Source organism: Stegastes partitus, unplaced genomic scaffold (genome assembly GCF_000690725.1).
Source record: "Stegastes partitus isolate 25-593 unplaced genomic scaffold, Stegastes_partitus-1.0.2 Scaffold77, whole genome shotgun sequence".
NCBI lineage: Eukaryota > Metazoa > Chordata > Actinopteri > Pomacentridae > Stegastes > Stegastes partitus.
Genome location: NW_007577808.1, coordinates 7,661 through 79,749, shown reverse-complemented (window position 1 = coordinate 79,749; position 72,089 = coordinate 7,661). Strand labels below are relative to the sequence as shown.

General features: G+C 42.1%; 2 protein-coding genes across 3 annotated transcripts in view; both read left to right on the top strand.

Moving 5' to 3' along the window:
- Positions 1-10,784, top strand: part of rasl10a (RAS-like, family 10, member A) — a 12,995-nt gene extending 2,211 nt beyond the window's left edge. The window contains exons 2-3 of the mRNA XM_008276549.1: positions 8,381-8,505; positions 10,514-10,784. Coding sequence (XP_008274771.1) covers positions 8,381-8,505; positions 10,514-10,784 — 396 coding nt within the window. The remainder of the gene's footprint in view (positions 1-8,380; positions 8,506-10,513) is intronic.
- A 3,822-nt stretch (positions 10,785-14,606) lies between these two features.
- osbp2b (oxysterol binding protein 2b) lies at positions 14,607-68,308 on the top strand. 2 transcript variants are annotated; one of them, XM_008276547.1, is made up of 14 exons: positions 14,607-14,847; positions 20,675-20,883; positions 49,457-49,707; positions 54,367-54,565; positions 56,269-56,389; positions 56,941-57,007; positions 57,500-57,652; positions 58,634-58,879; positions 59,064-59,184; positions 59,848-59,951; positions 61,868-61,963; positions 62,299-62,483; positions 62,629-62,849; positions 65,764-68,308. In XM_008276547.1, the coding sequence occupies exons 1-14, from the start codon at positions 14,690-14,692 to the stop codon at positions 65,904-65,906; spliced, it is 2,274 nt and encodes a 757-aa protein (XP_008274769.1). In that variant the 5' UTR covers positions 14,607-14,689; the 3' UTR covers positions 65,907-68,308. The 2 variants fall into 2 exon arrangements, with proteins under 2 accessions (XP_008274769.1, XP_008274770.1); XM_008276548.1 differs by lacking the exons at positions 14,607-14,847; positions 20,675-20,883 and adding an exon at positions 46,246-46,324.
- Positions 68,309-72,089: the final 3,781 nt, after the last annotated feature.

Genomic DNA, 72,089 nt, shown 5'->3' with positions numbered 1-72,089 from the left:
GTTTAATATCATGTTGTTCCACACCAGGTGAACATTTCATGCCATGTGAGGGTCACTGCAGGGAGAGTGGAAGGAGCGGTACAGCTGGAGAAAACAATTAGCTGCCACAACGTTTCTACCAGACAGATTTATGGTCACTCATTTGCTGAGGAGCGACCTTGCAGGCCTTTCTGTTTGTTCCCTGCTCTGGCCATGTCTTCCTTTTTGCTCTGAAGCCCACTCTCCTGCTTTGTCTGCTGATGTCCTCTATTCACACAGTGAGAGCACTGATGAGACACTGATGGGGCTTCTTTTTTTTTTTTTTGAGTCCTCTGTATTTACTCCTTTACCACAGAAATGTAACCTGGGTCGGGGGCGGCCGACATAATGAGCCGCGAGTACTGCCGGCACAAACAACCCTGCTAGAGATTTTCTTGCCGTACACAGCAAATTGAATTAAAGCACGGCTCAATGTTCGAACGCTGCTGGGAATAAAAGACCAACAAAGGAGAGAGCAGGAATTTGCTGCAGTCAATTAGAAAAGTTTACACCGGAGTCTAATGGACACTGTGGATGATGAGGGTAACCAGAAGAGGTTTTATAATGCCCTCTAAGATTTGTGATGAATAAGCTGCAGAATAGAGTGAGTCAGTCCGCCTCCATGCTGATGCAGCTTGGCAATTTCTCATCAGTTCAGATTATATTTAAAAGAAGAGCAGTAACGTTCTGGCAGGCTACTTGTGACCCCGTTTCAACCACGCAGACGGCCATTTTTATCCTTTTCCAGTGCTGGAGACAAGGCAAGATTTCTATTATTTTTACTACGAGGCTGTGGTGGTGTAATGATTTGTTTGCTTTGCGGTATGTCTGTCTGTTGCTGATAGTATTGCATTTAGAGAGCATCTGTCACAGTGTGTCAATACGACGTGATGACAGATGGATTTAAGCTTGACAGAATTCAGCATGATTTTTTTCCTTGTTCTTTCTTTCTTTTATTTATTTATTTATTTTTCTTGCCATAATGCATCTCCATGACTTCCTCCCACACAAAATGCTCTCCCTCTCCCTTTTCTACTCTCTCTGGACATTTCCCTCAGTTATCTCTGTCAATACTTTCTGTGATAACAGCATGGAAATGATTGCTTTTCATGTCGCGCATTGTGTCACTTTGGCGGACGCAGTAGAAATGTGTTTGTGTCCGTGAGGCACACATTCACAAACCATTTAAGTGCTTGTAAGCGCCGGCGTGATATGAAAAGTTTTGGAGATGACTGTTGAAAAAATCCGAATACCAATTAGACAACTGACTTGTAATTATAATGCTCACAAGCATTTAAATGATTATCATCATTTCTCAGTGAAAAGCGTCATTATGTTATGATCAAATAAGACTAAAAGATTTATTCAGTGTTTTATAAAATTTGATTAAATTTTTTATTTTTTTTTTTGGCCTTCTTCTCTGAGAACTACAAACAGCTGACTAATTAAAGGAAAACCCTGAATGCTTGCCCCCCCACCTTTAGTGAGAGGATTGTTCTGTTAGCTGTGGGGATCATTTTGCTGCCATGGTCTGGTCCTCTTGTCCTCTTAAAGGGAAGGATCACTGCAAATCAATATCAAGCTGTTCGGAGAAATCACCTTCATCTTATCATGAATCATTTCTGTCCTGATTGGAGTGTTCTGCTTCAGGATGAGAACACCTCCATCCTCTGGGCATGAGGGGTCACTGGATGGTTGAATAAGTATGAAAACGATGTGGATCATATAATATGACCTTCATGGTCAGCAGGTCTCGACTCAATTGAACACCGATGGGAGAGTTTGGACACGTTGTGTCTCCGGCACTGTCATCAAAACATCAAATGATGGATTATGTTTTGAGAGAAGGACGTTCCATCCCTCTGTGTGGAGTTAAGAGACTTAGAGAATCAATGCCACGGTGCAATGAAGCTGTTCTGTTGGTATATGGTGGCCCAACAACTCAGACACGTCATGTTGGTCTTTTCTTTAATTTGACCATAGATAGACTGGTTATAAGTAAGTGAATGTATTTGTTCAAAGGTAACACAGTCTGACTTCTACCGCCTTCAAATCTGATTATTTAACCAATTCCAAACAACAAAACTCTGGCTATTAGTTTATCATTTCCACCGAGCATTTCAAGCAAATTTATACTCCCCTTAAGTTGTTTTTAAATAGGACACAATAACAACTGTATTCCAAGCAGCAACCTGCACACTGAAAGCAGAAAGCTTTGACGAAGATTTGGATCGTGCAAAAAAAAAAAAGCAACCCTGCTTCGTTCATTTAACGGATCATTTAGTTCCTTTGGCCTTTTTAACGGCAGTGTTTGTCTCTATTTTGACGGGGCACCATTGCTGTATCTTGGGCTGAACACCACACAAATGTGATGCATTTAAAGAAATATAAACAAGTCAAAGCATTTTTAACTCCAATAGCTTATTAATAATGAAATGCAAGACTACACTGTTCTGAACCAGGCCAACAGCCCTGCATGTAATCTTTGTATTTCATGTGGAGGGCAGCTAGAGGGTCGTCGGTACGCGTCCCGGTGAGGACACCCGGGATCTTTCTGCGTAGAGTTTGCATGTTCTCCCCGTGCAGCGTGGGTTCTCTCCAGGTTCTCCGGCTTCCTCCCACAAGGTCCAAAAACATGTTGAGGTTAATTGGTGATTCTAAATTGTCCATAGGTGTGAATGTGAGTGTGCTTGGTTGTCTGTCTCTAAGTGTAGCCCTGTGATAGACTGGTGACCTGTCCAGGGTGTCCCCTGCCTTTACCTTAAGTCAGCTGGGATAGACTTCAGCCCCCTGAGACCCTAGTGAGGATTAAGCGGTGTATAGATAATGGATGGATGGATTTTATATGGACAAAAAACAGATGCAGCGTGTTGGCAGTTAATTTGTGTTAAGGGATTGAGGAGTGGATTTCATAAATTCTAACAAAGCAGGCTGGCTGTTATTCCCAGCTTCCAGTCTTTACACCAAGCTAAGCTAAGTGGCTCCTCGCTGTAGCTTCACGTTTGACAGGCAGCAGATAAGACATCAATCTTCCTATCTAACTGCCCTCCGGAAGGCGAACAAGCGTATGCTCTAAATTGTCAAAATATTCTCTTAAAGCTGGTTCGAAATGTGTGAAGTCCTTGTTAGCTGCGGTTCAAAAATCAACAATTCATGACTTCATTTCCCTAAAGTAGCCGTACTGGATCCCTCCAACATTTTGTAATTCTGTGCGAGTGCAAGCAATCATCAGCGGACCACCCTCTCCATATCATCTCCAACAAAGTGAAATAGTCAAAAGAGCAATAAATAATGTTTTTCTCAGGTTATAGGTCATCACTGAGTGCTGGGACTTCCACCCGCAGTCGATGTTAAAGATTTTAATTGCAGATCATCCCGGCTGGCCTACGTATGACATATCTCTAATTGCTCGGCACCCTTCCCCCCTCCAGGTTACGCCGGCCTCCCTCCTGTGCTCCAGTATTGATCTGTCACAACCACTCATTGCCGTTAAGCTGCTTCCCCCTAATATCAAGAGACACGACGGCTTTGTCATAGACCGCTGAAAACTGACCATGGGCTGCGGTTGTCAGGGAAACATGTTCTGTTTGGCTCTTGAGGAGCGAAGGATAAGATGCTCTTTTTTGTGCACTGTGTTAAGAAGCCCGACTGGAGGATACAGACAGTGGCACCACACTTCACATTCACGCTCCCACAAGCACACTCTCACATCCTGCGAGCACACACAAATAAACATGCCCACACATGCATTTTGCATTTATTTGACTCATCTGCGGTTGTGTTGATGCACCGGTCTTGTCTTCATTTCCTTGCTTTTACCCGTGTTTTCTTGTTTGGGTTTGGAGAAGTAGCGTTGCCGTTCCTAGCCCCTCCTCCACATTTAAAAACAGGACTTGGATGACAAAGAGATATGAGATGAGAACACAAGCTGCTATTTTTAGCCCAAGAGATGCAAGGCTGCAACTGAAGCCACTGTGTGAATCTCACGTCTTCAGCTGCCTCAATTATCAGAATAGGGGTGAGCTGTGATGATATGCTTTGATGTGACAGGGGATATGTCCTGTCTATCTGGCAAGCATGACACAACCTGGATTTAAATTGTTTTGGACACAGGGGAAATTATATTAGAAATCATAAAGCAAAAAAAAAAAAAACATAAATCAAATTGTCTTTAACCTGTTGCTGAAAACTTACTGGATCGGACACAGAAAAAGGGAAAAAAAAACCACATTAGTTTTCACAACAGTCTCCTCTTTACTCTTTCACTTTTGCTATCAGTGATCTTCTTGCCACATGTTTGTCTCCACGCCTGATTGGCCTCATTATCTCCCTGCTGATACGTGGGGCTGATTCTTCCTGTCGACACGAACGCACAAATACCCTGTTTCAAATGGAAGCCAATTATTCCTCACCTCACAACGTGTTGGCATTATCATTAAGACACACTGTTCCCGTAGCCTCACCTCTTCGCAAATTATCAGTTGATCTCCATCACACACAGATTGGCGGAACAATATGTTAATTTGAAATGCATGTTTTCCCCCGGCCTTCGCGGCAGTGTAATTGCATTTTTTTTTTCACATTCCTATTTCAAGTTGCACAAGCTGTTGCAGGAGGTAGAAAAAAAATAATGTAAACACCGCACGGAAAATGACTTTTACACTGTAACGAATCAATTAGCCTTGCACTGCTACACATGAGGGTCATATTAGCCTGCATGCTAATTAGAAGTGTGGAAATCAAAGGAGGTCTGACAATCAAGCACTTTGATATCTGAGTTTTCAAAGCAGCCGGATACAATAAAACGGAGAGCTCCAAAGAGGCCGAATCGTCTGTGCCTGAGGTTCAGGTGCATCAGTCAGAAAACATCAAACACATCAAGCAGAAGAGCTTCGAAAATCATGACAGCACACGACAAAATAAAAATGCTTCAGCAGAGACTGAGGTCAGGTATGGAATCACATTTATGTCTAAATTCTTTCAAATATGTTGCCCCCAAAATTAATAAACCTTTTTTATAAAGTGCTCGGAATTTAGACATAAACAAACTAGTGGATGAATGTCTGGAATTTAACTGTTTTAAATGAATAGTTTGACATTATGGGAATACGCTGACACTTGGCAAACATTTGACGAGTTCAAATTCCCAAACATGTTTGCTGGTTGCCTGGCAACTTCATGATAGTCCAACTCACCAGATGTAGATTGCAGGTGTGAGCTGGCCATTGGCCGCACATTTCACATCTCCTCCCCGCCGCTAGCTACGCTTTCGCCATTTTAATGACCGTGCTCGCCTCCCTGTGTACAAATGTTCCTCCAAGACGGTTCCCCAGACACACATTTGAATATATATAGGGATTCTTAAAAGTGATGGAAGGCAGGTTTTGTTACCTTTAGAGAGAGCCAGGCTCCCTGCTTTCTCCTGATTCCAGTGTTTAGCCTAAGTTTCAGCTCCATATAGTCTACAGGTACACTTTATTTGCTTGCTGTCCACACTTTCCATTTTTTAATGTTTATTTTGTGATTGTTTTGTTGTGTCTTTATTTGTGGACGTGTGCTGCTGCCTTTCTTGGCCTGGTCACCCATTGTGAAAGAGGTTTCGATCTCAATGGGTCTTTTGTCTGGTTAGATAAAGATAAAATTAAATTACATTTTTTAAAAAACTGGTATAAAAGAGGCCTTCAGATCCAATTAAATCAAGTTTATTTTTACAGCAGGTTTAAAATAATCTACGTTGACCTGTTTGCTGTAGATGTTATCTGACAGACAGCAGCATAAATATGCACAAAAAGATAGTTTAAAATCAATTTGTATTCCACACCACAATCCATCCATCCATCCATCCATCCATTATCTATACACCGCTTAATCCTCACTAAGGTCGTGGGATTCAGCTGACTTCGGGCAGGGCACGCCTGTCTGTCGCAGGGCTACACAGACAGCCAAGCACACTCACATTCACACCTACAGACTATTTAGAATCACCAATTAACCTCAACATGTTTGTGGACCTTGTGGGAGGAAGCTGGAGAGCCCGGAGGGTGCCCGGGGTGCACATGTAAAACATGCAAACTCCACACAGAAAGAAATAAGATCCTCATTGGGACACAACCAGCTGCGAGGCAACGATGCTAACCACTGCTCCACCTTGCAGTCCCTACACCACAATACCTATAACTAATAATAATAAAAACAAGGTAAAACTGGACAACAAGTTGTGAGATCAATAACTCAGCTACAATAAAGATAAAATGTTAAGACTATTAAGAGCAATCCAAAGCCATTAAAAACGTGTTCCAGTGAAAGAGAAGTATTTTATTGTAGGAAGAAGACTTCTCACTTAATTCTCAGCAACAAAAACAAAAAAGCCCATTTCCTAAAATGTTAAACTACTTATTTAAGATCTTCTGTGATAAAATCATATCATCCAAACTTTATATATCTCTAGTGTGCTGCCATATACAGCAGTTTATGCAACACTAAAGTAAAACAACATCCTATTATTTTTTCTTGCTCCCTTCAGCTTCCACTGATAAAGACAACAAAGACCGCCTCCAGGGACAATCGAGTTTTTAACCTTTTAAATGATGTTTCTTATATCCTGGAAGACATATTGTTAGGGGGAAAAAAAGCAGCCACAACACTATAAAGGAGCATATCTGCCTTGAAACTGTAGTTTACCGATGATGGTTTTAAATAATATGGATTCAGACTTCTGGGGTTTCATACATAGTAAACCTCAGGAACCAATCCTGTCAGCTTGCATCATTGTTCTTCTTTAAAACTGGTTTCTGGTTTCAACACGGATGATTGAAATACTCAGATATTACAACTTGGCACACTGAGTAGCTTTGCAGTGTTTCAGCAGCAGAGATGTAGGTGAGCTGATGTGCTCGAGCTGCAGCGAGCAGTGGAGGGATGGATTCAGAAAGAGGCTTCATAGATCTGCACATTCAAAGAGGAAGCAGTGATGTCATCTCTAAATCATTTTAAGGCCGGAAGGGATTATTTCTTTTGGACAAGCTTCTGAATGTGTAAATTCGATACGCAGCGATGAGTTTTTTTTTTTTTTTTTGAGGGATTTAATCAATGGCCGGAGCGGAGTTTTAAATTGAATTGAACTGCATTAAATTGAGCTGAACTGAGCATGACGGTCTCAGAGACTCCAGACCACTCATTAGCGGTGTGCAGGAGCACCAGAGGTTATGTTGACACCCCGTCAGCTCATCCCTTGATCTACTGCTGCCTCTTTTAAAAAAAAAAAATCTTTTCAACGTTCTCTCAGGCCTGCGTTTGTTTTCTCATTTCCCTCCCTCATCACATTTTTTCCCACCATCCCCCTGAAGTTACTATTCTTTCCTCCCCCCCTCTCGCTCTCTCTTTTATCAGATCAAATGTTTCTATATTCATTGCGTGCTGTTAGATGCGGCGGTGGGCCGACGCGAGCTCGGGGAAACACAGCATGAATAGAAGAATGGGTCACCGCGTTTCTATTGAACCAAATGTCCCCCAGTAAGGCGCAAATGTACCCACTTGTGTTGTGTGCTTTAATTACACTTCTGAAACTCATTAGCATCAAACAAATGTTGCTGTTTGCCACGCGGCATGTGCTCTGCATCACAAAGCTTAGTGAGGCAGCAGCAAAAGTTAAACAATAGTATGTGGTCTGGTTTCTTCTCCCGACAGAAGGCCCAGTGTTTGCTCAGCTCCAACCTCTGTCCTGACATGTGTAACTAGGAGACTGTGCGGTGCTTTCTGCTGGGTGGTCACCCGCCTTTATGACTTTGTTCTAGTCGCTCAATGCACTTTTTCACCGCTGAGGCAAACATCCTGTGACACCGAGCCAAAGTGCTTTCGAGTAATGACAGCAACGCATGACACACGAGGTGCCCTGATGCACCCTGACATAAATGATGATGATGTTTAGGAGGCAATATTTCCAATGATTACCATCAGCCAGTCGAAATGCAAAGTACATCCGAGGCAGATGACGGTGTCGTTAGCTTCGAAGGTAATTTGTCATAAACCGAAGTATGATATTAAGATTTTGGGTGGATGATGAAGCTACAAGTCATTTTAATTTGGCCTGAGGGGAACATAAATGTCTGCTCCCAATTTTGTAATAATCTATTCACAAGTTGATGAGACTCATAACTACAACCTCATGATGGCACTGGAGGAAATGTCAAACTCTGTGCAAAGTCATTAGGATACATTGTTTAGGAACCTTGAATGTTTGCGCTAATGCATAAAGCAAATATGTGAGATACTTCACCTTGTGATCCATGGAGCTGACTAAGACATCTCTAGGCCGCGCTTCTTTGTTGGTATGTGACTGTTTTTCTCTGTGTTTGTCTTCTAGGAGTGGCTGGATTTGCGTTGCAGAGGTGTGCGCAATGCCAACGCCTACATCCTGGTGTACGACATCTGCTGCGTGGAGAGCTTTGAATACGTCAAAATGATCAGACAGCAGATAGTGGAGCACAGGTACGCACAACAGAAACATACAACCGCCGATGTACAGTTTGTTCCTCACTGGTGTATGAAACTGCCCTGTCACCCGTCTGGAGACAGCGTGCAATTTCACAGCCTGCCACAAAGCCGTGCAATTACATGATTGTGACAGTGATATTTAGCCTGCTCCTGGTGGTATCTTTTAATTCAGCCCACTCCTCCCTGCTTCGTGACAGTTTAGTAATGACTTTTGGTTCTGGCATCGATGCATGAGAGCCATCTGAGATGTCGCTAGTGATTTAAAGATTACTTATGGGATATTTCTGCTTTTATTAGACAGAGCACGGCATCAAAAGGCAGGAGGCTTGAAGTACCAGAGGGAGATAACATACTGCGCTCATATGACATATGAGCTGAAGGGTATGATGAACAGTAGTGGGACAAAAAGATCAATCAAAAAGCATCACCTGCTCTGTCCTCACGACTGGCATACCTGCATATATTTACATATAGAGACGTACAATGAGTGGCTACATTTGTTTGCCGTGTTGTACATGACCAAGCTGCACATTTCCTTGCAGCTCCTAATGTGAAAGCGTGAATGTTTACGGCCCAAGACAGAAACCAATCATCGGAGGCTGCTGGGGGAGGAAGGGTGAATGCAGGAGGAATAGACCACAGCAGAAATGTGTAATCACAGGGCAAAGATCTGACGTCACGCTAGAGGAGAAAAAGGGACAGCTACTGTAGCGCCTATGAACTGAAATCATGAATAATGGAGGTTTGGTTTCAGAGGGGTTTTTCTCACCGTAGGTGTCTGGTTGAAACGTTCCTGTACAGAAATCTTCTCGCGACCAGGATAACCTTATTTTTCTGCTCTATTTTTCAGCCCTCTAGCGTGAAACCTACCTTCAGCTCAGTGAGGCTTGTGACAGTGGTGTGTCCCTCCATCACTTCTGCATACTGTCCCCCCCTCCTCCCCTCCCCCAGTTCTTACAAACAGATGCGTGCACACACTCTCTTGCACACCGTACAACTGATTGTGCAAGCCTGAGCGGATATGCCAGGAGATATTTTTTAGGTCTGTTATGTGAGCACAAACTGTGAAAAGGAGAAGAGAAAGATGATTGCTGTGATGTGGTTTTCAACTCCACTTTTTAAGAAACTTTGCCTCGGGGCTTGAAAAATGGTACTGTACCTCTCCTTCTCTAAACGTCTTTCCCTCTGTGGCGTTATCTGTCCATCTGTCAAAGGCAAATATGCATATGCATGCAAGCGCTTGTCACAGGATGATGCACAACGTAACAAAAAGAAACCTTCGTTCGCTATAAGAGGAGCAGATAAAATGTTAACGCTGCAGCTTTAACAATTTATACCTCTGCCTTGCCTCAGCTGACACTGAGCTCAGCAAGTCAGGAGACGTGTTGGGCTTACACACATCAGTGCCTCCTCGAGTTTCATAATGTATCTGACTTAACAGGCCTTGGTGAATTCAACTTGACTTATTAGCATTATTGTTAAAATAATACATATCCTAATGGTGTTATTTTGTTATGATAGTTCAGTTGCGCCCGTCTAAGCAGTAAAAATGCATTTAATTGCTAGAAATCCTATTTATATAATCCAATTCAGTATTTTCTCCACTAATGCTGTCTTGGTTTTGTGTCAGATTGGATTTCTGAACCACCACCAATCTGATGTTATTGGAAATGGCTGGACATGATGAGGCTGTCCTGCTTGTTTTTCATCAGCGCTGTAGGACTAAGCTTGATAAATACGGGTCGTGAATCACAGATTTATTCTTACACTACCCCGGGCTTGCCATACATTTTCACACTCGATAATGCTGTAAACCAGTCACTGCAGAGTGTGGTGGGAGGACCCTTGAGCCTGCGAGTTCTAATCCTCCAGTCCGCCCCCACACACCTCAGAAGGAAGGAAGAACTCCACACAGGCAACCACTGTGACAAACACCAACATGATAACTGTGCTTTTTGAAATTAACCTTTTTTTTTTTTGTCTTTCTCACACGCCCCTGCAGGGAAGGCAGCAGCAGCGAGGTGCCAATCCTGGTGGTGGGCAACAAGAGGGACCTGCAGCGGCAGCGCTTCATGCCTCGCAGGGCGGTGTCGGTCCTGGTGAAGAAGACCTGGAAGTGCGGTTATGTGGAGTGCTCAGCCAAGTTCAACTGGCACGTGGTCCTGCTCTTCAAGGAGCTGCTGGGCATCGCCGTGGCACGCGGCATGCGCCAGAACCACACCTCCATCCGGCTGCAGGGGGCGCTACAGAGGAATCGCTGCACCATCATGTGACCCTGAGAACTCCCTCCGCCCTTCTCGACCCAGGAGAGGTGGAGCGGCACCGGAGAAAAGGACTTTTTATCTAAATGGCTGGAAAAATACCCCGTGGCCTCCTGCTTTACTGAGCTGTTTTTTCATAATGAGGTTTATTAGACTCTTGCGCTGTATAAGACACTAAAAATTTCACACATGGTCATCCAACCACTTCCTAGTCAAATTCTGCCAGTTGTGTAGAAACGAGGAATGAGGTAGAAGCAGGTAAATAAAAACCAATACAATTAGCAGAGCACAGTTATTTTTATCACATCAACCAGACAGTTAAATATTTACGGCTGTGCTTCCGAAAATAACACAGCAGCAGGTCTGCAGCTGGGCCTGACAGGATGGAAGCTGTGTTCATGAGACTCAAAACGGAGAGACAGCAATATCATCGAGTCTTCCTTTTGAATTTGTCACATTCAGTAACATCAACAGCAGAAGCTCATACCTGACACATTTGGATTTACTTAAGGGTATGAAAGGAAAATGGTCTTGGAATAGTGGAGAGTAAAGATTATCGTGAAATGTACATAGATAGTAGATGGTGTCTAATTTTAGATTCTGAGAAGTAGCCTGCATTTTTTTCCCCTTCCCCTGTCCCTGTTACAAATTTGGCCTCCGGTTAAAGCTGTTTGTTCCAAGGAAGGCTGTTTTAAGGTTGTCTTGCAGCAGAAAATACTGCAGTCCCTTATCATGATGTACTGTAGGACTTTAATCTGCTCCCTCCCCTCACTCAGTGTCTGTTTCTGATGAATACATTAAATCCAGGGAACCGGGGACCTGCAGGAGGCTGCAGAGCCTGAAACGAGAACCTGTACACGCAATGTGGTTGTTTGTGTGTCTGTCTTTGTGTGTGTGTGTGAGTGAGTGAGTGAGTGAGTGAGCTAGAGTAAGTGTGGGAGACAGAAAGATACAGGTTTGATAGCTGACATTCAGGCAAGCAAAGGACAGACATGGTAAGATAAGAGACGGATGTTGAAGCTTTGGATTAGAAAGGAGCAATAAAATCCCAAAGGGATGTCCTGACTGACTATATGTAACACAATATTATATTAAAAATGCCTCACATACGGGAGATGTAATCCTCTCACGCTCAGATATCCTGCAGAAGTAAGACAGTAGAGCTCAAAGACTTCCACAAAACGCCTCATGAGTGCATCACAGACACAAAAGGATCATTAATAAAGCTTTCATACCAATATCTGAATACTATTTAATTGGTAATGTTGTGAGATTAACAGTTGCTTTTTCATTTAATTAGGCCAAGGTAGGTTCTTTGTGAATATGGCTGCACTGACAGTAAGCAGACCTATTGTATATAAGAGTGATTCATAGAGTAATTGAATTGCATGCTTTTGTTGGTAGAGCCAACGGGTCAGGGTTTAATTGCACTGATGTGAAAATGTGATATTGTGTTTAATTTTTGTAATACATGGTTTTCTGACACAGTAATGAGCAGCTGAGTGGAGTGAATGTGGTCGTTTTTCACTGGCATGTGAGAGCACAAGCTCATGATTCTCAAGATGTAGTGTTGAACCCATCAATCAGGACAGATGGCTGTGTTAGTTTCCCTGTTTGGTTTGTTTTTCTAGTTCAAAAAAAAAAAAGAGAAATATGTAGCAGAGATACACTAGAAAGCAAATGTGTGTAGCATGAGTACTCATCGGTTTGTTTGTGGGCGCATTTTCAAATAAAAAGGGCTACAGTTTTTTATCAGAAACATTACTTGTATTTATTTTTATGGTGTTGGTACTGTGAGTAATTTTGTTTATTCTGACACATGATGAATTATTAAATGCATTTGAGAACAGCAACCTGGCTGTGGTCACTTTTCAGTCATGTGTAGCAGCTGCAACACGTTCAGAACCTTTTTGACAACATTGCCATCTTGTGGTACAGTGATGTTATCAGGAGCCAGATCAGAGGCAGACGACCGATCAGCCTCCAGTTGTTGCATTTCTGCTTTAGATATGTGCTACAAAAACTAGATAATCATCTCTCCTGTGTTTAAACTGACCCGCTTTCATTTGAGGTGGCAGTGTGGTAATGATAAAAAATGTTGAAACTAATTAGAGTAATTATCTCTGCACTTACCTTGACACTGCTTTGCAAGTGTAGCCTGATGGATATCTGACTGTAGGCAGATCTATGCATTTGCATGTGTGCTGCAAATTCCCAAAGATGTGTCAGTCAGGTTGTGTTTGTTTTGATGAATCACATTTTTTATTTGGGGATGTGCACCATACAGTATGCAATCAACCAAAATAAGGAAGTGAAAAAAAAAAAAGCAACATTTTGACACTAGATGCCCTCGACAGAACAGAGTGTTAAGATCTGGTGATAATGCAGGAAACCACAGGCGGTGACTGTGGGGACAGTTGCTCTTTCACACATTGGTCATGTAGTTAATTTGATCCTAATGTGACTCACACTGCCTCCATATTCCACAAACAAGGGTCAATCAGTTTGTTGTCATTTTGTTTTTCAACATTTCTTAGAGAAAATGCAGCACGTATGCATGATGTATACGAAATATTCAGCAACAACGCAGGAAACTGCAGGCAGTGGCTATAGAGCTGGTTACAAACTTTCAGACATCGGTCCAATCGGTAATGTGGTTAATTTGACCTCTAACGATCAAATTCCCATTTAGATGTCAGTCGGTTTGTGGTCATTTTATTTCATGGCATTTTGGTGGCAATATGCAACATTTATATTACATGTATATGGAGAGTTCATTTGCAAAAACATACAACTCCATTTTTGTAGATTTTCAGAAAACTTATTTTTGTTGTTTGCTTGAGATCATATCAATCAAACTGAAGTTGAGTAGATTTGACTCTGTACAAATGACATGACAAAAACAGAGATAACTTGATTGATATTGTCTCAGGTAAACGATGGAAAAAAGGGTTTTCTTAAGGTTTGTAAAGATGGAGTTATCTGTTTTTGCAAATGAACTACATATATATTCAGGAAACTACAGTTGTGGCTCTGGGGTCAGTTGCAAACTTTCAGACTTTGGTTAAATTAGTGATGTGGTTCATTTGACCCCTAATTGACCCCAAATTTCCCGACACTATGTGGTTCAATAAACTTTTTCACAAGTGAGAGGATGGCAGACATCTTTCACCACCTGTTACCAGTGAGTGTGTTTGTCTACACTTTAAAGGTTAATAACAGCTCACGTGTCATTAATAACATTAATGATTAACCTGGTTGTGCTGGTGACAGTCAAGCAGCCGTTATTAACACAAACCTGCTTTTTCCTGCTGTGACATGATTAAATGTGCGCCGTGAAGGACCTCTGACCTGCGTCTGTCCTCTCACCTGACCAGCAGCAGCGGGTCTGGGACCAGCAGCAGAACCGCATGTCAAATGTTTAGGAATGTTTAGATAACAACGTCACGTGGTGCGGGTCTGGACCATAGACCGGAGCGGATAGAGCGGTCATCCGGTCGGTCCGCACCGCAGGACGGGTCAGGTCAGCGGCTGCTCCCTCCCCAGACTGCTGCCACACACTGTTTGATCTCCGTGAAAACCCCCCGTCAGGTCAATGGCAGCTTCATCACGTTAACAGGAGACCATGTGAGCAGCTTCCCTTCTACCCAGCGCAGCTCTGTGCTCTGGATCCTCTGCAGTCTGCATCAGCAAAGTGTCTTGGCATCACTTCTCGTCCTTCCTCCGGTGTCCATTCCAGCGTCATGTGAGCGGGGTTCACGGTGGTTCCTCTCGCCCCCTCACACCGGACCCTCCTCCGTCAAGCATCCATTCGCCGGTGCCGACGTCCCTCGCCCCGGTAGTCCCGGTGGGGTAGTGTCCCTGTCTCCGCTGGCCCCGGTTTATCCTGCACCCTTCGGCGTGCGGCGGAGCGGAGGATGAGCGAGCAAGGGAAGGGCTCGGCATCCGCCTCTGCCGCGGCCCCGGCACCGGGGTCGGATACTTACAAAGGCTGGCTTTTTAAATGGACCAACTATTTGAAGGGCTACCAGCGGCGATGGTTTGTCCTCAGCAACGGCCTGCTGTCGTATTACAGGTAAATATCGCAGACGTGGCGGGTGTTGAAGCGCTGAATAGACGCCGCTCGGACGCACAGAGTCGTATTGGTGTGTCGGCGCATCATTACAGCTGGCTGCTCAGCTGGCTAGCAGCAGGCTAAAGCTAGCTGTCAAACGGACACAGTCAGCTGTTTACTCCGAGCTGACGGCGACAAAACGTTGTGCTTTAACTCACCGTGTGTCGCAGACAGACAGAAACACACGGAGAGACACGTACGGCAGCATGTCTTCTAACTTAACTCAATAAAGTGTAAGAAATTCAATTACAGCCAGGTACCGACGTTAGCTAGCAGACGGAGCTAGCCCGCTAGCCTCCTGTCAGGAGCTGTCAGGAGGATGGAGATCCAGCTGTCTGCTCCTCTGGGACACTAACACGACAGCATGCCCTGCTATTTTAACGTGTTCTGAATAAGTCCTGACTATTACTTCTTCTGTCAATGTCACTGTTTCAAATGTTTACCGCCTTTATTACTTTTCCAAGTGGGTCCATTCATCGCATTTGCTCACGTTACTGAGCCGAGCTGCTCGGTGGGATCCCTGTAAGGAGATACGTAGCAAGAGATGGTCGCTATCATTGTCATCCTGTCTTCACTCTGATCACACAGTTGCTGGATGCGAGCTGGAGTTAGCTCTGCGACAGCCAAACACCTGTGGCTCAGGTGCTTCTAGCAAGGGAGTCGTGTTTCCTGCAGGTGTGGGTGTTCAGGCTCAGCGGGGAAACAGGGATGGATCATAAAGCATGTCAGAGAGCTGGCTGACAAATGTTCAGCACAGAGGAGTCCTGCATGTTGTACTGTAATAGCTCATAAGGAAATTCATAATCAAATGTCTAAGATGAATCCAAACCAAAAAAACTATTACAATGCATTCAGTGTCATTTCAGTGTTAACACAACCTTGCTTGCAGGTGAATTTACATTCTCATGGTCTAGTCTGAGGATATTCAGTCTTGACTGTGGGAACCATCTGTGAGGTAAAATCAGTTCAAGGTCTGGCATTTTCACCTGAGCCGGCTTCATTTGCTGAGTAAGATGTGGTTTGAAGTGTTCAAAAAGCTGATAAGTCGACCTTGAGCTGATAATATTTTGCCTCTTTGCTTGGCTCGTGCATGTTGATCCAGTTTGCTCGCTGCCACTTGACTGCTTTTGTCAACACTGACATTCTCTGCTTTATCACCTTCTAGGTCACTCTGGCCTTGGTGAAGTTTAAACAAAGTGTTCATATTGTCCAGAATATCAACCGAACGAAGATGTGCACTTTTTAGTCCACATAAATGGAGAGACAAGAGTATTTGCTGCAACAGTTGTGCAGCCGGTCTGACCCAGTTCTCCTAATTAAATGGTTCACAGCAGAATGAAGGTGCACCCAGCGGAGTTAACCTTCCTCTGCTAACAGTGCTGGAAGTCAGAGCTGTGTCTGTGTAGTTTAAATGAGAAGTAAATCAGAAATAGTTAAAAAAGTATAGTTGAAAAACTTCTTGCTTAATGTGTTAAAGCAAACTGTAATTGCTTGCAGTGATAAAACAGTGTGACACTAAGCTGATCCCTCGAGAGTAATTGTCTTTTTAATCGTTATCATTCTTGTCAATATGGAGGTTTTGTTCCTCTGACTGCATGGCAAAGTTTTGAGTCGTGATGCTTCCCTGCTGCTCCAGCACTCATAAATGCAAAACAGATTTCCAGATTGAAATGAGAACATTCCTCCCTGGTCATGTTTGCAGAAATCATCTGATCCAAACCCATTTCAAGCCCATTTCATGCTACAGTCTTGTCACAACGCTTCAGTGCTACATTCTCTCAGGCAGCCCAACTGTCTTATGTTGTCAACAAAGTGTTATTTGACAGAAGCGTACAGTAGCCAGAGCAGTACTCCTGCCTGGGCTTGTGGTGAAAGGAAACACGCCTGTTGCCTCTACCCTATTAATAGTCCATTATGTTGTAAGGTGGCTGCTGTCCCCGGAGTAAAGGTAGCCTGTCGACATCCGAGCACGGAGGCAGTAAAGCGCACGAGTCGTCCCCTCCACTGATGTCTTCCTGGCAGATCCACATTGTGTGTGTGTGTGTCTGACTTCGGGCTTTGTGTTCCTTTTGTGTGCGTCTTCCCTGGTCTGCACTTCCATTGTGAGCCGAGTAAAAAGGGAAACAGTCAGACGAAAGTGACAACACGTTAATTGATGTGTCTTCATTGTATGCCAAGTGATAATTGCGTCGCGTCTCAGATGTACATTTTCTGCAGCACATCTTTGTTCTATCTTTGTCCTACAATTTGATGAGGTGAAAAGAAAAACTAATTATTGTCATGATTACGGCTCATTATTTTATTAGCACTAAGATTGAAGGTGACTTGTATGTTTAGGTTGAAGCGTAGAAAGAACCATGCACTCCTCTTTTCAAAGGCTTTGGTATGATTTAGTGGAAAGACCTTTTAAAACTCATTAAAGGCTGTCATGAGAGGATGCATTTTGACACCCAAACGACTTTAGATGAAGTCCAGCAGGCATTGATCAGCTGCTGATTTGCAGTGTTCAATATTTGTTTTCCCTTTGTCAAAGGCTGCTTTATATTTCTTGATAAATCAATAATGACTGACTCTCCAGTTAGAGGGCTAGTCAATAACCCAGGGGATCGCTTTCCTTCCTGAGGCCAGCTGTTGTCAAAGCAAAGGCTTAGTTTGTTAACCTGGAGCTGAGAATCCGGTGGTGGACCTTATTCAATGCTTTGGCTCTGTGAACGGACAGACGCACTCAGCACTTGTGCCTGTTAAATTGTAATGAGTTTTATAGGGATTCAGCATTGCATTTGTTATTGATTACTTTTGGCTCCGACACTGCAAGTCTGGCTGATTTTTATTCCACATCAGCGTTGTGTCTTGTCCTATTTCGTTTAAATCGGGCAAAGAGCCTCGTCGTGCTGTATGGACGTATGACGAGGTCTTTGTCCTCCCTCTCTCGCCGAATTTCCTTCTTTTTTAATTTCTTAATTGACTTTTCCTCCCAGTTTTAATACTCTCGGCGCTACTTACGCACCTCTTAAAGTAAATCCAGCTTTGTGTGTTGGGGAAGATTACAGGGCATTAAAGCTTTGAGTGCTATTGGAGCTGCCATATCAGTGAATCCAGCCTTGTCTTTCATAGTAGACTCGGCCTTCCATGTTTCCTTCTCAGCTGCAGGAGGGTAACTAGATAGTATCAATTTAAGTGCTCACTGGGGGTTCGGCACCGTCTGCGTCCCCGTGGAGGGTCAGGTTGTGGTGGTGCTGCTGCTTGCACACTCAGCTGCTGGGTGCGGGGAGGTGGGGAGGGAGAGCGGTGAGCTAGCCAACCTTGGGCCCAGCTGGAGGGTACAGCCTGGCCTGAATCATGTTTACTAGCCTGGCACATCAGCAGAGTGACTGGAGCAAGAGATGTGGCTGCTGTGATCTAATCTTGTTAATGGGCTCCTCTTTGGTCTTAGCACCCGGCACACAGAGTGTACGTGGTAAAGTGTCTCAGTGTGAGTGCCTGTCGAGGTGGTCGTTGTGTTTTTCTGTGGAAGGTGAGAGTAGCAGAGGGAGCGGGGAGTCCGTCCACATTCTCAACATCTCATCGTTTCAGCCTTTTCAGCAGGTCATGTCATGCTGTCCATGCTGCAGTATCGTTGCTTTGGTTTTCTTGTCTTACGTTTCTTTTCTGTCTTCAGCACTGCACGTTCCTCAGGGTTTCTCTGGCACACTCCCTCCATGTCTTGTGATATTACAGCCCACAGCCACAACAAACCTATCTACATTCTCATGCTCTGGGTACTGAGTCCTATTTCCTCTGCTTGTTTTCTGTATGTCTCTTCATGCTTATGGCCGTCTGATGTGTGTTGTTCACTGGTTGTTGTTCTGTCATTACATGCTCCAGATCGGTGGATTTGTGTTTTATGAGGATGTGTGCACAGGGGACTGACAGGTAACGCACTGCAATTCTCTCCTGGCTCAGCACAACATGCAGGACCCCCCTCTAATGCCCTCAGCTGCCTCCACTCACCTTTGCCTCCTCCTCGACTAGTGCCTTAATGCCCCTGTAGTGCTTATCTCTCTTTCCCAGCTTTTGTAGTTTCCTTGACTGTATAATTTCATGGCCTTTGCATGGCCTCGCCTCCCCATAGGGTAGAAGCGATCGGCGTGGATATCGTCTTACTCATCAGCAGCACATTGAGTTTGGTGACCCATTTACATCCAGGACTCTGCAGCTGAGCTCGCCTGGGCAAGGCTGGAAACTGGGCTGCTCAGGATCCCTGCCCGCCCTCCGCTCTGCTTCGCATGGCCCCAGTGCGGTGTTGTCTGCGCAACTGATGTGCACCGAGTGCCAGCAGAGGAGCGGTACACTGAAGCGCTTGTTCTGGATTGGCATTATAACAAGACTTGACTTCAGCCTGTAGAAGCAGTGTGAGGGAAGTCACTGCCTGGCAGAACTTATAAATACACTTCAACCTCTGACTTAATAAGGCGGCAAACACCTTGTTAGTGTCAGCTGAGACTGGAGCTGGTGGAGAGCTTAGTGCTGCTGAGAGCCAGCTGCTTGTGGCAGCGAGGGCCCACTGAGGATGGATGAATGGATGTTAGCACCCACAAATAAATTCACATGACTGCATGGCTGCATGCTTCCAAAGGGCTGTTTCCAAGGGTATGGATGGGCAGACATGTGACATGGAGGGCTGAGGATGTGTTTGTTTCATTTGAAACAACCTTTGCACATCAGCAGAGTGAGCGGAGCATATGATTTAGCTGATTAGTTGCTGCTCTCTGGTCGCGGCTGTTAATCAGCGAAATCAGCTGTCAGTGGCTGGACTGAAAACTCGCTCTCTCAGGGACATGATGGTCCATCCGTGCCCTGCAGCTTAGCTTGCCTGACCGTGACAAAATGCCAGACAGCCTGCTTTCTTCTACCACAGAGTTCAAACTGCAGCGTTCCTTTTCAGATTTCTCTTTTTGCAGTTAATCAAATTAGTTGTAGTAACACAAGACTTATTTAAAAACTTGTCATGGTGTAGACTGACTGAACTCATAATCCTTCTACTTGGTAAATTCTTCTGTATATGTTTTACAAGATGTCTTTTATGCAGCCCCCGATTTACTGAAAAATAGAATTGAAACAGATATACAGTATGTGCAGTATATACAAAGACGTACACAGTGCGTGTATGCATAGACACAACACTCTGTTCCCCTTTGCTCTTTGTTCTAACCTCTTGCCCTGCTGCTTTGGCTCTGTCTCCGTACTATCGCTGTCTCTTTTTTTTTACCACCTCTCACACTCTGTTCTCTCTTTGTTCACGCTGTTATTCATTGTTTGGTTGTGTTCACTACAGAGGCTTGGAGCCAGACAATGGCCTTGTTATCTAGACTACTGTGGCCACTGAATGTGCAACGGTTGGTCTTAGTGGAGGCTACCCAGACACCCACAGTTCAGCACACTCACAGCAGGGCAGGCAGGTTTTTGTTGAGTGAATTAGAAGTTTAAACCATCCCATTTGTTTTACGTTAGCCGTTGCAGTTATAGGTTTCATGAATGGATGTGCTCAGTGAAGTGACCGTGTACTTCCAGTGTTGCTTGGCTTTCAAAGTGACTGATGTGATCATTCTGGCAGTCCTCTGTCCCTCTCTACCTCCCTGCTTGTGCTCAGTGTTCATAAGAATGTCAGATGCACTATCCAACCTGCAACCTTGCTGAATGGTATGAATCATTTGCAATGCTATGTTTTTGAATGGACTGCTGGTGATGACATTGAACTCATGTCCAGTATCAGTGTCTTCAGCTTTCTCCTCATGGTATTTTGTTGCAGGACACAGGCAGAGATGGCCCATACGTGTCGTGGGACAATAAACTTGGCCACAGCACACATCGACACAGAAGATGCCTGCAATATCGTCCTGAGCAGCGGCGGCCGTACTTACCATCTGAAGGCTAGCACGGAAGTGGAGCGTCAAAGATGGGTCACGGCACTCGAATTGGCCAAAGCTAAAGCCATCCGCATGATGAACGATCAGTCTGGTAAGAGCAGCTGTAGCAAGCAGCTACTTATATGGAAATTTAAGCTCCACAACAAGCTTTTTCTTGTGGAAGTGCAAACTACAGGTGCATAATACAGCCATGAGCTACAAGTGAAAGATGTTAATGATCAGAATCCAGAGGCTGGGTTAATCACAGTCTAGACGAACACATCTTAGGTAAAAGGTGCGTTCACTTCTGATTCAACATTTTCAGATCTTAGGCCAGTCTAGATATTTGGATAGATTTGATGTTCGTCCAGCCACTGGTCCCCAGTGTCCGCTACCATTTGATATTCAGCACAGCTCACGCCCTCCTTCTTTAATGTAATTCACATTCCATTGTGAGCCAGGAGAGGGCAGCGCTGCCTGCTCCGTCAAGTTGGAAAACAAACCGGAGTATGCTAATGGCACTGTGAGAACTGAGCTTCCATTCAGCCTCCTCCTGACAACAGAACACTCTCCTTTCCAAGGGGACTTATTCTTGTATGGTTGTATAAGAAGTTGCTGGTCAAAGGCTGTGGGAAAAGCCTGGGAGGACTATTTTTCTTCACGTTTCACGCTGGCATCATCCCAGATCCGCTCTACCCTCGTCGTTTGCAGACAGGGTCTACAGAGAATGAGACGGGCTATATATTCCTCTGGCCTCCATTTGAAAGGCTGATCACTAAATATAGACAGGGGGAGAATGCGAGCGCTTTTTAGCTCACCACTTCCAGTAAGCTGGAGAGGAATGCTGGTATATTTGTATTTTGAAAAGGTTAAGCTATTGAACAGCCAGCAGTATTTCAATTGTGTGTTTGTGTGTGTATGCACATTTTCAGATGGCCAGTTCAGCTTTGCTGATGTCCAGCTAAAGCTTTTGTGTTCTGTAATGTCTCTTCACACACCCTAGCCTTCTTTGTCTACTTAACCAGTGTTTTGCACATTATGTTTTCCTGGTATGTTACAAGAGAAGTAGTTCATCAGCCAGAGTATGGATGGTATAGACTGACATTTGTTCCATTTTAATAATTACTCGCACAAGCACATGCTGGGAGCCCCTTTTAAGACAATTACATTATATTTGGTGGATCCAATATAATGTAATACCTGTGTTGAGCTGATATTAAAATAAAGCATTTGTCAAAAGCTAGCTGCCTTTTGAAACAGAGTACAACATGTTATTCCTTCAGGTTATCATAAGAAGTTCCATATGTAAGCTCACGGTGTACCATTCGTGTGTTCCTTGTTGCTCAGATAAATTTGCTGCAGGGAACTTGTTAAAATGTGTGATCGGCATGTTTGTTTGAAGGATTGGTTTCCTCTTTTGAACTCTGATGCATGAGGTGTTTTTACACACAAGTCTGTCACCGTCTCAGCAGTTTTCTTCATCCCATTATTCTCAGAAAAACTCTGACATTTAAAGTTGTGAGTCTAGCAAATACAGAAGAACAAAAAATATGCTAACACACACAACAAACAAAACACAAGAGGCTGCAACTTTTAATCCTCAGTTTGTGTGCAGCTCCAAATGCTGGACATCGCGCCTCAGGCTGTCCGTTGGGAAATTAATGTCTCAGGTGCAAGCTGAGACAACCCCGAAGATGTCATCAGAGTTATTGTTTCAAACTATGGAAAGTTCCCTCAAGAGCCATACAGGGATTATACAACGGCTTTCACAGGCTGTGTAATAGTCAGGTAGAGTAACCTGAACTTGGTGTATAAAATTGGTGGAGTCAAGTGCCAATTTAAATGCATGAAGGCACCTGTTTCAGTGTATCCTGTATGTGTGCTGAAAGTCGTCACTCCAGTTTCACTGTTGCTTTCATTACACGTGTTGCAGATTTAACGCTGTCAATCAGGAGCTCTTTCTTAATTCTTTGTTCAAAACCACTGAACTTGAAAGCGCTTGTATTTTCTGCATTCATGCTATAATTGCCTGCTATGCATCAGACTTTCACTTTATAAAGCAGCAAAATGGTGTGTACTTTGTTTAAGGTTTGAGTTAGGGACTGCTTTAAAGCTTCGACAAAGAATCCACGTGCGTCTTTGTGTTTTTGTTACACTTCCTTTCTCGGCTAATCTATCTGTGGGAGGAGGATTTAAGAGAATGTGAGAAAAGAGACCCTGCGTGAATGTGTCTACAGAAATTTAAGTGCCTGCTAATACATTTGCTACTGATAGGAATGCTTTCGTGAATTACCATCTGTTATATGTCAGCGGTGCTTATCAAAATTAAATTCTACTTAATTTTGCAATTAGGGTCTTTAAGAACATCTAATTCTTTGTCCATTTTGTTAGACAAACACGCATCAGTGATAGGATGCCTACATTCATTAACCTGCCCTCCCCTTTCTGTCCGTGGAACAAAGAGCTCTTATCGATTTCCTCAGGAGAGCAGAGTGTAAATCCTGGGCACATGGTGTGTGTCAATAGAGAGCGACGGTATAACTTGATATGCTTGATGCGGCTTGTCGTTTCATTAGCTTCTCCCTGTGACTCTAGAATCTAAAGTTTTTGTCTATCGGCCATGAAATCCGTCCTGTGTGCAGCTGAGCCCTGAATCCATTACTTGAATGAGTGCAGCCTTTGTATTTATAAACCTTCTCGTTAAAAGTGCCTGATCATTTTAATTTAGGCTTCGATTGAGTATCTAACGGCTTAGACATCCAAAGGCTATTCCCATTAAGCTACACTTTCAGCAGGTGGCAGTGTTTCCCCTCACTTCAACGTGACCGCTCTCATGGTTTGTCTGCCTTGTTTTTGCCACTCCTCGTAGAAGTGGGCTCAGCAGCGCGTGGAATCGCTCGTTCCAGTGGTGGCTTGAATATGCGAGCTCTCCTGTTTAAATCTAGCACAAGTAAAAACTTCCTTAGATGGCACATTTTAGTGGAAACTGGAATGCTTTTGTAGAAATTCGTAGATGTTGAAACCGGTCATCCAGTCAGGGGTTTCTCCTGGTCTAGCTGAGCTCACACAGATACAGCTGAGGTAGCAAAGGACCGTGATGTGCTCGGCATGCAAGCTGATGTGTATCTTGAGTCCTCGAACGACAGTGTATTGATCTGTATCAGCGTTTGATCAGTAAGTCAATCTGACAGTCTGTGGGTGATGTTTGCTCAGAATGACTGTTTGAGCAAAACTGGGAGGCGACTCACTTGTAGGGGCTCAGTTATCTCATCCTCTCGCTTGTGTTATTTCTCCGTTATTCGTTTCTTTTATTTTGACATCACAGCTGTTGTTCTCCCTTCACAATAAAAGGTAATGCTCTGTCCGTGGTGCTGAAACCTTCGGAATCTCAAAGAAGTGAGGACAGTTTATGATCACTCCTTTTCAAACATGCTCCATTTGTCATTTCTCCACTTCCCTCTTTCTGCTGCCTCTTGGTCCCAACCACCTTTTTTTTTTTCTTTCTTTTTTTACCCCCCCATACATTCACACCAGCTCTCGCTCTTCCTCCCTCTTCCACTCGCACTCTCGCTCACTGTCTGGTTTTCCCGCCCCCTCCGTCGTTCTCTTTCTTTCTCTCTCTCTCTCCCGTTCTCTCTCAGTAAGCCGTTTACTCTGCTTTTCATCCGGCGGGGTTTTTACTTCTGAATAGAATGACCTTCCTCTTTCTCCAACTCTCCCCTTTTCACCCATTTTCCTTTGCTTAGTACATTGATATTGTCCTGCAAAGTCTGCGGGAAAAATACAAACAAGATAAGGCACAGTCTCCCTCCTGTAAGTACACTGCTTTTCTTCCATTTATGTGCTCAGCAATGTGTGTGCTTGTGATTGTGTGCATACATGTGTTAGTCCAGTTAGGCTTGTAAGGTGCTGCTGTGTATTTATCTGGCATTATATGTGTTTTGCATGATTTGCATTGGATAAATCATAAACAGTGTCTTCAATTTCAATGCTTCAGTGTTAATTTTTATCTGCAATGAAACTGTTAAAGTAAAAAGAAAACTATTTCATCGCTGGAGAATTATTACGAATATAAGGGTGTGACATGTAAACACGTTTCTTCATCACGCTAAATTGGAAACACTGAATCTTAATTAATTCACTGCTGTATATTGTTTAGAGTGATTGGATCTCTCTGAGCAGCGCAGAACGCTCAGATTAGAGGGCAGAGTATATAATGTGTGTGTTAGTTTTATTACACCAGCCTACGTGGCAATAAATTCACACCGAAAACATTCACAGTAGCCCCGGATTCCTTTCCATCAAATGCTTGCATCAATAGATTCATGACTCACAAATGAGTCGGTATGATGGTGGTACAGTGATTTGTCAATAAAGTCATTTTGTTAGTCTTATTCTGTAGAATAAAGTCTCTTTCTTGTCATGGAAAATATTCACAACTACCTTATTACTCAAACTAGAGCCAAAAACTGCATTGCGAGGTATTTTATCAAATGCAAACAAGCAAGGTCTTAAATTACTTTTATTTTAGGATATTATGTAATCTATATTTATATATTTTTAATTCATCTGCAGCTGCTTCATTTGCAGTGGGATCTATCCTGCGTGACGTTTTGCGCTCACGAACGGATGTTATGAAATGACAGATGGTACGCTTATCATCTTCATCAATTAGTTCTACTGCGGCTGTGTATTGAATCGCCTGTCCTTGTTTGTCTTGGCTGTAACGGCGTGTGCCGGCAGAGGTCGATTTGCGAGATCAGCTCAGTCCCCAATGACGAGTGAGCTGGAGACAAAGGGATCAGAGTCAGATTCAGTCTTGTAACCTAACAAACACAACGGAAGCCAAGCTCTTCACGGAGATCATAAACGGTGCCGCTGTCCAAATCGTCAACCAGCCAAAAATGATACACTGGCTGCTCTTCTGTCTGGTTTTGGGGGTTTTTTTTCTCATGTTTTTCTGCCATATTTAACTTCTTTCCACCTTATCTGTCTCTGTAATCTTTTGGGAGTGCACCAGGAAGGTATCCCTGTGAAATCAAATCTTCACTGTCTCATATTGCATAGTGGGCAGTGATTTACTTCCTCTATGAGCTGCACTTCCCTCCCATCACTGCTGGTCATGCTGACACATTGATTTTGGAGTTACTTGTCACCTGTTTCATCTCCCGCTGGTCTGATTTTCTCTTTGAATCTCCCCTGTGTCAGTGTTGTTTTTGTTTTTCTTGCAGCAAACAGTTGAAACCAATCAAGCCCATTCTCATGTTTCTACTCAACCTGTTTTCAAACCTGAAACCGCCTGGCATTTTCTCCTCCTACATCTACATTCTCAGCTTCTCTCTCTCTATCTCTTCATTCCTACCTTCCTTTTGTTAATGTATTTTCAGAAGTCAGGTAAATATTTCCTTTGTAGCACGCATGTTTAGTGGACCCTAAATCCCCCTACTAGTAGGTGACTGCTGTCTAGACAGAACAGGGTTGGCACTTTCCTCTTGTCTTTATATGCTTAGACATTAAAAACTGCTTTCTTGGCCAAACATGCTGCTTTGGGTCTTCTGCTGAGGTTAAATCACAGACAAGCACATGCTGCTTTCTGCATGTTTTAACACGCTCTTCCTGCTCTTATGCTGCTGAAGTGGTTTGAGAAAGACACGTTTTACAGTCCTTTTAAACCTTTAAGCCTTCAGAGTCTTAGTGTTTCTTATTCAATCTTGAACTGTTTTTGGCTGCCAAACTGTAGCAACAGAAGTCCTGTAAGTGTTCATTTTGCATGTGATTTTGATGTCGTTTTAGTCTTGCTATGTTACATTTTTTTTTTCTTTCTTTCATGTTTTAGTCATTTGATTTTGTGAGTGACGTGACGGTCACTAATGTTTATTTTTGATATTTTTAAGTTCTCTAAAGGCTGCAAGGTGGCTCGGTGGTTAGCACTGTTGCCTCGCAGCAAGAAGGTCACCAGTTTGGGTTCTGGTGAGGACACCCGGGATCTTTCTGAGTGGAGTTTGCATGTTCTCCCCGTGCAGCGTGGGTTCTCTCCGGGTTCTCCGGCTTCCTCCCACAGTCCAAAAACATGTTGAGGTTAATTGGTGATTCTAAATTGTCCGTAGGTGTGAATGTGAGTGTGCTTGGTTGTCTGTCTCTAAGTGTAGCCCTGTGATAGGCTGGTGACCTGTTCAGGGTGTCCCCTGCCTTCACCCTGAGTCAGCTGGGATAGGCTCCAGCCTCCCGCGACCCTAGTGAGGATTAAGTGGTGTATAGATGATGGATGGATGGATGGATGGATGGATGGACAGATAAAAGTGTTGCCATCTTTGATTTGTGTCAAGGTGAAGGTGTCAACTTTATACTAGACTCTAGTGGTTCATGAAATGTACTTCAAGTGTGACTGGATATTTGAATCAAGCAGTTTCTTGAAATGTGACGAGTAGGGATTACTTGTTAAAGCAAGTAATTTACCACATGCAGATCAGAGTTCATAGAGCTGAATATATCTGGAAATCTGCAGCGACCACTTGTTTGCGAACAGCCTCTTTTGCTAAATATGTTCTTTTGCGGATTGTGTGTGGGTCAGTGTTTGTGTCTTAACATGTTTGGGAGTCTAAGCTCGGATTTTGTCATTTACATGCGTGTGTTGGTATTAAACCATTAAGTCTATTGTGATATTCTTATAGCATAGCTTTAACAGGATAATGGAATTAGCGGATCTATAAATTAAACTTGACTACATACAGTCAGTAGATAGTGGAAGAGCTTTTTTGAAAGACTGTATTGTTGCTGGGTCCTCGCTGTATTACCAGTATTATGGTGCCATCCTTGGTTGTTCCAGGATTTATCTGCTCTGTGTGGCTCCAGTGTGAACACACTGACCTGCTATATGCTGCATGAAACCTGAATTCATTATTAACCTTGCATTGTGTCCCAGTCGGTGCACACATTTTCTCCTTGCCGTGCACTCTGTAGCTTTTCTGCTTTATCAGCAGCAAGTTGAGAAACCGAGAACGCTGATTTAGGCAGGTCATTAAAATATAAATTAACCATTGTTCGGGGCGGTCAGCTGGGACAATAGTGGTTCAGTACTCCGTTTTCCATTTCCCCCCTTTTTTTTTTTTATCGTCTTACGGGATTTCAGTGTCGTCACACCTCTGTTTCACTGGTCAGGTGAAACTGTTTGGGCCAGCTGCTGCTCTTTCCTCCACAGCTGTACGAGTGGGACTTTCCTCACAGCTCTACAGTCCAACACTGCAAATTGAGTGTTGTTTTGCTGCTTTTTAAAGGGCACCACGGTTGGAAGCCCAGTTGTCTTGTTTGTTCTGCTAAAGACAGTGAGAGATGGACAGAAAAATCATATATGTTTTAATGCAGTACTCTTTGCAACCAAGCTCAACTGAGTTTGACAGGAGAAGCTATTAGTGCACACCATGAGAATAAATTCATTTTGGTAGATGTGTGAGGTGTATGGTGCATAGATTCCCTTCAACATTGATTAAACTTAGCAAAAATGTACATATTTAGAAGTTTATTCCATGAAAATAATCTCCTCCCTGCTCTCTCCAATCACACCTCTGCAGCTCGAGAACACCAGCTCACCTACTACTCTGCTCAAACACTGTAGAATAGTCTACACCACATAATCACAAGTTGACATATTGCAGTAATTCAGCCATATATGTTGGAGCAGGAAACCACTTCTGAAGAATGGTAATGATACAGAAAGCCGGAACAGGATTGGTTCCTTCGGTTTGATGTCTGTATTCGTGTTTTTGAGACGGTCATCAATATGCTATAGCTTCAAGGCTGAAATGCTCAGTCGTGGGGTTGGTTGCTTATTTCGTGCATAATGTGTCTACTTGCATATAAAAGTCACCGCATGGACGCGTTACAATTTTTAAAAATATGTTTTCACCAGAGGGGTTTTTTTTTAATGAATAGTCAATCAGAAAGTGTCAGAAATAATAATAATAAAAAGGGTGGAACAGCTTTGACATCTTTTCAATATTACAGCTTCAAATACCTAACTATATGATGAACAACATGTTTTTTGTCCCACTGTTATGACTAGTCTGACTTAATGATGACAAATGTGGGCGTGATGGAGATGATGTGAAGACTGTTTGTAGGTATGAATACTTCTGTTTATTCACCTCACAGCACAATACTTGACACATGGTTCAGTATTACCCCAATATTTTCAGCAAAGTCTTGTCCTTCATTTCCCATTACTGTTTATAAATCATCTATTTTTCATCTTAGGTATGAACATTTCTGAAGGCTTGTGCAGTTAAGGCATGGTTGTGAACCTGTGAGATAACAGTTGAAAGGAGAGAAGTCAAGTGGTCTGACTGTTGTAATGGCACATATACATTACAACAGCACGGACTCACATTACAGGAACGTCTGTAATGAGATGTGCATTACAACAACTTTGAGGTCCATGTTGCTGTAACGCACACCAAAGGCTTGCATTGCAGCAACATGGACCGCCACGAATTTAGCCACGACAAGAAAGGGAACCGATCCGAGCACAAGTGTACCAACACCAGGACTTCACAGCATGCACGAAGCACAGCGGCTCAGTGTTTTGACAAATACCCCCTGATGATAGTTTTGTGAAATTCTACAGGGAAATAGAGGTGCCTGTTGACTGCTAGAGAGAGATCAGGTCACGCAGTGCGATAATGAATCACGCTAGCACAAAAATAATCCTTCAACGGCAAGTTTGGATGCCGAAACGTCCTTTGCTGACCTTAAGCCTGTTAAACTGTACATTCAAGACAAGTACCACTGAACTGAAACTTCTCTTTTAATGAGCAGCGGTAAGAAAAAAATACAAAAAATAAAAAGCACAGCTCAGTCTGCAGCTCTGCTCAGCAGCCATGGAAACATTTGGTTGAGCTCTATGCTAATAAAGATGGTTTATTAACATCCTGAATGTAAATTCGGTTTTTAAAATTTAGGATTGTCCGGGCTTAAAAAAGATCCTGAGTAGGGACGTGGAAAATATATTTTACTCTTGTTTTTTTATGAATCAGACACTCAAGGAAATCAAGGCAGTTTTTAAAGGTTTTCTCAGAAGTGTGTCAGACAGGATATGATGGTCTGCGTGCAGTCGACACATTGTTAGAGATAATGATAGAGCCTCTTACACAGGATTTCTGTTCTGTTGAGAAGATTATCTCGCTAACTTCTGGAGTGTCTGCATTTGCATACGAATAAGATGCATTTATTTTTAACTACTATTTCTTCTACCTGCTTCAAGACATGAGTCGAGATATTTTTCTTTTCAAAAGTTTCAACACACAGAGCTACTAACGGTGCCGACACCAGCAGCTGCCGTGCAAAGATGCTACCTGAAGTTTATTTGTCAGACATGACTAAGTGCACGTAGGGCCGGATGATTCATCGCCCTGGTGTATTGAGAGTCAGCTGTAATTTCACTCTGCTGCGTGCGACATTCATATGAAGTGTCTGTTTGCGATTACTAAATCATTAAGTTGATGCATGGTCCTCTTACTCTAAGTCGGTGTCGGCTGACGCAGGAAGCAATTACTCTTAACTCTCACATTTGTGGTTAATTAAGGATCTTCCACCTCCTTTGGATAAGCGGGTTGTCATTGCCACAGGAGTGTCAGTGCATTAGGAGACCACAGTTTTGGCTTCACTGCAGTTTTTTTTTTTTTCTGTTTGTTTCTGCTTCTTACAAGCAGCACCAAAATAATATGATCCTTTGATTTGGATCAATAACATTTAAATGGCTGCTGCTGCTGCTGCTGCTGGAGTTAACGCAGACTAATGGTTTAATTGCTCTCGAAATCAGAATGAGACTTCTAAAATGTCATCTTTAAAGTATTTTTTTTGCCACGATGAAACAGTTCTCGCTCTTGAACTGGTTTTAATGAGCTCAGTACGTTCAGGCTGTGGAGGGTTCCTGTTTCTTAATGCAGTAATTGGCACAATGAGACTGTAGCTCAGGCTCTTCAAACATCATCTTTCTCTTTAGTTTGTCTTTTAGATGGTCTGACCTTCATACATCTCCAGCAAGTTAAAAATAAACAGGGAAACTTGGAGTTGAATTTCTCCTCAACTGAGATTTCAAAAGACTATCATGTGATATTTGGAGCAGCGTTTGTTTTACTCCAGATTGCAGGACTTTTTTAGGTAGCAAAAAAAATGGATCCTTCTCATGAAGATAATATAATATTGACTGCAGTTATCTTCTGTTCATTTCAAAATTTAAGTGCAGTATTATGTTTTGTTATTTGTCCAATGTAAGTACATTGATCAGCCACAACATTAAAACCGCTTCCAGGTGACGTGAATAACTTTGATCATGTCATTTAAATGCAGTGTTTTACTTGGAAACCTTGGCATTCATGTGGATGTTGCTTGGATATGCACCACCCACCTAAATGTTGTTGCAGGCCAGGCAAAGGTACTCTCCAACAGCAGCGACCTCCCCCCAATAAGATGGTCCACAAGCTTCTTAGTAACGGCTCAAGCCCAAGACTTAACCTGTCCTCCAACCTTTCCGGGATCCCAATCTGATCAAGAATCTGTGGGATGCGCTAAAAAAAGTCTGATCCATGGAGACTCCATCCTGTAACCTTCAGTACCCGAAGGATCTGCTTCCAAGGTCCCGGTGCCAGACACCATAGAACAAATTTGGAGGTCCCTCTTCCAGATGTTGTGGCTGATCGATGTAAATGCTTTGCTATATATATATATATGTCACGCATAATTATGTATTAATACTTACATTTAGTAGCTAACAATGTGAAATCAAATACAGTAGCTTGAGAACATATTAAGCTATGAAAGATTACATTTTAGTCCGATTAACAAGCCATTTAATATCACAAGTGACTCTGGTAATTGCAGTTAAATCCATAATTAATACTGGAGATATTAAATCAAATTAAACATTTATATCACACTATTCATGCATAAAATCTGGCTTAAGTCGCTTCACATTCAGAGTGATGATTGAAAGCCAAAGCATGTTTAAATAACTTCAAAATGCATCTAAGAAGATGCGTCATATCGCACAAAGCCAGCTGTTTTCACCGGTGAGATCTGGCCCTCTTATCACGGTTGAACATAACTGTAGCGAAGAAATGAAAATGAAGGTCAAGTATGAAATTAATTGTTGTTTCATGCTTCATTGCCCTCAAGAACATGCCCCGGGACATTTAGACGGCGTTATTTATTTACAGCCCAACAATTTTTCTTGGTCAGCACTTCTTTCACCTCACTTCCAGCCTGTAGCAGCCCTCCCCCCCGTTACCTGTTTCTGCTGTTATCAGATGTTTCTACAGAATCACTGCAACAAAGATATTACAGTAGACAGGCTCCATATGATACAGCAGCAGGGTTTTTAATCAAGGGAATAACTCAGGACTGTACAGTACAGTAGCTGATTTGCACAGCTGTTTGCATTTTACTCGCGCTGTCACCCCCATGGAAGAAAGAATTGCTGTTGCATCATGAAACATTTACAGCCTTTGCTTTTCTAGATATAACACCACTACACAGAGAATAAGTAAATAAGGAAATTAAGATAGTTTGGACGTTCATTTTGTTATGATGAGTATTTAGAAAAGAGATGGGTTTTAGAAATGGCAATGAAAAGTGTACTGTTTAGTGGTAAACCATCTGTGATTTATTGTAAAGCTGCACAATATATTGTTTCAGCATCAACACTGTGATGTGCACATGCGCAGTATTCACACAGCAGCGGTGCAATGGGAAGTAAGTCACATTAACTCCAACACATCATGTTTCATCATCTTACAACTTTTTCCCTGCATGATACAAAAAGAAAACTTTTCTTATTTAGCACGAGTGATAAACAAGAGCAGTCTGTCTGACAGAATATAATTTGGTAAATAAATGAGTAACAGTAGAAAAGCACTGAAGATGATGATTTGGCTACAAATAGACCCTTCAGTTGTATTTGAATATTTCAGCGACAGAAAGGATGATTTTCACCACAAACAGTGTCTCGCAGTTTTTTGCCGCTACACAAGACAACAAAATACATTTGTTTGACCATTTAAATCAGTGCTGGAAAGCCAGATCTGAATGCCAGTTAAAGCAAAAATGATTCTGGATGCCTTTGCCACCATAACAGCATATGAAAAGGTTACAAATGACTAAATAATAAATGGAGTAAATGATTCTTTCCAAACAGGATTTTTCAAGTTTTCCAAATTCTTGGATTTAAGAAACAAAAACACCAAAATATTTTTCAAGTATTGTGCAGCCCTAATTTAGCAACAGAGTATGCATGACTACCTCTACGAAGCATTACGATGTGATTCTGTTGTAAATATCTTGTATGTTGATTAATTGGCTGGTTCTACCGAGAGTAGATGTAACATGTATTTTCACAGAAATCCACAGTGAACAGAAGGGGCAGAAAACTGGTTCAGGTGACCAAGGTGACCTTGATTTACAGTTCAGTGTGATATGTGCACTGGCAGTAGCACAAAAATGACAACCTTCACCCACTTTGAGAAGGCAGGAGTGAGGATTGTTATTGCAGCCCAGGCGCTGCTCCAGTATGAATTCTGCTGTTATTGGTACAGTGACACTGACAGAGAGGTCAGATTTTAAGATTTCTATCAAGAGCTGATAATCAGCGCTATAAAAAGATTTGGGCAGAGGGTAACACCACAAGGATTTATCAGTCAGTAGGAGAGGAAATAGGCATTTTATTGAAGGATGGTTTCTTTAAACTTCACACCTTTGGTCAAGTGGCACTACTCTGAGTTTATCTGTAATCTTTTCATCCCTCGTGTCTCATTATACATTTTTGAACCCACATAGCCCTTACTTAATACCATCTCTGCTGCTTCCTGAAATTGTTGACTTTTGCCGTCAAGCTACCAAAGCAGCAGGCAGCGGCGGGGAGGGGGGTAACAGAGAGGAAGCAATGCATTCCGGTCTTAGTTATGTAGATGACTGCTGGCTGCTGAGTCCTATCTCCTCTCTGCTTCACTCACTCACTCGCTCGCTCCCTCCCTCCTTCCTCCCTCCCTCTCCAGTCTGCACTGCACTGAGAGAAGCATGTGGAGGAGAATTGTAAATGTGCCGAGCTTTGTGAATGTGTGTATGCACAGGGCGTGCGTGCTTCTTGAAGACAGGGAAGCAATGCAGGAGAGGAGATAGGAATTACAAGAGGGGGCGCCTGCATCGCTCCCCACATCCTTGTATGTGTGCACTGTGCGTGTGTGAGTATGCACGCATGTGTGTGCACGCTGCAATGCTGAACAGGGAAAGTCGCTGCCTCTGCCCCCCCCTCGCTGGGATTATGTAGCGGCCCAGGGCAGCGTTGCGTCTCAGGGAGCGTGGAGTGGGATCAGGCCTGCAGAGAGTGGGATGAAGGGCCGCAGCTGCTGGGAGTCGGGGACGGTCCGCTCCCTCTGCAACTCGGGCTGCCTGAGTAAACTCAACCAGGGTCAGTACAGTTACGGCTAAAGCTGCAGCACAGGAGCTGTCACTCCTCTCCATCTGTCCAACGACAAAAGCTTCCTACCATCCTACCATCTCCTCCTTATCGCACGTCTGAGAGGTAGCTGTCATCCCTCCATCCGTCTTCCTCTCGCTCTGGCATCTATCATCTGTCACCTTGGTTGCTTACATTTCTGCAGCTTCTTCAACAACGCAGCGCCTCACGCTGTAAAAAAAAAAGAGCAGTCTGTCCTCTCCCTCGCACTCTTCGCTGCATGCAGCCTCCTTCCCTCTTTCCCCTCTTTCTCCCGTGCTGCTCTCGCTCGGACTCATTTCCTCTCTCTTCTTTACGCCTGCTCCACCTTACATTTGCATATGGATGAGTCGGAGCCTGCCAGGCCTACGTGTTGTGTTGGCAATGTGTATCTGTGCGCGCATATTATGAGGGTAGAGTTCATTGCACCATCAGAAACTGTAGAATGGGATGTGCTGTGTATCCCAGGGTCCTAGAACCTGTTTGTTAATATACTGTAGTGGGGTCGGGAGGACAGGAGCTAATTATAACAGATAATAGAATTTTTTGCACTGTACACTTACAAGAAATATTACTCTGTATAGCCTAGTAACCAAATAGTAAGGAATTTTGCACAGAACAAATCAATATTCTATTACTGCTCATGACAGGTTAATGTCCTCCTGTAAGCTGTAGTTCATGTTGTCTGTATATGATTATGTTGTTACCTTTGGTGCAACAATGATAAATATGTTAGCTGTGATGTTTTCCCCTCACTGTCTCTGCCCATTCTACTGTGTCTTTCCACTTCTCTCACTTCATCTATTGTTTTCTTGCCCGTGGCTGAGTTGGACAATGTGGAGTTGAACAGCTGTGCTCTTAAGCCCTGGGCTCTCCGTCTCCTCACTTTGCCTGTTTGTTCACTGAAATGAGGTTGGCATAGGTAGTGCAGCCCATGCTGTTTTAGGACTTACTGTGGTCTGTCATAGTAGGCTTCTGCACATTGTCCTCAGTGTTGGGATGCGATGAAATTACTAAAAGATCACGAGTCAGAACCAGATGCCAAGTCTTTGAGTCCAAAAAGAATCCTCCAGAGACGTACTAATACTATTCACTGTTCTCTTGTGGTGTCAGGACATAATGTGATGAAGCAGCCCTCATGAGAACCTCCTGTATATTTATGTTACAATATTCTGATATGAAAGTGCTTCTATCTTGTTTTCTACTGGTATTGCCCAATTTTTTAGACACAGTTAGCTCGACATTTTAATGTTTGTTATAGAAAATGCAGCTGACATACTGCAGATGTGAATTTAATATGTTTTGATACAAAAAGCGAGTTTCATATTTATGCAAAAACAACAACAACAAAAAAAAGCTCAAGTCAGCTGGTTTGGATTGTGTGGAAGTGTTTGGATGTGATATGTGATTAAATGTGAGTAGTAAAATACAGAATCATGCAGCTACTTCTGATTTATCAAATTAGCTCGTAGATAAAAAAAAAATGTTGTACAACTTTAAAACAAAGGACTTTTATTTGACGCATCATTTGGGAAAGCAACCACAGGGCTAAAAAAAAACAACTACAAAATCACAACGACTCTGGTGTTGTCATTAATTTGTGATTTCTACACAGCTTTATCTACATCAACTTCTTAACTGTGTCGATGAGCACACAGATACACAGATAACGACAAAAACTACTGTTAAGTTGAAGCTTTAAACCTCTCAGTAAACTGGAGAGCTCACTGTTCACACCAGGACACCACTGCAAAACACAACAAAGCAACCTATATAATAAGATGCATTACAGTGTCCTTGCCATGATAGAAAACTCTGAAAGGCGTGTTATTGTCACTGTCATGAAGGCTGTGCTCTAGTTTGAGGCAGCAATTGGGATTTGTGAACAAAGAAAGCAGCGTAAGAAACAGTCCATTCATTCCTCAGTGTAAGGATGAATTTTTAACGCAAACAAACCTGACAAGCCTCTGAAACTTCTAATTTAAATGGTCATGTATACGCTGTATTCTTGTAAAATAAATGATCAGAGCACAAATAAAGCAGCCGCAGAGAATGCCTCTTGTACTGTATTACTTCCCAGAAAGTGCCTGCAGTTTTGCCCTTGTGCAATAATTCACAGTCCTCATTTTTCTCCTGGCATTTTTGCCTGTATTCCGATAGTGCAGTGTAGACAGACAGGAAATGTGGGGAGAGAGGGAGCAGGGGAAGGACATGCAGTAAAGATCTAGATGGCTGGGAATCAAACCCTGCTGACAGCGTTTGTACTCCTGTGGTATGCTCCCTAACCTCCCGGCTGGTTTTTATCTGTTTTAAATGATCATATATTGAACCATATCCTTAACCATGGGTCTTCGGAAATTATCTGACAATGAAATGTTTTTTTTACTTAGTGGAAATTTGTGGTGCTGCTGTGATGAAGAGAATTACTGTAAGTGGATTGTTGACATGGAAAAGCTCTTTTGCAGCTGCACAGCCATGTGAGATTCCACATCAGTTTGATAATCAGTTGTTATTAAACCATGTGTGTCTCTCTGAGATTGTTCCTGTTGAAGAAGAGAGAAAGAAAACTGTGCCAGTTTTCACACAGCAGACAGTTTACTTTTATCCCTCCCGAGATGCACATAGCCTCTGGATGACAACATCCTCTGTGTTCTTGGGTTACGCTGACTTTTTAATAAATCTTTCTAGATTATCAGATTGTACAATCAATGGCAGTAACAGTGAGTTCTTCATCGCTATGAACGCTCAAACCAGGGGATGAAAATGCTCATTTAACTGTTAAAATGAGCATGCAGAGTTTTGTGGTGTGTCGTTGCAGTGTTTAGTATGAGATGGGATAACCAGTGAATTAAAGCAACACTATGCAACTTTTGCTGAACAGCGGCAACAGCGGCCACAGGTGGGAATTACACGATTCTGTGTTCTAAGCAAAGACTGTATAAAAGATGGACGTAGCTACCGTGACGTCACCCGTTGGTTTCTGCACTGAGAAAATGAAGCCAGGGTTTTGCTACTTCCTGGTTGACATCTTGGATTTTTGGGCCAGTGACGCAAAAATCGTCGGAGGGGGGCGGAGCCATAGGAGCAGCGATTGGTCAGACGGATTGAGAGGCGGGCCCTCTCTGTCCGCCCACATTTACCGCCTTCTGCTGGCTTCGTCTGTATCGTCGCTGCCGACTGTCAATCAAGCCAGCCACGCCCCTTGCCCTGCAAAATTTTGACGATTTTTAAAAAAATCGGTATTGATTTATTTTCAGATTGGCCACCTGATCTCTGGATTTGATTATAAAAACTAATAAGAAAAAAATCCTGAGCTGTAGGAATGCGGTATTTCGTGATCTGTGATAACTTCTTTTCCAGTTCAAATCTATGGGAGCCAGGGCTTTTTGGAGCCAGCAGCTCGTGGATGTAGGTTTTTGACACTTCCGGGTTGGCTTCATTTTTCAGGGCCGGTTGCTACGTCCATGTTTTATACAGTCTATGGTTCTAAGCTTGAGTGCCAAACATCAATTCTTATACAAAAACAAAAAAAAATCATCATTTTTGTACAAACCAGCAATTTTACTTTCCACAGTGATAGGCAACTTAGCCTTACATGTTATTCAGTGATTAAAACTCAAGAGTTTACACATCAATGGCGAAAAAGTAATTCAAAACTACCAGCTCAGCACAGTTTACCAATAAATAATAGAAGCCAGTGTTATTGTTATATTACCAGTTGAGTGAAGCCGATGCTGTCTTATTCCACTGAAATGTCCAGCTAGTGGCTCAGCCTTTGAAATAACCTGCCTTGACTGCTAACAAGCAAGTGCAACAACACAAAACAAGCTGGCTAATATGGCTTAACTAGTCCAACAGCAAAAAGGCCAGCTCACCATCTGTCTAGCTGGCTTTTTTTTTCTTTTTTGCTAAGTGAAGAAACAGGAGTTTTACTCTCGCCTGACTTCTCTCCTAGTCGCTCTTCCTTTTGCCCTTTTCAGCTTCCTTTGTTGTTCGGTCTGTTCGGCTCTATCGTGATGCCCATACTGAAAACCATCTTCTTCTTTTTTCCGTTTTGTGGCAGGTAGCAACCAGAGTGAAGGTGATCTGTACTGAAAACATGTGCATGATGTAGTGCTGTAATAGGGTCACATAACAGGGTCGTACCCACTCACACAAATTATGTAGCGCAAGAACAGCCATTTGAGGTGTGCTGAGGGAGTGAAAGAGAAGCCATTCCCCATGTTAAGAGTTAGTGCACCGTCAAAATGATTTCTAAGCTGTTATTTTAAGATAAAATACCTGCATAATGCTGTGTTAAATATTTGACAAATTGAGGCGTTTTATCACAATAGTGCAGAATACAAAATACAAATATAGTTTTGTGTTAAAGCAATACTGATATTTGATTTACAACACCGCCCATGTTGACTTTTACAGTTGAAGATATTACAGGGAGAGGTACTTTAGGATAAAGAGCATGATAGCATCTTATCTAATGGTTAATATCCCCCTAACAGCTACAACAAGTACTTAGATTAATATGTTTGAAGGAATATGCTGTCAGAAGCTAGTATTTAAAAAGGAATCAGTACATAAAAGACAAGGAAACAGTCAACATTGTGTAAGTCAAGTTGTAGTCTTTAGGATTTCTGTGCTGGTTGATTGGGTGACGCTTTGGTTGTCTTGGTGTATTGCCAGTGATTTAATATGGCATTATTCAAGATACAGTCGTGACTCGATAATCTGACCCTTAACAATCTGAAAACCTCGGATAACGGTGTATTATCTGATTTAACAATCCGACAGATTGGCTACGTTCAGACTGCAGGACTTCATGCTCAATTCAGATTTTTTGGTGAAATCCGATTAATCCAATTAAATGCGACTTGTATGTGATCTCCTGTGTGAGCTTCATATGACCCAAAAGTGTCCCACATGCGTAGAAGAGGAAACAACGAGCGTGCTCAGTGTTTACGAAAGTAAACATGGATGGTGGCGCCGCCGCTGCCACCGCCGATGATGGAAACAGAAATGTGACCGCTGTCCTAAACTGGCATCAGCAGCCAAGTACTGCCTGTGCGTTCCGGCCACTTCCACCCCGTCGGAGTGCTCTGCCGGGGTGGAAGTGTCATCCACCCGACTGCACAGAATATTTGGATATTCATCATTAATTGGGCCTGAATATCCAGAGACCAGAAAGTGCTATTTGGACCAGCCCTACCGGTTATTATAACAACTATGAATAATAATCAACAACAAATCACCCTTCAAACATCAAGCCCTCCTTGTATCTCGACCTCCATCTTGACAACCGACAGCCTTGCTATCCGACATAAAAGAAGGTTTTACATTTAGTGTCAGATTATCAAGTCACGACTGTATTTGGAGGTTAAATTAACAAAACGGTAACACTGGATTGATTGTGTGCAAGACATGTTTATCGTACATGTATTTGAAGACAGTTGGAAACCAGCACGAGAATGGTGCACTCCAGCACTAGCAGCACTATATAGTGAGTTAATTAAACACACTCAACAGAAAAACACTGAATTTATATGAAAAAGGGTTGGATTTGATGAAAATGTGAAAGATTACAGCTTGAATAATAAATCATACTGCATCTGTAAGACGTGTTGCTGTATGCTGTTTACAGTGTGCATGTGTTCGTTAATGAGCGTCTAATTTAAAGTTGCCGTACGCAAGCAAATTACTTAAGACTGGGGACTATGTGCTGTGTTGGGGAAATACACCTGATACACTGTACTTCTGTTAATGAGACCAGTCTGTCAGAAGCATTTATTTTTTATATACCAGACCTGCTTTAAATGAGCCACAGTAGCGGTAAACACACGTTTCTCCTCTTCTTACAGCCTGAACAGCTGTTTGCATGCATGCTACTAAACAACTTGTGTATGTGAGCATGTATGCAGTTAATGGATGCTCATCACAGTTGTATGCATGGGTTTTAAGTGGGCTCATTACAATTTTGTAAATGTAGTGCACATCAGACAATGAAGAGATCACTGCAGATGGTTTCAAATAGTAAACACACACTTGTGATTCTCTGTACAGCAGCAAACTTTTTCATTACCGCAGTAATATCCTGAAACCCCGCCACAGTCACCAGACTTGTGTAGATGAACTCAGTTAGTATTCGGAGGTTGTAGGATAATTAATGACCTCAACCTTCAGACGGTAGTTATGCAGTAAGCCAAAGCCATTTCACTCTCACAGGTTTGATGCACCAGATGGGAATTTTTAAATTTACTCTGCATACCGGAATATAAATCTGCAGTTTAGCAGTCCGCAGGCTGATTGTGTTCCTTTTTGTCCATTCTAGCACATTGTAAAACATTACTGAATTAAAACTCAATGTTTAGCTGCTGCAGTTTGCTGTTAATCTTTTCTTTTGTTGTTTGCTGGTGTCTGAGTGTTCGATTGGATACACTGCCAGAGCCGGACTGCAGAGCTTCGGGGACAGTGATGGGTTGCACTGCACAGTTTCTCATTTGCTTGTGGAGAGCTGAGCGCTGTGTTACTGGGTTTAACCTGCTGTCTCCACGGTTTGTCTGCTTGTGATGCGTCTCAGGGGAGGTATGGAGCCAGTTAGCAATTACTGGCCAGGATTACAGTCCCATCCCCTGGGACGCATCCTCGCTCTTCATCTAGCTTGTTTTCTCTTCTTTTTCTGATATACTTCTCATTTCTTCCTTTTCTCATTCACACTCCATCAGAATAGTCACCTGCAAAACAGTCATCGCCACATCTCTTTGCTGTTAACTCTCTCTATGCTGGAAACACTGTGGTCTGTAGACTGCATGTGCATTAAGGCTGGCTAGTTGAAATCAATATCATGATAAGCATCAGGGTTTATTTCTATACTGATAAAAAAAAAAAAAAAGAGTATCACAATTGGGGTTACACTCATCAGCCACATCATTACAACCAATGACCGGTGAAGTGTACAACATTGATCATCTTTTCCTCCAATGCAGTGTTCTGCTGGGAAACCTTCCTGGTATTCATGTGGATGTCACTCTAACTGCTCTAAACAGAGTTCCAAACGAAACACACACCCAACGGCAGCAGAGTTCCTCAGCACAACAATGCTCCCCACCCCACTGCAAAACCTGCACAGGAACAACTTGGAGAACACAACAAATAGCCCACTGCATTGATCCAGCCTCCAAACTCCCCACATCCCAATCTGATCGAGCATTCATTGGATGCATTGGAGCAATTCCCGTTCACAGGGGCCCCACCCACAACCACAGGGCCCACTGCCAGCTGCTTATGGTCCGACAGGTCAGGGCTGTTTTGGTAGCATGGTTACACAATACAGATGGCTTTAATTTAGCATTGATCAATATGGTTTCTTTAGGGCCGATACTGGTGCTAATTTTTAATAATCAGAGACACAGACAACCAGTGTTTGAAACTGGTATGCATTTGATGCAAAAATGAATGAAATGAAAAAATTTAGCACAAACGTTTTTTGAGATTTACTTTTTTTGAGTTAAGAGAGAAACTTTTAGTATTTCCTCTGTCAGTGTTGATTAATTGGTTGGTGTGTAACCAATCAGGTAATTGAAATCACATTGACTGCATTAGAGCCCATAAAGTGCATAAAGTAGCACCATTTAATTTTTTTTATTTTTACTTTTTTTTTTTTAAATTATTGGGAATCAGTTTAGGAAATATCTGATTCTGATCATCAGAAAAAGGCTGAATATTGGACCTAATATTCAACTAGACTGACAATCAGGCAGTCCCCAGTTTGATTGCTGGGACTGATTGGTGTATGTATGCAAAAACAAAAATCTGTGCCCTCAAATTAATTTTAAAACTGATAAAGAATAGTATTTATTTATTTGGGCTAATCTTTTTACTGCATTCCTGTTTGGTTAAAGCCAAAGAATGCCAATCAAACTGATTTTCTTAGCTAACACCACATTATACTGTACATTACGTATTGTCTTGGATCATAAAACTATCTGCTGTTGTGAAACACTTTACAGCCCCCTTATTAGAATCCCAAACTTGCAAAAAAAATCTATCCAGGGACTTCAAAAAAATGATTTCAAAGGTGTGTTCTTTGCAAATACTCTGCTGACCTGCAGAAGTCCAGACCGAATCAGTCAAATTTTCAAGGATGAGAAACTTCTCTACCAATCACTGTGCGTGGTTTATACATCTACATGCTTTCTTCCTACATGCTTTCTTAATGTAAATATGGCTGTTTTTTCTCACACCTTTATGTAACCACAGTTTAAATTCATCGCGTGGGAGGTGAAAAAGATTTAGTCATGAAATATAACTCTAAGAATAAATACATATACTGCTGAACTATTTTCAGGGGAAAAAAAGACAATTTGGACAAAAAAAAAATGTTGAGCCAAAATCAAATGTGACTACGTTGAGGTAAAGTAAAACTGCCTCATGGCCACGCTGCAGGCTTTTTCATTCACTCCAGTCTGCAGCTCTCTGGTGATTGTGACGAGTAAATATATGTAAAGCTGTAACAAATAGTAGAAATAACAATAAGCTCTACACTGCAAAAAAAAACCTGATATATATATTCTTGATTTTCTGAAACTATTGTCCCCTCTAATTAGGGCGAGCAGTATGTTTAAATCCTGAGGGGTAGTACATTTCTCCCATGTTCTCGACGTGCTCGTCTTTCTGCCACGGGGTGATGTCTTGTCAGCCGGAGGCCTGGCTCCACTGATCTGACAGCCCGTCCTTAGGGACAGGCAGAGAGACGAGCCCTGACAGTGAGATAGCAGACTACAGCTCGCCCAATTACGTACTCCCACCGCCTGTTCTCAGGCTTTCTCCCTTTTCGACTCGCTCAACACTTTTGTGCTCAACGCTGAGATGGACAGTCAGGATGGAGTGAAGGACAAGAGAGGTTGTGCACATGTTGAGGAGCAAGAAGGACGTGTGCTTGTGTGCTGAGATGTTGTGATTTGATGAGTTGTGACCTCTTGTGTCTCAGCTTGCCTGAAACATTTCTGTAAATTTCATTATCTGAGACGGGGGATGCAGGAGTAGCTGCTAGAAACTGGAAATGGACTTGCATTTATGTTGATGCAGGGTGTTCTTCGAGGTGGGAGACTGTGGGGGAGGGACGGGAGGTATTCCGCCCTTGAGGCATGACTGGGGTGGTAATGGGCTCGTGGCCTTGCCTCATGGCATCGACTCCGCGACGAGAAGCTATCCGTCTACATCTGCTGCTGCGAGGAAAGGGGCTGGAGACGTTAGGGGCCGGCTGAGGCGGGAACACTGAGGCACAGAGAGCATAGATAGGCTATTTATTGACACGTGCTTTGTAAAAACCACTGTTCACCTGTTATTTCAGGTGTGAGCGATTGTCTAGTTGATAAAATACGCGTAGGCATCCTAAACTGTTTGCTTCTGCAGTGTTCAAACTTGTCCGGTGGTGCTTGACATTTTGTCAGTGCGAAATGGATCTGACTCCGTGAACGGACGGGACATTCCTGAAAGGCCATTTCTGACATACTTTGAAGAAAGCTTTGTGTCCTGCTTTCTCCGTGGAGGTGCAGCCTGTTAACAGAGAGGAGCCGATAGCCAAAAACCTGTGTTCTTGCTGCTCACAATTTGTTTCAATGCAGTTTTGGAGAGAGAATGGGTTTTGCAGACGACGCGCTGTAAGCAGAGTCCCTTCTAAACAAATATGCCTCGGTACATGTGACAGTTTATTTTTAAGTGGCATCACTTAGAGCTGCTGAACTCATTGGCAGAATGAGGGTGAATAATATGAGCAAGGCTTCACTGCAGTTCTGGAAACATCTTTGCTTAGCATTTCAGTTCACTCTGAAATGTCTCAACTGTACTTTAACATGTGAAACAATTACCCCCAATCAGTCAATCCACTGGTGTTTAAAATGTGCTCAGTGCTCTCCGTGCTGTCTCTCCTGTCCTGTGCTTCTTCCTGTTTTGTTTTTTTTTCTTCCTCACAGCAGCTCTGAAATGATCCTGATATTATTCAATCACTACTATGTAATTTCACACTTTCAGATGTGGATGTGAGGCAGAGCGTTAGGCTGAGTTTACTGTAGCTGCGTCAGTGGTGTCCTTGCCATTCAGTAACCTTGGTTTTCCGTCAGAACAGAAGATAGTCTCATGTTTTTGTTTAATTTAATTGAGGATGCTACTCTGGGTCAGTCTTTGTTCTTCTGCTCTTTACTTAAGTAGAACTTCTGAGATTTTGAAGAAAATTAAAGCTGAGATAGATTCCGCTGTGCTTTTAACAGCCGTACTGTAGTGTCGCCTCTCAACAAACCTTTCCTTGGTCCATGAAATATCAGCTTTAACATCAGACATTACTGTCTCCAAAGGGGTTTGTGAGTTATAACATTTATTCTGTATAACAATGGCCTAAGTCTGTTTGTAAAAAAGTTCCCTAATTAGTGTTTTTTGTTCATGTGTGATGTACAAACTTTGGTTACCACTGATTGGAAACTAGAGGAGTGAATCTAATCCACTGTGTTTTGGCCTTTGAAAAACGGTGCACTAATTGGCTTGACTTGACAATAACTGTTCAAAATTAAAAGTTGTAATAATTAGCCACGACCAGTAATGTACGTTCAAATTTAAAGTGGCGAACTCAGATTTTAGTTCTGGTAGATTCTGTCAAGATTTCTGGAGGCAGCAAAGGAAATGATTGTTGTTTTAATCAGGATAAAGGGGCAATAGTTTGCCTTTTTACAACCCTCTGTGTGCTGCTGTGATCTATTCTGCACATAACATAAGTCTGCAAACACCAGGTTGATTACCTTGCTGACAAGTTGGAGGTGTTCAGCCCGTCGCCTGCAGCTTGTCATCGAACAGATCTTTATGTAACACGACTCCCTGCAGTATTTCAAACTGATCCGGTGTTGAAAACTGACGAAAATGACTGCTGTCTTGTTTTGTTGATGCATTTTTGATGAACGTTGACAATAAATGCGAAGCTTACTGACAAACACGTCACATTTCCTGTGACCGCTTTGGCATTTCTCGCCAGTAAATGCCGCAGATGTTTGATTTACATGAGCAGTAACTTAGTACAGCATTTTCCCTGAATGTCACCACAGACACCCATACTGCAAATATATAAATATTGCAATACTTCAAGCAGTGGGCCGTGGGCTCAAACGCTAGTGTGTTAACTCATCCGGCAAAAGACATTTATTTAAGTAAAGATTTTTCAAGATTGACACTTTCAGCTGAGATATGCTTTTCTATTTATTCTACAAATTTAGCGTAAGGACAGTCAGCTGTCTTTATTTTTACTGTCTCCACCTATTTATTTACTTTCTGTTCACTGTAAAGAAACCAAATAAACACTGAAATCGATAAGTATATTTATGTGTTCAAACAATAAAATAACACAAAACTTGTCCTTACTCATTCTGTAGAATGTGAGACTCTTTTGTGTGACTAATTTTAAACTGGTGCTCAGATACAAATTTAATAAATCAAATATTGTTTTCCACAGGCTAATTGTTGCCTTGTGGGAGGAAGTTTAAAATTACACCAACTCACCAACTAACTTATCTGTTGAAAGCCGCTCTGCCATAGTCACGCTATATCAATTTAAAGCTTATTTCATTATCCTCCGACTCTCCCTGAACTTGCTCTTTAGCTTTCTCAGCTCACCTCTTTTCACTGCTTTCGTTTGCACTGCTGTCTCTCGACACATTCTCAAGACATTCCTCCGACTCGACGTCGTCAGCGTTTTCATTTTCCTCACCTGCTTTTCTCTGCAGCGATTTTACCGAAATTCAGTGTAATTTGATTCGTCCTCTATTTCTGTCCGGTAATGGGTACATGCTGGTGTCATTTTCTAATCCAGGCTTCCTTTCGGTTTTGTTGCTGCTGTACGGCTGCAGGGCTGACCTTTGGCTGGACTGTTTTTGTCTCTCCTTTCTAATGGCCAGACAGTTCTGTTTCTCTGAAAGCCTGTTCAGCATGTTTACACAGTACCTCAGAGGTTAGAGCTCTGTGACCTGTGTGTGTGCTGCGTCTTACTGGCTGAAGTTTTACCTTTGGGTGAAAATGGATGCCCAGGAATTCAAACATGGTGAGAGATTTTTATATTCTTCCCTTGTTTTGACATCGGTGTATGAGCAACACTGCTGACGCTATACTGTGGACTTTCAAAAAATCCACCGGCTCAAGTTGTGTGGTTGCTAAAGTGAGGGGATACGGCACCTATAAGTAACGACAAATTGCAGAAATGCCAAAGATGTGTTAAGAGACAAGTGAAGAGGCCATGCTGCTGGCTCAGTGAGGGTTTAGTTTGTTGTGCAGCATAATGTGATGTTAATATAACTGTGTTACCATAAGCACTAAACGCACAGAGGCTGATGATACTTTCACAGATGCTTGGACATAAACCAAACTGCTGAGGAAATTTAAAAATATGAGTTTTTGTGGCTTTAAGAAGTCACAGGAACTTGAATATTCAAACGTGGCACTTCATTCAACAGAGGCGGTGACATTTAACTTAAAAAGACAAATGTCAACCTCATGCTGGCACGAGATGAAAAGTCAGGTGATTACCAAAGTCATTAGGATTCATTCTTGCATTGTTTGTTGAGACATTTTTTCTGGTTGAGCCCTATGGGTAGCGTGTCTAAAAATCTGTTATTTGACCGATGAGATTATCAAATTCTTAACTTTGTAATATTTTTATTAGCCACATCTGTCTTTGTTATCATTCTGTTAAGTTAGCTGGTCAATTGAAACTTATTGAAAAGTTTCTATGTGCTAAATTCTTGCAATAGGACTTAAAAACACAAATAAGAATCTGTCTACATTATAATTGAGTGTGCTGCACAAAAACACTGTAATTGGAGCCTGGCTTTTGGATGTCCACAATTAGCTGGATTAGTTGAGTGTGAATATGTCACTGCTTGTTTCCCAGCGCTGCCGGACGCTCCAAAGGTCCCGGTCAAATCTGAACTCAGTACATGATGTAAGCATAAGACTGCCAGGCAATCACCATCCCCCAGGCGGAGATCCATGTTATGCTTGCATGGTGTAAATAGGTTTGACAGAGGTGATAGTCTATTCACTGCGAGGTCACAGCCAGCTGCCATGTTCTCAGGAGAAAGTGTTGCTGTGACGCTGCCTCTCACCAACACTGTGACAGTCTCTCCTATCAGCTACATAACAGACCTTTTCAGTGTGACAAAGCATACTTTGCATGCTGCGATGTAGAAGGCAGCAGAACAGCACTTTCCAGACATTAGAGCATTAGAGGGTCAGCAGGGTGGATTAGAGGGTGGGAAGACTTTCTCTCCTCTCTCAAACTTTTAACCTCGCTGTTACAGGAATATATTTTCCACGTCGAGATAAACAGTGTCCTTGTGCTTGTCCTCTTTTTCCTTCTTTTTTCGTGTGTCGTCCTGCCTCTCCTCCTCCTCCTCCTCCTCCTCCTCCTCCTTCCAGTTCATTGCACCTTGTCATGTGTTTTCTAAGCTTTAGCAGGAGCAGTAATATTATATGTCACTCCTCTTGTGTGGTTGTTATCGCTGTCAACATGCCATAATGTGCCAAGAACAAGGACACTGGCACTGAAATTGGTCCTTTTGATTTATCCCCAACATATGGGCTTGTTTTGATTTGTTAAAATAGAAACATCCAGATGCTTTTGCAATATGTGGGTAATGATTTTGTACGTAAATTCAGATTTAAATATATATGTGTCTTGATTTAAAGAGGTTTTCTGGTGTTTTTTTTCTCCTTCTTAATGGAGCGCCTAGTTATGCAGCATGCCACATAACCACAAAACTTTCTTAATGGCCACAGACCTTTGTTAAATGTCATACCACTACTCTCTCCCCTCGTTTCCTCTTCTCAATCAACTGTCAAATAAGAGCTGAAACATCCTGCTAAATTCCATCATGCAAGAGTTTGTTGTTCTAGAAAGCTCGCTCACACATCCATCCCACTTGTGAAGATGCGTAGTTCTGCTTTCTTTTTGGATTTGTTCCTGTCACGGTGTCACCAGGCAGTTTTTGAACCTGGGTCTTACCCCTGGTGTATTTCTGTCTTTCTGTGTATGTGTGTGTGGGCTTCTGCTCAGCGTGTGTGTGAGTGATATAGAGCTGACACTGCAACACTGTTCTCGTATGTTCTGTTTAACCTTGAGTAACCTCTCTTTAGTGACATCATAGGCAAAAGCAGCTGCTGCGGCAAAGGCTCACGGTACGGACACGCTGTCTGTATTAAAAGGCCTCATGCAGCTTACATTCGATCAGATTCTTGGGATTTCTGTCATCAGATTTAGTACGTCACAGTCTTATAGTTCAACATCTGCAAATCAGAGGAATGGCAGCCCAATTCATACTAATTGCATGATTGGAACAAGTCACTGGTAAATGGTTTGTCTTTTTTTATCATTTAATGAGAAATATGCTTCCAAAATGAGAATTATATAGTAGAACATTGGTTTCTGACATCTTTATCAAGTAACACTACAATGGTCTGTTTTTTTAGTGTTTGTAATAAGTTAGTTGGGTAATAGATAGAGATGCACGATATTAACATTTCTGGCCGAAACCGATATCCGATATTGAGATTTTTGATATCGCCGATAACCGATATTACCGATATTACCGATGTCGATATTCAATTTTTGTTCATATCAAAAAAAATGTGAAAACTATTCAAAAGAAGCCCATTCCAAATTAGACCACATAGTCTTCTTTATTACATAACAAAAGTTAAACATATTTTTACATATTTAACATTCAAGTCCAGGAGCATTTAAGTAAAAACGTCTGTGAAATAGCAGCAATATCAAATGTAGAGACGAAGGCGCTGATGTTAGACAGTCATCGGTGTTTTACATCGGCTAAATTTGTTCATCGGATCGATACCAATACATGGGAAAAAACACGAATATTGGCCGATACCGATGTGGTCACCGATATATCGTGCATCTCTAGTAATAGAGCAGAGATCACTGGAGGAATTACATAATTGTTGCAAATTAAGTTCAAGCATCTCTAATGGAAAGAATTGTTTTTTTTACAATGGAGGGTGTTCTCTTATTTTGTATATCAGCTATATGCAGGTAAATGTGTCTTTTTTTAATGCATATCAGCTATATGCAGGTAAATGTGTCTTTTTTTAATGCATATCAGTGCAGGGTTTCCCTCTGTTTATCTCCACTCTTACATGACCTCTGACCTCTCTCCTGCAGATGACTCAGGGGACGAGGAGCCCACATCGCAGTCGGACCGTAGCGAGATCCAGGGCACCCTGAAGATACTTGTCAGCAAGCTCGATGACCTCAGCACGTGCAATGACCTGATCGCCAAGCATGGGGCGGCCCTGCAGCGTTCCCTGAGTGAACTCGAAGGCCTGAAAGTCCCCGTGGAGGGAGGAGAGAAGATCAAGGCAGTCAACGAGCGAGCCACTCTCTTCCGCATCACCTCCAATGCTATGATCAATGTAAGTAGCCGGGACAGAGCAGCCAAACAAGATGCAGCAGCAGTGGGCAGCGACTGATTTGTCTCCCGCATGCTTTGGCATGATCAATGTGACAAGAATGCCAGTGGATGTGAGTGATGAGAGATGAGATCACTTCACAGTGTAGCATGTTAAACGAGAGCCACTTGGCCGCAGGCGGGGAGACCGCAGGTTTAGACAGGCAGTTTTACACCTCACTAAATCCTGTTAAACCTACTTAAACGTAACAATCTCTGATGTTTAAAAATGGACAAATGGACAAAATTAAGCTGCGAGATGGAAATGGTAATGGCTTCATTAAAGGAATCTATTTATTGTTTAAAATATCATATCTCTGCTGTTTTTCGGATAGGCCACAATAATACACATGAACAAATTCTCCTCAAAGGTGTACAACAAACTTTTATCTCTACCCTTAAATTATTGCTTGGAATAAGGAAAGCTGGGGAATAAGGAGACTCTTATAGAGGATAAAATAGTTTAAGGTTTACCAGATGTTTTCCCTATCAGCCTGATTGAACAAAACACAACAACAAACATGACCTGATTTTTAATTATCATCAAATCTAGGATCTGATTACTACTCCTGGACTATGCAGTGCTCTGCTCTAACTGGCCCTGTTCCACTTTCCTCATGGATAAATAGCATGGGCTTTACAGTACGTTAGTAGTGGATGAGAGTACAGTGAGGGTTGAGGTCCTGATACGAGATATGATAGTGGGTGGGAGGTGACAGGAATAGCCCCTGCTCCCCCCCTCCTCTCAAACCCTGGACCCTCCCTGCTTGGTGAGGAATGTCAGAGCCTTCTGGACTACAGTTAGACAGACAGACCTGCTCTGACTAAAGCCAGACAATCACACAAGGTTTGTCTTTCTTCCTGCTTGTCTCAGTGGCTTTTATCTTAGGGATTGTTAATTTTGGCTTTAATGCATGTCTGACATACTTTGCAGCTCTTTTTGTTGTATGCGTGGTTGTTAGGGGTAACGGTAACTAAGTCAGACTTAGTTGTGTTTAGGCTGAAATGATTTTGGCACAAATATGTGTTAATTTAGGTAGTAAGAGTCTATTAATTCCAATATAAGCAGGTGTTAGTACAGGTTGTTAAGAGATTTGAACCATAGTTTCATGATAAGAAAAAGCTTTAAGTCGAGGTCACGCTTAAATTATGTGAAAGGCCATTGCTCAAAATGATGAAGCCCTTGTCATCTTTTTTTTTATTAATTGGTGGAGGAAAATTAAACTTACTGGACAAGCAATAAAATAGACCCTTATGGACTGCCTAACTCATTAAAATGCCATTTGGTTTGCCAAGAAGGTGCTTCTAATGAGAAAGAAATGCTGCTGCAAACTCCCCGGAGTACTTTTTTAGTCTTGTAAATGGCTTTCTCGAAGCAGTTAGCGGTGCAAGATATGTCGTTTTTGGTTTGTGCTCAGCTCCTGTGAAGAATTGTTCTTTGCTTTTAAATATAACTGTACGTGTTGCATTACCAAAGAAACTGGGAGTATACATGTATAGAGGGAACAGGGCAGAGAGGAGCAGGAGGCCATAATGAAAAGACCTCACTGCATGTTCCCGGTGATTTGAGCCGGGTCTGGGGAGCGGGTTGCACTCCAGTTCATTCACCGGTGACCTCACTTCTCAAGTGTGCCACTGACTCCAAAGGCACATTTGCCTGTTTGTGAACGCATGTATGTACACACCTACCACTTTTGGTTAGTATGGTTTAATCACATGAAACTTTACTCAAGTTCACTTTATTTTTTGCTACGTCGTTCATTCTGCGGAGGTCACCGGCACCTTAAATCTGACACTGATGACTGTTCATGCCAACTCCTACTGACACATCCACTCCTGCAAACCCATTCACTTGTTTAGCCTTTATCAACCCCGTCTTCCTAGTTACGGAAGTCACATGCGGTCTGCGTGTGGACCCGAGAGTCAGCATTTAAAAAGTGGAACTGGCAAACTTTTTTTAAGTGGGTGCGTGAGTTTCATATCATGGTTGTGTGTGAGGAAGCGGACCACCACGTCACATGCACTTGACATTTAAATTGACGCTTAGGCATTCATGTATAGAGAGTTCATCCAAGACTGTTTAAGGTAAGAGACGAATTGGAATAGAGTCTTATGAGTTTTTAGTTGTAAAATGTTGTAATTACTGCCACACAAAATGTGGAACAAATTTGTAGTTTCTGATATGATATTTGTTGTATTCTAATGATACTGCACCGTTATAATACTCGTATTTCTAAATTGTTATTACTCCTAGAATAACATCTCTTCACAGATCAATTACCAACTTTAGAATAACGTCCCAATAACATATATAAACTATTAACTGATACTTAACAAGTCATTAGTAAGTAATTCACTAATGGCTTGTTCATGATCTATGACTGGTTTATAAGGTATGGCTGTAAATCATTAATATGCAGTTAACAAGTTATTTATAACTCATTAACTAACAGTTTGTAAATGGTTTATTAACTATCTATAAGGCATCGTTATAAATCATCAACAAATTATTAACAAACACTTAACAAGTGGTTAATAACTCACTAATTAACAGTTTGCAAATGATCTATTAACTAGTTATAACGGATAGTTATTACAAAGCGTTACCAACTTGGTTGTTTTAAACTTATTACTGATGGTGCGGTAACTTCACTTTTGGAATTTAATGACATGTGGTATTACTGTAGAGAGGCTTAACTCTTTTTTTTTCAACAACATTAAGATATTAAACCATGTCTGTGTCTTCTGTGCTTTTCCAGTTAACCTAAATGCTTAAAAATAATCTTAAGTGCATTTATGATGATTGCATGACTGCATTGTGTTTAGAAGATACGTAGAAATTGCCCCTCATTTAGGAACCTGAAATAATGGATTAAGTTATCAAACATGCTGCATGAAAGCTTGCTGTTAATAATAATGATAATAATGAGGATTTCACATCACAGCAAGTTATTGTAAAATAGTTATGTTCTTTACTATGTTACACTCACTAAAGGTAAAAATATAAAAGTTAGCAGTTGTGGTTAAATATTCAAACAGCGTATTTTATTAGAACCATGAACTTAACTTAATGACTATAGAGCTGAAACAATTAATCAATAGTTAATCAATAGTCACTTAATAACTTGTAATTTTTGTAGCATAAATGGAAAAATATTTCTCTTATTCCATTGCATTACTGTGGATTACCTGCTTTCTTGGTCTTAAGTCATATTAAACCGAATGTCTTTGAGTCTGTCACTGTTAGTTCGAGAAAATTTAGCATTTTTAAAAAATCTTTTAACATCTTGTAGTCCTAATATGTATTGGAGAAATTAAGAAACAACACTTGTTAGTTGTAGCTCTAAATTAACTGACTCTTTATGCATATTTATTATAATATTATCACGTGTCTTGTGAAATAAAGCAAGAACATATCAGCCTTTAAATTGTATACAGTGGCAGCTAACAGTGTAACATTGTGTGTTTCTGTGTGCATGTGAGGCAGGGATACAGATACAGGGCTGCATTTATTTTTATTTTTTTCGACAGATCAAGGAAAGAATCAAGTGTTACTGTCTACTTGTTTCTCTTTCCGCTGCCTAAAGGTGCTACTTTACATCCTGACTGCTCCCTCACCAGACGGAGAACAGAGATTATTTGAGCTGTGTGACACTTTTGTCCCTCCAGCTCTCAGCCTTAAGCCACATATTTATCTAAGTGATTCCAGCAAAGTCTCCACAGCCCCTCTGGCCGTGGAACCAAAGAAACATTTGCTGCAAATGACCATAGACCGTATGTACGTAATCATGTGCTGATACAGTTTGGTGGGAAGCAACTTTGACAAGACTCCACAAAATGCTAAAAACCTCTGGAGGCCTTCCATGTGACAGCTCGGTGACAATCACATGACATTTTTATCATGTATGTTGAGCAGCTGAGAGGTGTTATTTAGGTTCATCGACCTTTGAGCCCACTATGAAGCAAAGCTGTCAGGCGTACGATGCAGTGCCAACAAGTGCTGACATGTAATGTATGTGTGATCTGACGTAACCTCTTTGTCTCGGCAGTCAAAGCAGAGAAGCAACAACGATGCCCCCTCTTGACTCAAATATAGCCTGCCACACAGTCAGAGGTTTAAAACTGTAGTTCATCAGTCACGGATGTTTTCTATGTTTACAGTTTGCTCAGAGGAGCGTTTGACACAGCGGGGAGATCCAGTAAATGCTCGGCAGACAGCTAATTAACATATTGATGACTGCTCGAAACAGTGATGATAAACGACCTTGATTACAGTGATTGATGCAAATGTCTTTGCACCCTTTTCCATCCCAATGCACTCTCATATTGTTGCCAGCTGCCAGGAAAAATTATATTATCAATTTATTTCATTTTCATGTTTTTAAAGATCTTTTATTTAAGTCCTCATGACGCAACTGCAGTTAGGAGCCCTGACTGTCCTCACTTCCAAGCTTACTGGAGTTATTTATAATGCAAGAATTTAAGCTGTCAGTGGAAGTTAATTTATACCCTGTTGAGAATCTTAAAGGATGCTTTTTTTTTCTTTTTTTTTTAAGGGTGTATATTTTGGAAAGTTTCACTGCTGTCTGTGTGATTATGTGCTTGTGTGCATGTGTTCCCCAAGGCGTGTCGAGACTTCTTGGACCTAGCTGAGACTCACAGTCGGAGATGGCAGCGGGCACTGCAGTATGAGCGAGAGCAGCGTACCCACCTAGAGGAGACCATTGAGCAGCTAGCCAAGCAGCATAACAGCCTGGAGCGAGCGTGGAGAGAAGCACCCACGCTTGTTTCCAGCACACCCAGTGCCCCGACCACCAACAAGGGTGAGACTGACTGTCTGTGTGTTACTTACTCTTGTTGGCCTCAGTGTGGACCTCATTTCACTGGTGGAAAGTCATGTGTAGCCTCAGGCTTAATATTATAGACTCTCCTCACATGTCAGAAGGTTTGGATTGGATGATAGTTAAGTTACAGATGCTAAATACCTTAACCAAGAACTGTATGCCTTGCAGTCTCCTCTGTCAGTCAATATATACAGTTTTCATATAGTTGTTTGTTTGTCTATAACCAAAATATCAATCCATGAAACTTCATGATTTTAGTGACCTCATGATGATTCCTCTAAAGCCATGTTTCAAATCTCCTGAGTGTTTGCACATGCATTTGCACCTTCAACAAGGAGAAACCCATTGATATTAATGACCACATGCCTTTACTGTCAGTGTAAGACTTTCCTTTAAGCAAATGACCTAAAACATTCCACACCAAATCAGCGTAACTTTCATATATTACAGTTTAAACTCACAGAGAGAAAGATACGGTTGATAGACTTTAATATTAAAACTTTGGTTTTAAAGCTGAAGATTAGGGCGGCATCCACAAACACTAACATCCCAGCTGTGGGCCCATGTTGCATCTCTTTCCCCTTCATTTAGTGTCATCCCGCTCTGGTCCCTTTCGCAAAAAGATTGGGCTACAATGCCGTGAATAAGACTCCCTCATTATGTCGCGTTTGCTCATTTACCTTGAACCAAACAAGCTGGCACAATGCCGCCCCAGTGTGTGCTTTCAGATAGCGTGACAGCGTTCTGAAGTCAAGAGGTGTGACGTGATGTTTAGTGTGGTGCATCCCGTCTTTTTCCACCATCTTTCCTGCATCCAGCTTAAAGGCACAACAACAATAAACCCCCCATTCCATCCCCAAAGCTTACACACAGAACAGCGATGCAACCAGGCTGTATGAAAAGGGTTTTTGCTGTCTGTAATAGGAGCTTAAAACATGGTTTGAGTTTCTTACCCTTCTGTCAACCAGTGTTAATCCCCTTAAAGTTCATTAAAGGCAATATAAGTTGATTTAGTTGTCGATACATAAGTATGCTTTCAGAAGAGACATCGAAAAACAGCCTGCACTGTTGTTCAAGTGAGAGGATTTGCTGGTATGTAGCCAATGTATGGACAAAATTTGGCAGAGAGATTGGAATGTTTTCTTTTAAATAAGTTAAGCTAAAAATAAACATTTTGAGTGTTCATGGGAGCAGAATAGTGAAGATAATCTTGTCTCCATGTAGTATTTATTTGGGAAGCAGTTCACCCATAGCTTGCAGCAAATGCAAATCTGCGTTTAAAATACATTCGTACTACGGACCGTTAGTAAGTAGCAATCATTCTGTCTCCTCCTTTAATAGAATCACTTTTCATTAGAAGCACTATGATTACATGATTATAAGGATTTGTGCCTCTCTGTAGAAAGCGAGTTTATAGACATAATGGACCACTGATCGCACTGAGTGTTGAATTTTTGGATGCAAAATATGAGAAGCACACCCCGAGGAACTTGCATCATTCGGGCTAGTTAACCAGCAGGAACATTGCCAATTTAACTAAGCTGATTATTCCTTGATTAATCGCCATGGGTTTGTGATTACACGCTCCTCCTCCTGAACTTTGTAGAATACGAACTCACCGCCATGAGGTTGTTTTGCGTAATGTCTGTATGGACTCACAAATGTATATGTCCCAACTGAAGGGAGTGAGAGGTCGCGCAAAGAAGAAGCAAGTGATGAAGATGAAGATACTGAATACTTTGATGCCATGGAGGACTCCCCTGCGTTCATCACAGTGACTGCCAGTGAGAACACGCAGCACAGGTCAGTGTCACACAGGGATCCATGTGGTCCATACTCCTTAAAACATGTTGTTATGTGTTCACTGAAACATGCAGAAACGAGGAAAAGGTTAACAAGAAGAACGGCATAAACCAATTGCCGCGCATGCTCCTATTTGTAAGAATTGTGAGTTTGACATTGGCTGACAGCTGAACAAGGCTGCGTTGATGGCTCGTGGTGTGACAGTTTAACATTGCATGTCCCTTACTCCTGAACGCTGTCAGATTTGTTCACTCTGTGTTATGCAAGTAAAAATACCACAAGACCTGTCGACTCTCCTGCAGACAAGTAAACCAGTTTCTGCTTTTGTCTCTTGCAATACATCCCTCAACTCTAGTAGCTCCATTAAGACTGATGGAAACTGTTACACAGCGTTCATCTGCAATACCCAGCAATCTCTTTCCTCGCCTACGAGTGCTGTGTTTGTATTGCATGTGTGTGTGTGTGTGAGGGGGAAAACAAGACAGAGAGGGGCATTTAGTTTATGATTGCGTCCAGCGCTCATTGTAAAAACTGTTTTCATTCTGTTCCAGGCGATCTCAGAGTAATTTAAGTGGAGCGAGCGGAGGCCAGCCCAGCGACTGGAACCAGGACAACCATGTAAGTGGCTGTTTTCCTAACAGGTCTGACTAATAGGACCGACGTTTGTGAGCACTGCTGACTTTTGTAATATCAATATAGAAGTGTCTGTGCCGCTGCGAAGTTCTCACCTCATTGATTTATTTATACGTCTTCACTTGCTGTTTTCACAAGCCTCCACTCCTGTCCTGCATCCACCCCTTGCTAACAGACAGACACACACAGGCTTTGTCTGTGTTTCCTGCGGTCTCGTTGTCACCCCTGTGGTGCCGAAGACATACAATTGCATCACTCCTCTAAATCTTAATTACCAGTCCGACATCTGTTCTTTTTTCCCCTCAACACTCTCGTGCTGCTTCTTCTCTTTCACACATCTGTGTCTTCTCTCCCCTCCGCTTGTCTTTCTCTCGGTCTGTCACTGTGTCTGGTGATATTCTGCCAAGCTGTCCATGAAGTTGGAAATACTTTCTCAAACTTGTATACCCATCCGTTCTCCCCCTCCTCTAATTCCAGATGTCTCCAAGCTGTAATGATGTGTCAGGAAAGGAGCTGCAGCCCCGCAGACAGAGGCGAACTCATATCCCAGACAAGCCCAACTACTCCCTCAATTTGTGGAGCATCATGAAGAACTGCATCGGCAAGGAGCTCTCTAAAATCCCCATGCCTGTAAGTATACGAGGTGTGGTCCTTCTTCATGCTGACAGGTTCACATAACTCTGTGTGAGTTACACTGTGCCTATAAAAAGTTTTATTGCTGTCAACACTGAGTCATGGTCAATTCTGTTTGGCTTTTTGGAGAAGAATTTACCTCCCAAAAAAGGCTCTTTCGTGTTAAAGTGAAAGCAGATTTTTTACAAATTAGTGTCAGTTAATTATAAATCTAAAACTGATTGCATAAGTATTCACCCTATTTAAAGTGATTTACCTAATTTAACGGGGCTGCAAGGTGGAGCGGTGGGTAGCATCGTTGCCTCGCAGCAAGAAAGTTGGCGGTTCGCGTCCCGGTGAGGACACCCGGGATCTTTCTGCGTGGAGTTTGCATGTTCTCCCCGTGCAGTGTGGGTTCTCTCTGGGTTCTCCAGCTTCCTCCCACATAGTCCAAAAACATGTTGAGGTTAATTGGTGATTCTAAATTGTCCGTAGGTGTGAATGTGAGTGTGCTTGGTTGTCTGTCTCTAAGTGTAGCCCTGTGATAGACTGGTGACCTGTCCAGGGTGTCGCCTGCCTTCACCCTCAGTCAGCTGGGATAGACTCCAGCCCTCCGTGACCCTAGTGAGGATTAAGCGGTGTATCGATAATGGATGGATGGAGCTTAATTTAACACAAATGCAGCCAGTTGGTGCCAGAAATGAACAAAGACAACAAGGACAATGTTCTGGAGTATCCAAGTCAGAGCCCGGACCTCAATCTAATTGAGAATTTGTTTTATATTTTTAAATAATTGACATTACTTTGTAAAAATCGTTGTTTACTTTGACATAAAAGAGTCTATTTTGTAAATTCTTGTCAAAAACAAGCCAAAGTATGTTGATCAGGATTCAATGTTGAAAAGCAATAAATAGGTACAACTTCCAAGAGGAGTGAATACTTTTTATACTATATCTTTACTATATCTTAAGAGTTTCTAATGCTTTCTCTTTCCTTCAGGTAAACTTCAATGAGCCTCTGTCGATGCTGCAGCGTCTCACTGAGGACCTGGAGTATCATGAGCTCTTAGACAAGGCGGCACGCTGTGACTCCTCCCTGGAGCAGATGTGCCTGGTCGCTGCCTTCTCCGTCTCCTCCTACTCCACCACGGTCCACCGGACAGCCAAGCCCTTCAACCCCCTCCTGGGCGAGACCTACGAGCTCGATCGCCGGGAGGAGTTTGGCTATCGCTCGCTGTGTGAGCAGGTAACGGCGTAGCCACAGGGAGATTCTGCTTACACACTCCCTGATGTGCTCGCACACATTAGACACACAAACCGAGGTACACAAAGTCAGACTGTGTCCTTCAAACAAGCTGATATGTGTTTTCTGATTATATGAACACACTTGCCGTATCATGCTTATCCTTTGTGTCAATACCTCCTCTCAGGTGAGCCATCACCCCCCAGCAGCTGCGCATCATGTGATTTCCCAAAAAGGCTGGACCTTGTGGCAGGAAATCACTATCGCCAGCAAGTTCCGTGGAAAATACCTCTCCATAATGCCTCTGGGTAAGATGCTTTAAATTCGCCTGGGAAGCTAACAAACTATATGTGTAAATAACGGCTCCGCTGTGCAAATTGAACAAAGCAGCAGAAGAAAGTCGAGGAAGACTCCACACCCCGCTTGAGAGTATTATACAACTGATTCTGCCTGCCACACAATCTGAAGCCAGAGGAAAGGGTGTGAAAATGAATCAGGAGGGTTTTATGACCCCTTTGACACATACATAAATATGGGTATAAAGGGAGCTCTATATTGCGCTGGGAGAGCGAAGAGCAGCGGTCTGTTGGCTCAGATAAATGAGAGATTTTCTAGGTGCAGGTCCAGCCAAGGGAGGCAGTGGTATTTATCTGACTCCTCTCACTCTCTGTTATATGCCCCTATCACGTTCCATGTAATAGAAAAAACTCTTAAGTGTGAAGCGTTTATAGGGAAATATATGTTGTAAATCTTCTGGGGTAGGTCACATTGGACGTAGGTGACAATGTGCTGCCTGTGCACAGAGCATGAATGTGTTAGATTATATGTTTTTCAGCTGCTGCCGGTAGAATTGATCACAAATTTAGAATTGCATTATCAAACCCATAATCTAGCGCATCGCTTCAAGGTCTGCAACCGCATAGTGCAGCTGTGATTTTCACTGACAGTCTTTTGTCCCTGTCTGTCCCCAGGTGCCATTCACCTGCAGTTCCACGCCAGTGGGAACCACTATGTGTGGAGAAAGGTCACCTCCACAGTGCACAACATCATTGTGGGCAAGCTGTGGATTGACCAGGTCGGTTTATGAGTACTTCTCATTGGCAATCACTCTTTCACAGCTCCAAACCCAGGAATTTGTCTTTATACCCCCGACCTTCCATCCTCTCCTCCGATGATGCAGAAGACTGTTGTACAGACCAGCAGAGTAGAGTGTTGGGAAGAAGGGAATCAGAGCCAAGCCTTACAGCACATGAATAAGGAGCTTCACGATCCTTGGGGATTTATCTTTAGCTTTGATCTCTAATAACACCCTGAAATAACAGCCTCGTCTTTGTGTGCGATGGCCCAGTTATATAGGGGAGGAGCAGACTTCACATGTGTCTGTCTGAGAATTGTGTCTGCATGTTCTTTGGAAGTGTATTTCTGGCTTTTTTCACACAACCTTTTTTTCTTTTTTCTCTCTCCTTTCTCACTCATGAGTCTGTCGAATCAATCTGTCAATGAGTGTTGGTGTTTGCATGTAATCTTGAAAGAAGACCTGAGATTGTATCAGTTAGAATATCGGCTTTGAATTATTAAAACAAAAATATAATAAGTTGTTAATATTGATTAGTAGTCACAAATACCCTGCACAATGTGCGTCAGGTTACGGTTGAACAAAATTTTCTACCTATCGTAAAGATTGTGATCTTTTTCTGTAATTTAAATTTTTGAGATACGTCTAAATAAGCGATTATGATTATATTTGCTGCTGTTGTGTAAATTTAAGATACTAGCCTAATGAAACAATTAACACTGCCTCTGCGTCCTACTTCTAACTTTAGTTTATCCACTGAGAAAAAAAAAAATCTCACCAATACTTATTGATTTTTACTGTCTATTGTTTTACCTTCTCCCTTCACTACTTTCACCGTCTCTGTACATTGGTCTGCCACTCTGCTACCCTCCAGTGCAGAACAAGGTCAGCCAAACAACTCCGTACTAAACTACAGAAACTGTTGTCCTACTGTTTCCTCTACTTTTGGCCAATTTACCAGCTGGCATCAATGTCAATAGTACAGCAACTGAAAAGAGACAAGATGATCTACGTGGGTACTGACTGTGAATATATGATTAATAAACATCATGATCTGAAACTTAAAAAAGAACAAATTCACATGGTGACCATCCTTAGGATTTTTATTTTATGGTCGTCAGATGCTACAAAAACAGGTCAAACAATAGACTTGAGAGGTACGGCCCAGTGCAAGGTGCAAAGTCGTCAAAAAATCTTCATGCTTCCTTTAAAGCACTTGAAAACACATTTTTAATCTATGACGATGTCCATCCATCCATTATCTATACACCACTTAATCCTCACTAGGGTCGTAGAGGGTCTGGAGTCTATCCCAGCTGACTTAGGGTGAAGGCAGGGGACACCCTGGACAGGTCACCAGTCTATCACAGGGCTACACTTAGAGACAGACAACCAAGCACACTCACATTCACACCTACGGACAATTTAGAATCACCAATTAACCTCAACATGTTTTTGGATCATGTGGGAGGAAGCTGGAGAACCCAGAGAGAACCCACACTGCATGGCAAACATACAAACTCCACGCAGAAAGATCCTGGGTGTCCTCACTGGGATGTGAACCGGTGGCCTTCTTGCAATGGTGCTAACTACAGCGCCACCTTGCAGCCCTCTATGACTATGTGTTAATGTATATTCCACTTGCTATACCTGCCTGTACTGTAGCAAAAACCTGATTAATAAAAAAGATTTGGGAACATTTAAGATAGAACAAGCCCAAAGAAAGTGGGATTTAGTGCATACACACTGCTGAGCTTCAGGTCAAATCATGGCATCTAACTGTTAATTAACCTGCTGTAACTATTTAGCGTTCAGTTTTGCTGGCCTGTTTAGCTCAGGAAATGGTAAAGCTTACTAGCTATATAGTACAACATGCTATCATTTTCTCTTCTCTCTCTCTCTTTCTGTTTGTGTAGTCGGGGGATATTGAGATTGTGAATCACAGGACCAAGGAGACCTGCCAACTCAAATTCTCTCCCTACAGTTATTTCTCCAGGGATGTTCCACGGAAGGTAATTTCTTCCTTTTACACACTTTGTTGATACCCAACCTTGGCATGATGTCATACAGTGTGGGGTTAGTTTGTATGATGCTGCCTCCTGCTGGACAATACCAACAGACATATTACGTAGTTTAGCGTATGGGGTCACATCTCAGTGAAGTAAAGTCTTTTGAAAAAACAACGATGATTTAAATATGGGGGACAGTGCTGCCTTTTCCAGTGGTGAATTCGGGATTAGTTAATGGAAATCTGCTAATGCTCTGCTGAGGGGGAAATACTTGTTTTGTGTTCTTCATTCCCTTTAGTATCCATGCTGTAAGTTTATTTTCTGATTTCTTTTTCCAGGTGACGGGTGTGGTGGCGGACAGCGGGGGCCAGGCTCACTACATCCTCTCTGGTACTTGGGATGAAAAAATGGAGAGTGCCAAGATCGTTCAGAGCAGCCGAGGGGGCAGTGGATCGGAGGGCAAGCAGAAGACCGTCTATCAGACTCTGTCCCCCAAACTGCTGTGGAAGAAGTACCCTCTCCCGTAAGCTCCTCTCATCAGCCTCATAAGGCCCAGCATTAGAATATATGAGTCATAGCCGTTGTGTAATAACTGCAGCGTTCGATCAATATCATCGATTGTAGAACATCACAGTGTAACTACTGTCAATTTCCTCTTACTTCCTCAGCGAGAATGCTGAGAACATGTACTACTTCTCAGCTCTGGCGCTGACCCTGAATGAGCCGGAAGAAGGAATCGGACAGACCGACAGCCGTCTGAGGCCAGACCAGAGGCTGATGGAGGACGGGCGATGGGATGAAGCAAACTCAGAAAAACAGAGGCTAGAAGAGAAACAAAGAGCTGTGAGGAGGAGGAGGGAAGCCGAGGCCTCCGACGCTCTAGATGAAGGTATGAAACAGCGTGATGTCTGATAGGCAGAGAGAAGCTGAGTGGAAGACAGACAGATAAGGAGCAATGATAAAGAAGGAAGAAAGAAGGGAGATAGAGGGCAGAAAGTTGCAAAGTGGGAGAACTTACTTTATGCATGCGGGGTTCCTGTAAAAGTGCCAGTCGTTTTCAGATTAGACAGCGGTAAGTGTCAGCTGCAGCAGACTTATTTGAAAATGTTAAATAATCAGCACAAAAGAGAAGCTGCTGAATTAGAAAATGTCTGATTCTTTGATTGAAAATAATAGATACAAGGCTTCTATACACCAGGAGAGATATTAACTATGACCAGAGGAGCATTTAGGTAAAAAGAAAAACGTTGAGTCACTTTTAGATTCTTTGGTAATTTGTGGGTTTTTTTGTTTGCTACAACAGTGACTCACACAACACTAGCAGATGTTCTGTAGCATTTGAAGCTAAAGCTCATAAATAACATAAAGCTACTGTGTATGCCTTCCTAAACTGATTAAAAACTTGATCTCTGAAAAAAGCTATCAATCTATATTATCCCTAAACTATCTAGCAGACTCCTGTGTTTCCACACTGAAGAACATTCACACGCACTGCTCTTGCTCACCTCAAATTATTGATCATATGAGCATTATTATATTATCAATATAATTATGAAAAGACAGTTCCTCAATAGAAAAGTGTCAAAATATGCAGAACATTATCTATTTATCACTGTCGGAACAGTTGTTTTTAAACTCTCATGTCGAACATGATCAATAAATTGCGCCGTTGAGTAAGAACGGTGTGCAGGATCTTTCTTTCTCAGGACAGACGTGATACCTTCCAGCCTACCGGCATCTGAGATAGTTGGATGTGTCTTCTTTAAAACCTGCATTGAAGAACTTAAAGGAAAATTTAAAAAAAAAACAAAAAAAACAAACGTTTGAAATGAGAATTCATAGTGAGGAAAAATCACTTTTAGAAACAACTGGTCCTCGCCTCTTTGCAACTCTACTGCAGTAAAGCTTGACATATTTGTGAGTATTTATATGATGCAGTATTTGACATTACAGGTGATCTACAGATGTGTGTGTTACTAGGATTAACAATCAAGAAGGAAACACCAGAGCAGTACATAAAGGGAGTAATTGGTAGGAGCTTTTAACCCTCTGAACTCCGAGCAGCTTCCGGCCGTGTTTTTGCTTCTGTCACATTTCTACTCACTGTGAGGTCGTTTTTAACTGCTATGTAAAGTCAACCATGACTAGAAATAGAGTGAACTGAACATCTTCTTTAATGCAGTATATATCATAAAAGATAATTAATAGAAAGTTCTTTGATTATTTCTTTTCACAAAAATTTTAAAAACCTGGAACCAAGATGTGCAGTGTTTTTTCCAACTCTGGCACTGTCCATGCTTTAGACCACTTTCATACTGGTCCTCTATCTGCTCTGTGTAAACACAGCCTGCAGTTCATCCCAGTTCTGCAGAAAAGCCTCAGAATTTTTGTCACGCAACAAATCTGACAAACTGTTTAAAATTTATAGTAATTTTATGTAAAAATGAAATAATTTTGGTGAAATCTCACAATTCTAAGCTTAGATTAAGTAAAGTTTCCCTCAACAGAACATCAAGTCACAGATGATAAGTTCAAGAGCCGACAGTTTTTATATTTTCTGACTCTGATAAATGTAGTGATTCTTTAAAGATAACATGCATTTCAAGCACGCTGGTGGGTTTTGGGGTTCAGAGGGTTAAGTTATGAAAATAAAATCTGTCATTTATTGGGTTTAATGGTTATAAATGAAGAGTTTAAGAGTTATTAAAGGTCAGAGAGCAGGGCTAAAAGAGCTAAGAAGAGCCAGCAGTAATCAAAGCCAAGTCTGATCTTTACACAGACCTCAGCAGAAACTCTTCATCCTGGTGGCATTCCTGTGTGTGTGTTGTGTGTAGGCCAGACTGTATTCGATGTACCCATGACTTGTCTTTCTTTTCCTCCCTCTATTGATGGTCAGAGTGTGATTATGACTCTGGTGAGTGGGGGTTGCCCTGTACCCCTCTGTTGTGCATCACTCCTACACACAAACACACACACACACACACACACACACACACACACACACACACACACACACCATCCTCTGTGTGTCCTCTGTGTGGTCTGCCTCTGTGTGGGAACTGCATGATACCCCCCTTCTCATGTCGACTTCTCCAAATAATGAATCAGGAAAAAACAAAAGACTTTTTTTTCCTGCATACATGTGACATTTCCATTCAGAGCAGAGCCTCAGTACCATGTTACATGTAATAACAGATATTAAACTCTACAAGTATCCTCGGTGTGATCTGGTGAAGCCACATTAGCAAGTGATTGATTTTCACTTCATTCTGCTGTTGCCATTCTGTTTTTTTTTCTTCATTTGGCACTTTTCTGGTGCACTCAGCAACAAGTTCTTTTAAGGTTTGTTCATCTAATTTAAATTTACATTGTGTTTTTTGTAAAGCTAAAGGTACTGAGTTGGAATCATGATATTTTTAAAAATGTTCACACATCAGAAAACTGCAATTTCTGCCTTGTTTTGACTGGTTTGCTGTTTTTGGAAACGGATTCATCATTCAGTTCGGGGAGTTCCAAAACTGTGATTATAATTTTCTCCCTCACCACGACCGATCCAGGTTTTTTTTTCATCGCACACAACATTTGTTTCATATTGACGCCTTTGAGTTCAACTTTTCCGCCGTTACAGCTCGGTTCACATTTGGAGCTATCCCAAATGCAGTGCACAGCGATTGATTGCTTTTCATATCTGCATTTGTATGAAGGTGAATTGATTGCTCAGTGAATTGCCTGCAAGTGTGGCTTCCCCGCTAGACGGTGATTAAACGGCGACGACTGAATAACATCTGGGCTTCTTTCCACAGGTAGAGAATACGAAGGCTACCAGCCGTTGTGGTTTCACCAGAGGAGGGACTCAATCACTGGAGAAACAAACTTTGTGTACAAGGGAGGTTACTGGGAGTCGAAGGAGAGACAGGACTGGAGCATGTGTCCTGACATCTTCTAACCCAGGAGCTCATCTCGGATCACACCTAACCTCATCGGACAGGGAACCGCTCGGCCTCTGGTCCTCAGGCGGTGGAGCGTAGCTGGCGTATGAGCACCATGTGGACCTTTGCGAGCATGAGAATGTGTATGTTTCACACACTCTCGGAATACACTGTACCTCCAAATGTACACTCTCACTCTGTTTTTTTATTATGGGGAAAAAGACGGCGCGTTCCCTGAGCGGTCCTCTTTGACGCTATACTGAAACAGCAGTGAGATACTGTGTGGATGTGAGATAATGGAATTGTAACACCACACAATAAAGGCACCTGCACAGTCCTGATGCTCCGGTGCTCCGTAAATGCTACCCACAATGCACTTTTCTCTGTTCACCAACCCATTACAGAGTTTTACCCGATTGGATAGAAACCCATATCAGAGCAGCTCATGATTACAGACAGACAAATTCATGAAGAGGCAGAAGTAGAACAGTGTTGAATACACATGTCAGTGTTTTAGTGGTTACACAAAAAGTGTCCTCACCCTCTCTTTTATTCAGCACAACTGAGAGTAAGCTTATCCTGCTTTAAGAATCTTAACTTTCCTCTTTTGCTTCGTGGAAATGATTTCAAGTGCTCATCATTTGCCCCTTTTGATTGCTTAAAAAAAAAAAGACCTGAATGCAGTGTCTTCAAATTTCTGTCCCTTAGATTTTGTTGTCAGCTGTAGAGACGCAAAGTGTTCAAAATCCAGTAAATTAAAAAAAGAGCGATAAGATAAAAGAATAAACATATAAATAACTACAGGAAAAAAATCTGTAATATAACCCTGAAAATGTGAAGTTATCTGTTAGACACTTTTCAAATATAGCTCCCTGCTTTGAATCGCAGGTTTTGTTTCATTCCAGGAGTTATTACAACGACTTAGGTTTGTATTTGTAAAACTTTTTTATAAGAGGACAAACAGGGCAGAGTCCGTTATGTGACCATTTGGCGCTAAGTGGTATTACAGAAGAAACTGATCGTCGAGAAAAACAACAAATAGAAACTGTGCAAAAAGAGCATTCTGACTGAAACACTGCTGGTGTGAAGTAACACTGGTCTACTGTGGCAACTTTTCTGTGATGATTCAACTACGATTTTTGTTTCAAAATATGTTTTTGGAATAATTTTGAACACTTTGAGTCTCTGTAATCAACAGCTAGCGTTCAAATGGGAAAATAATCTCTTTCTTATACATTAGAGGCTGGTTTATCTGAACTTATGAAATATGCAGCAAAGCAGAAACACTGTATGTTTTTTTATTTTTGTTTGGATGTTGGGATTTCCTTCTAGTTACATGCAGTTAGTCTGTTCAATAGCCAGTCCATGTAGAGATAATGTGACTGCTTCTGCACTTCATATTCTGAATATGAATTGCCTCAATGCTTTAGTGCATTTCAGTCACCCGAACATGCTTCAGACATTTTACCATTTGTGATTCTGATTAGCAAAATTCTACCGTCGTAGTTAATCCTTTAGTCGTAACACATTTAGTGCCCTTGCAGTGGTACATTGAGCTTCGAAACATTCATGTCACTCCAGTAGGAATCTCCATCGAAGCCCTAAATAAGCACTTTTCACTGTGGTTGACTAGAGGTTAGTACATATCTCTGTGTTGATGTTGACAAGTTTCACTCTGTACACGTACTTCTTTACCTTGTCCTCTGGTGCTCTCCCATAGCAACACATACCGTATCCTTGGTGACCATTTTAGCATAATTCTCAATAATCATACAAACTACTGAGTCTGCATCGAAACGCTGAGACATCCAGCGATCGCCACCCAGGAACACGCTGGTTTCTGTAGTGTGCACTGCACGAGTTCCACAGCCTCCATCGGTCACTAGTTTGTAGCAGAGACGTTTCCAGTGGGTTTACTGTATCTGAGGCTGGAGCGGATCCTCTGAGGAGCCCAGAGTGGCTCCAGCTGACAGGAGGTCAGAGGTTTTCGAAGCAGACAGGGCTGGTTCCTGTGTCCCGCTCCACTGTGCAGTCAGCTGCAGCCACAGAGGAGCGTCTCAGCTGCCGCCGCTCCAGCCTCACCACAGCTCATTCGCCGTTTGTGGACGTGCTGATCTGGGATCAGCTCACACAACAGATACCCTGAGTCTTTTGCCTTTAACTGACTGAATAAGGGAACGAGTCCCCTGACCTGTGCACTACAAGTCTACGGTGACAAGAGTTTTGAAAAACAGTTAGTATTTTTTTGTAATTATTGTTAGGAATGTAGAATTCATGGCTGGAGGTATTGTATCTACCATCTAGTCTATTTGTGTGAATATTTTGTGATAAAACAATGATATTGTAAAATGAAGAATAATTATACTAATCTGAGTATTAGGTTATCTGTACAGCAGAGTTCCACACTGAAAAAAAAAAAGACTGAATGAGCCTGGAGGATTTGCTGTAATTTTAATTTTTAATCCAGATTGATTCTGCAAAGATGGAAGTTAACCCTGAGGCGCCCGTAATTTGGCCAAACACTGACCTAACACACTAAAAATCCATTTTTTATAGACTCCTTGATACTAACATGACAGTTCATGGTGTGCAGACCGTGAAGATGTGAAAAATGCACTAAAAAAAAAGAAACTCCTTCACATCAAAGTACCACTCCGTGCTGAATATCGGGCTGATGAAGGAGACGTTCAGTGTGCTAATAGGAACGCTTCAAATGTTTATCTGTGAGATTCTTTATCAGTGATATCAGTGATGATTTGATAATGAAATGAAAAATGATTGATTATTTTTTTGCACAAAGACATGCTTCTTTTACCCATTTTACGTAAAATACATTTGTGATTTGTGGTTGTCACGAGCACAGTTTGATCAGTCATTAAATATCTTGTCCAAGATCACTTGCTCTAAAAGAATAATTTGCTGCTTTTGGAAGTGATTTTATGTTTTGAAGATGACTACCTCTCTCATGTTTGTGCTGTAAATATGAAGCTACAGACAGCAGCTTTGGCACAATCCAGCGGTAAACCCACCAGCACCTCTGAGGCTGACTATCCAACTGATTATATCTTTTATGTTTAATAATTCACTGCTTGTGGACGAGAAATAGTCTCGGCACGTGACTCTAAATAACACACAACTTGTGTTTCCACTTTGGGTGTTGATTCAAGATACAAGATGGAAGTTAATGCGGATATATTAAGTTAATTAGTCAACTTTAGGGCTGCAAGGTGGCGCAGTGGTTAGCATCGTTGCCTCACAGCAAGAAGGTCGCCGGTTCACGTCCTGGTGAGGACACCCAGGATCTTTCTACGTGGAGTTTGCATGTTCTCCCCGTGCAGCGTGGGTTCTCTCCGGGTTCTCTGGCTTCCTCCCACATGGGCCAGAAACATGTTGAGGTTAATTGGTGATTCTAAATTGTCTGTAGGTGTGAATGTGAGTGTGCTTGGTTGTCTGTCTCCAAGTGTAGCCCTGTGATAGACTGGTGACCTGTCCAGGGTGTCCCCTGCCTTCACCCTCAGTCAGCTGGGATAGACTCCAGCCCCCCACGACCCTAATGAGGATTAAGCGGTGTATAGATAATGGATGGATAGTCAACTTTAAGGGTGCTGGTAGCTTTTATTCTTTTACCTTCGGACTGGGAGCCACAATACGGAATTCACGATAACAATATTATTGCGATATCTTTAAAAAAATTGGGAAAAAAACTGCCATCAGTCAAAGTTGCCCTCTAACTAGCTTTTTTGTGTATTTTCTCTCTTCTTTGGCAAATGAATGACATTCAAAATATGAGTGTATGTTGGGTTTATATTGAAGCATTAACCAGTTAGTTACTGGTGCTGGATTACCTACAATATATCATATGTGTATCATTATTATGATATCAATATTTCATTTTTAAGATACTGTCAGTGTTTGGAGACGCCTCTGCTTTAAAAAGAACCAGACTAAATGTCTCCCCTGTTTAAAGTGATTTCGTGCTGATCCAAGCAGCTGCTGGCTGTAGCCTTGAACACACACATATGAGAGTGGAATTTTGGTAAGAAAGTACATAAGGACATTTCTCAAAAAGTCAAACTATTACTTTAGTTTCTGCTTTTGGTTCTTCTCTTGTTTATCTGCTTTCCACGATACTTCCACGAGCATGTACATAAAAACAAGATTTTGATTGCAGTTGTGTGCACTTCTAATCATATCGAGGGTGTCACATGTTAAGGATGGACACTGCTGCAGCAACGAGTTTCATTTTTGCTCTGTTGAAAAGCATCGTGCACGGTTATGACATGTGAAAGAACACAGATCACTGCTGAATGGAGGCGGAGGAATTGTACAAACGGAAAGTTAATCTGTGATTTCCTTTTTCTCTGCGATCGATTTGAGGTTCACTAGAGACTTACTTTAATATATTGTGTTTGAGATGATTTTATATTTGAGATTACATATTATATTTTGAATGATAACGGAGAGCTCATCATAATCAATATATTTCCAAATAACGTGACCTCAGTGCTTGATGGTGACTTGCCTAATGACGTCGCCCTTTCACGGGCCTGTACAGTATCGGACAGCTGTAGCAATAACGCGGTGAGGTGCAGATTCGTTAGTTCGTTGTTGCTTCATACAGTACAGTTGTCTGCCTCATGCAGAAAGGGAAAGTAAAAAAAAAAAAAACAACCAAAGTGTAAGTGGAGAGTGTACTGTAGACTAAAAGAAACCTCTTCATCTGCCTTCCCTGTCTCGGAGGGTTCTAATGTAAACCCCCTCTCATCGTGTCTCTCATTTCATCTCACCCAACTCTTAATTCACTGTGGTGTGATTCTTAGCTTTAATTTTTATGCTTTTACTTTCTGTTCTGATTTTTTTTTTTCCTTCTCATGGGTGCCATTATTCTTATGTTGGTGTTTTCATACTGTTTGTATGCATAATGAGCTTGATTTGTGTGCACGTGTGGCACACGTTTCCTCCTCATTCGATTCTGCTCAGTTTTGAGGCAGAAGTAAACTAACGAACACGGGGAGGTTTTTCTTTGCCTTGTCTAAACTGAACCCTGCTTCTCCTTGGACTGTGACTCAGACCTTGACGGGGATATTAATAATCTGTACGATGATGAAAGTTATGAGACACAACAGCCGCCTGGTACAAGAAGCAAAGGTGATCGACCTGCCTTGACTACTATTCTTACTCCCCAGATACACACAGGTGTATTCAGGTGTAACTGCAGATTCAACTGAGGTTTTTCTTCTTCTTCTTTTTTTTAAATTGTGTATTTTCTCCCTTAATTTATACTCGTATAACATTGTCTTTAAACAACGAAGACACAATAATGAAAAAAGAGGATAATAAAGTTGTTATTGTTGACACTGGATATCTGCCTGGTTTCATATCTTTATGCTGCAGTTGGAGGATGATCGAGTTTAGTGTTATTGCTAATCCCAGTGGGGACGTGCATCTTTATAATGTGCAGAACGCTGTTTTGACAGCAGAAGGCCTGTGAAAATTTGTTGTAGAAGCTGTCCTAAGATGTTAAACCAACCTGAGTTTAATTCTGTTGCTTTATATTTTGTGGCACTCTGACATAAATATTATTTTATTTAAAGCAAATGAATTACATGGACTCACTGATGTTTTTTTTAACATTTGTTTAACCAGGAAGTCCCTTCAAATTAAAATCTTTTTCCCAAGGGAGACCTGGCCAAGAAAGGACACCATTAAGTAGTAACAAAAGGTTATAAAGTCGAGCACGACAACAATTAATAGACAGTGATTCATTTAACTTTTCTCCTTTTATTCCTTTTCAAATAGAGTTTGGTGTACAGTTAAATCCATCATTAAGAAATGGAAGGAATATGGCACATGTGTAAATCTGTCTGGAGCAGGTTGTCCTTAAAATCTGAGTGACTGTGCAGGATGGAGTCTAGTGAACGAGGCCACCAAGACGCCTATGACTCCTCTGAATGAGTCACTATTGCCTGTCCTTCACCAGTCAAAACTTCATGGGAGAATGGCAAAGAGAAAGTCATTGTTGAAAGAAAAAAAAATCTCATCAGCCCAAACAAACCGTCTTACAATTCAGACCCTCCTACATGCCAGCTGGTGAACTCAAGTCAAGATTTAATATAAGGTTTATTCAACAGCGGCTTTCTCTTTGTCCTGGGGAGACAAAATCGTGCAGCTGTTTTCAGTTCTGAAGGTTTTTCCGGGAC

Excerpts from the sequence above, each read along its gene's own strand:
- osbp2b (XM_008276547.1), top strand. The coding sequence starts at position 14,690 with ATGAGCGAGCAAGGGAAGGGCTCGGCATCCGCCTCTGCCGCGGCCCCG. Across the intron at positions 54,566-56,268 it reads TGCCCCGACCACCAACAAGG|GGAGTGAGAGGTCGCGCAAA; the intron begins GTGAGACTGACT and ends TCCCAACTGAAG. Across the intron at positions 62,850-65,763 it reads CTCCGACGCTCTAGATGAAG|GTAGAGAATACGAAGGCTAC; the intron begins GTATGAAACAGC and ends TTCTTTCCACAG.